The sequence below is a fragment of the Pyrus communis genome, chromosome 9 (genome assembly GCF_041283825.1).
Source record: "Pyrus communis isolate YQ-2024b chromosome 9, ASM4128382v1, whole genome shotgun sequence".
In the NCBI taxonomy this organism is placed as follows: domain Eukaryota; kingdom Viridiplantae; phylum Streptophyta; class Magnoliopsida; order Rosales; family Rosaceae; genus Pyrus; species Pyrus communis.
The window spans coordinates 18,692,852-18,764,940 of NC_142573.1; the positions used below are offsets into that span (position 1 = coordinate 18,692,852).

A 72,089-nucleotide genomic window follows, 5' to 3' on the forward strand; every position below is an offset into this window, starting at 1 on the left:
CAAGGGGTACTTACCTGAATGGACAAAAGTTGCTCATCTGGAAACGTTTCTAAAATGGGGATGGGCTCTTCCTCACGCACCATTCTACTTAGGTGGTCAGCCACCACGTTTTCACACCCTTTCTTGTCCCTAATTTCAATATCGAACTCTTGAAGTAGGAGCATCCAACGAATGAGTCTTGGTTTGGCCTCCTTTTTGGTGAGAAGATACTTCAAGGCTGCATGGTCAGTGAAAACAATCACTTTAGTGCCAAGTAGATATGATCTAAACTTATCTAATGCAAATACAACCGCCAAAAGTTCTTTTTCAGTTGTAGAATAATTCAATTGAGCATCATTTAAAGTGCGTGAAGCATAATAAATAACATGTGGCTGCTTGTTTTTTCTTTGGCCCAAAACAGCTCCAAGTGCATAATCCGATGCATCACACATTAGTTCGAAGGGAATGGACCAATCTGGTGGAGTTATAATTGGTGCCGTGGTGAGGAGTTCTTTGAGATGGTTGAATGCTTTCTCACACGCCTCATTGAACTCGAAAGGCACTTCCTTTTGGAGGAGACGGCATAGTGATGCGAAAATAGTTAAGCACACAAATTAACCCTCTTGTTGTCAAATTGTAGTAAGGATGCAAGTAGGGATCGTTCTGGACCAGGGATTAGGAGGGCTTGCTAAAACCTCTAAACTGACTCAAAAACATAAAAACAAAGTTGAAAACGTTCACAAAGACTCAAAGGACTCGAAACAAGTTCAAAAGACTCAAAACTGCCTAAAAACACAAACTAGGCAGTTTCTGACTCTAAACACAATTTTGGACGAATTTAAGATTATGGTTTGATTCAAAACACTTTAAAACACAAACTAAACAGATTCTAAACACTATAGAACAAGAAAGAAAAGGGGGGGGGGTTTTGATTTGACGAAAATTGAAATAACAAAACAAGTTATAAAACTAGGCAGATTGTAAAACGAATTTTTGGAAACAAGATGATGGATGGATTAGTTAGAGGTCCATTCTCCACACATGACACATTTGTATATGAATCGATTGTCCAGTTGCTTTTCACTAACTACTAGCCTCTCTGCACGCACTAACGTGCATGCGAGAGGCATTTTTGTATCACGGGCGCTACGCGCCCCTAAAGGTGTATTGTGTTAGTTTTTCCTATTGTAATTGTCAAGATATACTTTAAATGTATTGTGCAAAGAGGAACTTTTTTTATCATGCACGTCCTAAAAAATTATCATGTTTTTCGTTTTTACTTTGTGTAAAGTAATGATTTAAATGTTATTCATGCACTTATCAAACAACATACGATTTTAGATGCAAGTTCCTACCTAAAGCCTATGAACAATAGCAAGTATATGTAAATAAAAAAAAAATTAGTAGATGAAAACAGTAAGTACTCGTAGCAAAATACAAAACAATTTAAATGTCAAAATATAAATCCTACATAACAATATGTACATTATTCACAATACTCATAGAGTCTATATGTCACTGTGTCTTTTGAAAAGAAAGTTTACATATTGACATCAATGCTGCAATTTCCACCCATTTGTTCATGATTGATGCTTCAAATTTTCATTGCCAATCTACAAACGATAGTGAGAAAATTAAAAATCAAATAAAAATAGTTAATTGATAAGTGAGAAATGCATAATGAAAGGTTATCGTTAATAAAGCTGTTACCTATTAGGAATCACCATAATTAGCTGGAATGAAGCAAGACTTCTTTGTATACTACATTCCGTGTAAATACACCTTGTTGGCCTACTATGGAGCCACTTTTTACTAACACGGTTGTGGTTGACTTTGAGACCCCCCTCGATAAAGCCACATATAATTGTCCATGGCTGAAGACATGATCTGGAAGGTAAATGCCTACATGTGGTATTGTCTGACCCTGAGATTTGTTTATAGTGATAGAGAAACTTAGTTTCACTGGAAATTGCTTTCTTGTAAGTTCAAATGGAAGCCCAGCAGTATCAGTACTTTTGAGAGGGATTCTTGGTAAGAAAACTCTGGATCCGGCAAATTGTCCAGTTAGAATTTCAGCATCAATAAGATTTCGGTAAGAACCACGACACAATAATCTTGTACCATTACACAATCCCAATTTCGAATCAATATTTCTTAAAAGCATGATTGGAGCACCTCTTTTCAGAGTTAACTTGTGCGGAGGCAAACCACCAAGTGAGATTGAATTCAAGAACTCTGGCTGATACAAATTCCTTGCGTCATCCTCAACTGAATCAAATGAATACATTGTCTCTTCTAAACCCGGAAACATATTGATAATCTTTTCATTCAACATATCAACGTCTTCATTTGTAGGAGTTACCACTGCCCTTTCCACCATGTAGGTTGCATCATTTATATGATCCTCTAAGTCAGGGAAGATTTTGGCAATTAATTGATTAATGGAATGCTCACTCTCCCATGGTATCACCATGCATTCAGGTAGTTTTACCATATCATCCATAATAACATCTTCATTCCCATCACCAACACGAAGTAAAAATTCTGAAAATTCACAATCATTTATGGATCTCATGTTTTGTTTGAGTTTTAAAATCTTTACTTGTGACCAAAATGATGCCTTAACAACACTTGCTTGGATTAGTTCGGACTTAGTTCTTTTCCGGATAACAGGAAGAACTTGTCGAAAATCTCCCCCAAATATCATTATCTTCCCCCCAAATGGTAAGTCAATATCTGTTAAGTCTCTGAACGTTCGATCGAGTGCTTCAAATGCATGACGATGCGTCATTGTTGCTTCATCCCAAATAATTGCCTTTGCCTTTTGTATTAGCTTTGCTAAATCAGATTGTTTACTGATCGAACACATCGATGATGCATCGAGACTAAGTGGTATCTTGAATTTAGAATGTGCTGTCCTCCCACCAGGCAATATCGTAGCTGCTATTCCAGATGATGCTGTTGCTAATACTATGTGCCCCAACCTTCTCAAGCTTGCTAACAATGCGCGATATAAGTAAGTTTTTCCAGTTCCACCAGGACCATCCACAAAAAAAGTTGCATTATCCGATCGTTGAACTGCACCCATTATTATGTTAAACACACTTTTTTGGTCATCATTTAAGCGTTCAATTGCATCAAGATCTTGTTGTGGAATACATATGGATATTTCATCTTCAATACATCCAGTCATTCCTGAACTTGATTCATTTCCTCTTGTCATTTGGGGCAAATCAAACTCGTTTATACTTTTGTTAAATTGAACCAAAAGTATGTTCAACTCACGCAAGAGTATGTTGGTAGCAAGTATGGGAGTTATGTTAGTCATGGAAACATAATCTTCCATCATGAATGGACAGAACTCATCCCATAACCCTCGAACACCAATTGGTGCACAATATACCAATATGGTGACGAATAATCTTCTTAAAGCCAACGGCATCTGAATTGTGGAGGCCTCTAACAAACATTGTCGAATACTGTCATCTCTTTCTAACAAACCTCGTTGTTCTGCTGCCTGCTTAAATGTTGGATGCAAAACCCCATTAACTGTTCTCAAGTTTGTGAAGGATGTTGGTCCTCTAACATGATTAAGAAGAATCCGAAGGTAAAATTTTTCGCCTTCAGCAGGTGAAACTGCATATATTCGCCCAATAACCTTGTTACGATTCTTTCTTTTAGACCACTTTCTTTGAGCTTGAATCCATCTGTAATGTGATGGTATCTCCATGTATAAATAATGTCGCGCTTCTGCATCCACATGATTAAGTGTAAAAAATTCAGTCAACATTGTCTTTCTTGTACTCTCATCATGTAGAATATTTGTTATGCTTTCATCGGCACGAAACTGAACTTGGTGCATATTAGGAAGATGTATTTGCATTCGCTCAACAGATGGATAAATTCGATTAATAATGAACTTGAATATTTTCCATAATGCCTCTGGTGCGCAAACCCATCTTGCATCCTGAAACTGCTTTATTTCATCGTATTGAGGGTCTGATTGCACTTCAACTGTCACTCTGTCAGGGCCTTTGTAAACATACTTATATAAGTACTTGACACTTTTTATGCTTGCGCAAATTTCGACATTGATGTGACAATCATACCTTAACAGCAACCATGAATTATATGGAATGACCCAACTATTATCAACCATTATGTTTCCTTGTCGATTAAGTGAGACGGGCAATCGATTTCCTCGCCTTTGATAAATTGGATACGAATCATTCCCTTGAACGGTGACTGGTGCAAATGGTTTGGGAAACTTTCTCTTACAACTCCCATTTTTCATACATGGAGATAGAGGATTATGAATCCCACACGGGCCATGAATCATATGCTTTAACACCACATTATAAAGTTGAGGCTCTACATCTTCATTTGGTATTTCAGCTCTAACAATTCGGTCATACTCATCTGGGTTATTGATCTTATCATTTTCATCTAACACAACCAGCATATGCACATGTGGAAGACCACGTTTCTGAAACTCAATAACGTATGCGTAAGCAACAACACTGCCCAATACCCCCTTTTCAATGATGTCTTCTTTTAGTTGCTCAAGTTTTGCACGAAATACTCTAGTGAGTAAGTCAGGGCGATCTTGTGGAGTTTGTCCAGCGAGTAATTCGCTTTTGATTTCTTCCCAACTTGGGTTACATGTCATGGTAATAAAAAGATCTGGCTTTCCGAATCTTTGAACCAAAGTCATTGCGTCTTGATATCGTTGGTACATGTCACGTGGGCTTCCAACAAATGATGATGGTAAAATAATTCTACGCCCGATGCTACCTAATAATATTATATTTTCAATTAGCTGTATATATTGTACACACTTTAAACAAAGTTATATTTCTAAATAACGATGACTGAAACGATATATATACCTGCATTGTGTTGACCTGCATTTAGAGAGTCTTCAAGTCCTTTGTAGAGATCCGCTCTAACTGTGGCTTGATTAGAACGCAACCATCTAAGTTTTTGTGATTCAATTTTAATGTAGTTATCTACAGCATATTGTTGCAAGAGACGTCCACCTCGAAGCAAAAGTGATGATCCATTATGACGTATCTACAAAAGCAAATTTCATATATTGCTTTTAATATAGGAATCATCATTCATCTATATATACCGGGAAGTAAATTATGTTATTAGTACAAACCTGTAACATATAAGCATAATAGTCGCAACATGTTATTGCTCTTCCACCATCATCACGACTGTTAACATCCCATCCATATGTACCGTAAGGCAGCAATAGTGGATATTGTAAGGGATCATAAAATCCAACATAGTCTCGGACGTGAGAAAGTCTTCCACTAATTGTCTCCACCACGATATCCCTTCCATTTGCAATTGTGGCATTATCTCCATCTATTATAATTGCCGCAACTTGTGATGTTGATGGTAGACTATACTGACGCCGATCTATTGGTTGCTCTTTTAGGATCAACTTGCAATTCGGCAAATCTTGGCGTTGTCCGAGGCTTCGCAATGTATGAACAAAAGGATTATGGTTGTTCAACATATGTTGTATCTTTTCAACCACACGTCTATCTAAAACTTCACTTTCACACATTCGGTTTTCAACTTCATGCTCAGTGTCATATATATAAGCTTGTAAAAATCGCGGTCTGTTCCCTTCATTTGGTAAAAGTCCACCAATCTTATGATATAATGCACCTTGAGCACGAAATGTGTAAATCCCACGACCACCAATATTAATTCTTTCATCCACGTGTACTCCCATTGAAGTGAATGCAAATGCATGATTGTAAGCTCGAATATTTTGCCTGAAGTGTCTACCCTCATTTGTTTGGTCAGAGAAAAGAGCAACCATTTCTGGTGGGGATTGTATTGGGGGTAAAACAATTCTTCCTTTCAAGCAACACATATTCAAAGTTTCTCGAGCAAACAATCGTGCATAGCAGTACGAACATGTGGTTGGAGCAGATAATTGGCAACCTAGGATACCCCGATTCTCATTATAATTTCTAGCACAATTGTGGTTTCTTCTTCCTCTGGTTTGGCGCACATGACAATTGGTTCTATTTGCATGTTCTTCTTCTGATATTTTTACATGAATATCCAACATTCAGTATAAGAATTTTCTTTGTAACTAATCACATATCTATATAAAGATAAAATTATATACTAAGCTCACCATTGTGGGGAGGAATTGAGAGCATCCCATAAGATATTTGTGACCTATTTGAATGTGCCAACTGTCCCATATGAGTACGCATTCTAGTAGAAGTTTGGTCATCATGATTTGTGATATCTGACAAAACCCTTGAATTTGCGCTTTCGTGCTCAATTTGTTCTAATAAATAGACCACATTATAATACGATTAGTTAAAAATTTTGTGTTTAATATTTAATATATTTAGTTGTGAGTCTAATATTTCGTAAGACTACCACTAAAAATAACTACAACCTTGAGATCAATATGAAAGTATCGAAGAAAAGAATACAATGAGATTTCAATTCACTAAATTTTGTTCTTAAAAAATAACCTAATTTTTTAAGTGTGAAACAAATAGAAATAAAGAAATTGAAATAAATGCCAGGAATTTGTTGTTCTATATTACTGGGGTCGACCTCAACATCATAGTTAGCCAACTGAACCCGTTCTTGTATATTATTGGGACCTACTTGTTGCATAGTTAAAAGAAAAATTAGAAATTAGGTTTTTTTTTTTTTTTTTTTTGCATTAGTATGAGTTAAAGAAAAAGAAATATGAAATAAATACCAGGAATTTCTTTTTGTATGTTACTAGGGGATGTCATAGTATGATCATCATATAGAGTTGGAATTTGTTGTCTTTTTTCTTGTGCTATTAGACGTCGTCGAGCTAGATATCTTTGATGTTCTTCAGGACTCAATGATTGACGCCATTGTCTTGCACGACTTTGGCCACGCTCCATGGAAAAATTTATCTAAAAAATTAAAAATTAAATGAACCTAAATTGAATACAAATTCTGTTACATTCCATAAATACGAAAAAGTCTACGTAGATGCCTATGAACAGAAGAAGAAAAAACATTTATCTACACATCACTATAATACAAAAGAACAAAATAAAATGATCACAAAATACTTTTGAAGTGTAATAGGTATTAGTGCAACGAAATGACGGGCCTATATACACTTCTCGGTTGGTGTTAGGACTTGGATATGATTTAGCTTTCATGTTTTTTTCTTTTATAAATTAGCATTGTTTATAGAGTTATAATTTTTATGTCAACTGGATGAGTAGGATTTTAAACTTTTTTAATACCCCTAAACCCTATCATAAATGACGGATGTGGGTTGGACATAATATAAAAAGTTTTTAGAAATGTGTAACCCGTAATAAGAGAACGTGGGTTGTACATGAATATGACAGTTGCTGTTTGTTTGGATAGTTGGATAGTGCTTATATCAAAAATCGGAGTGATGTTTTCATCGTCCATTTTTTTAATGTAAGGGGCCACATTCATTGATGAAATTTAGGATGAAGCTTTGAGGGAGGGTTTGATTCATCCAACGAATAAAAACAATCTTGGCTAAGAGTGTAGAAAAAGTATATCTCACGTAAGCATCTCCTATGTGTGTTGTGTTTCATTTTACTATGTTACCCCTATTATAAGCAGTTACTTTTGTGTTGTCTTTTTTATTGAATGAGTACTTAATGTTGTCATCTACTATTATTTATTTATTTACATATACTTGCTATTGTTCATGGTCTTTAAGTAGGAACTTGCATCTAAAATCATATGTTGTTTGATAAGTGCATGAATAACATTTAAATCATTACTTTACACAAAGTAAAAACGAAAAACATGATAACTTTTTAGGACGTGCATGATAAAAAAAAAAAAATAGTTCCTCTTTGCACAATACATTTAAAGTATATCTTGACAATTACAATGGGAAAAATAGGAAAAGTACCAACTAACAAAACCGAAGGGAGCTAATGTATTTACCCTCATTTCTTTTTTTATATTTACTGTAACTTTTATTTTGAACAATACTATAACTTTTTTAATTCCGGTGTTTTTTTTTTAATTTGTTTTTTACACATGTGGTAAAGATGATTTTTTTAATTTGTGTTCTTAAATTGCCAACTACTGCGTATCAAATTGTGAGGGTTGGTTAAGCACGTTCATGTTTTTCTTTCAAGTTTTTTGTTTTCATTCCATCATTATTTTAAATTTTCTTATGTTTAATTTTTACTGTAACTTTTTTAATTTTAGGTTTTTGTATTTATATTCGTTTTTTACATATATAGTAAAAAAAAAAAAAAGTTGTGTTTTTCGATTAAAGTTTTCTATGTAGTTATTTTATTTTGTTTTTTTACCAATTTGTCCTAGTTTTTTGAAATTTTTTAGGTTTGATAGTGAAGAAAACATAGGGGCATTTTTGACATTTTAAAATGCTTCACCTATTTGGGCTTCTCCCTTTATATAGATAGAAGATATAGAAGATTTATATATATAGATTAACGCAAAAATGGTTTCCGTGCCAAATGTTTACACAAAATATCTTAAAAATATCTTCAAGATGGTTTCCGAACCAAATTTTTGCGTTAAGATATTTTGGGATCTTATCTATTGTTAAGATGTTTGGTACGTGCCCCTAAAAATGGTTTTGGGTTAAGATTTTTTGCGTTTGTAAAAACACGGGGTATTTCTAAAAAATTAGGACAAAGTAGGTTCTTGGAGCAAAGTACAAATGCTAAATTTGTGCCAATTTAAGTGGTGTGCAAATTTTACCCTTTAATTTAATACAAATTCATTTGAGATCAGGCCATGAAAACAGCCTTTTTTGTTTCAATTAATGGTTGTTTGTTTTCTTACACCTAACGCTAGAGTACAATGAAACACAAAATAGGCTAGGAAATCATTCATCATATAAGAAAGAACTTCGTACATAAGCAGGACCATCCAAATAAGATTTCAGGCAAAGAGGATGGTGATACACGAAATACATAGTTATTCTGATTGTATATAAGAATGATAAATATGTATTCGTCCATAAAAAAGAATGAAAAATAGGAGAAAAGTGCCAACTAACAGAACCGAAGGGAGCTAATGTATTTACCCTCTATTCTTTATGTCCCTCTTCTTTCTGTTGCATTTATGTTGGCGTCTTCAACCGCAACATACAATCTCAGTTTCCTATTGAGAAAAACAGAGGCATAAATATCATCTTATCCTCACAATACCACAAAATACAGCTTACTACATATTGGATTCTATTTGAACACTTTATTTTACCAAAATCTGTTAAAGATGAGTTGATTAAAGCTATAATTTGTTCTATTTTTGTAGACCTATATATTGAGTTGGTTAGATTGGGGATTCCAATTATTGGCTGGAATTTGGATGTAGACAGCGAACATGACTTGAAAATTTGCTGGCTTTCTTTATCGTCATGTATGGCAAATAGACAGCAAGCGAATGCTCAAACCTGGAATGTGTAGCCACTGGTATTCTCCATGTGTATCACTCCCGAAACACGTTAAAAGCTTTGGCAAGTAAGCAAACTGCAACATCGATACAATGACAAACAGAACTTCAGTTACACATTGCCAAACCGTCCAAAACTTTACTCAGCAAGAGAGCAATTAAAACATCATATTCTAATAAAAAAATTGTAAGGCTACATCCAAACTGAATTGTGCATCTTTAGCAAAAACTTATAAATAAAAAAAAAAAAATTAGATTGCAAAACTGTCTATGTAAATACTTAAAGTCATTGTAAAAGAATATACTATAATCGAACGAAGAGCATAAAACTCCCCTCGTTGCTTCAAGTCATTAAGCCTGAAATGCAATGAAATCAATTCAAACCACATATTACTGATGATTATTCTTAGGGGTGGATCATTTAAACATATTAGAACGATTATCCAAATATTGGTTGGATGATCGAAAATTTTACCTCTGCACGGATACTTGGATATGCATTAAGTTTGATAAGCATTAGTTCACGTTCTACTTGTGGCTCCCTTGAGATGTCTTCGACCTGATAAAGCAGAATTATAAGTGAAGATAATGTAGAAACTACCAAAAGGTTTTACACGAAATACTAAAGACGTCCACTAACCTTTGTCACATTCACCAACTTGTTGAGCTATTCAACAACCTGCCTCAACACCTTTTCAGTCCCAGACACAACTATGGTAAAGAAAGCCTTGTCCTTGTTCAAACCAACAGCATGAGACTCGATATTGTAACCTCTCGTGGCAAAAACTCCTGCTATTCGGTTTATGATTCCACTCTTATCCCCAACAAACACTGAAATAGTATGGCCACTTATTCATACCAATCTACGTACACAGTATTTCAATGTAAACATACACAGTATTTCAAATGTAAACCCAATTATCAATAAGAAAACAAAAATAAGCAGAAACCTGCTTATCAACAGACCTAAAATTGATTAATCATGTAGCTTTACAGCTAAAAAAGGGTACATACATAAGAAGCTGCGCATGCAGAACCTCAACTCACAATTGAGCAAATTAGGAGAAAAAACCCATATCATAATACAGTTGAAATACAAAACTATGCACAAACATAGGAACTATCTTACAATTGGGTTTTATAAAAAGGTGAGACTAAACCCAAAAGAACCAAAAAACCAGCAGTAAAATCAAACTAAAGAATCAAACCCCAAGAACAAAATCAGAAGAGAAAAAAAAAAATGGAGAAATTCGAAAGGGTAATGGAGAAATGGAGGTGAAAAGAAACGTACTGGGATCTTATGAAAAGGGAGACATGGGACTTGAAGTAGATGTAATCTCCGTGAAGAGTGAGAATTGAACTATATGCTAATCAAAAGTCCATGCAACTAATGAGGAAATTTTCGAGCAGTGCAACCAAGTAAATCCATGGAATTTTCAAAGCTTCGACACTGTAGTCCCAATCATTTTCACGAATCTGCAAGGAACAAAGAAAATGAAAAGAGTGAAAAATCAGAACTGGACTTGGGGATTTTACGTGGCTCTGTAGATGCCCAATCTCACCCATTGCGTAAGATAGTCACCATTCCATATTAATGACAGAAAAAAAAACCCATAAATGAACCCTAGGAAGTTGGGTACCTGGAGAAGATGGCAATGAAGGCGACAGTTTCAGTCACAAATAGCTTAATCAAAGCAAGATCCAGATGAACAACAAATGGGTAACTAAGACAGAGTGAGAGGAAGATCGAAGCTTACATGAAAGTTGCTGGTGCGGTTGGTTCTGAGTGAATTAGTGGGAAGAAAACTCCTTTGTATTTCTGCTAGTGCGGTTGGTGGTACGGTTGGAAGAAAACTGCAGTTTCCTTCCATTATCGCAAGGTAGTGGGAAGAAACTGCTTCTACTATTTTGTTAATATATTTTTTTATGACAAAATTATCCCTGTTATTTTGTTTGTATTATTCATCACGTCCCCTACTTTTAGTTGTTTCTTTTTGTTTAATATAATTTTGTGAGATATTAATATCTCATCATTTGGAGTTACCCATCACGTCCCTTTACTTTTATTTGTTGTTTCTTTCTTTCTACTGTAACCTTCTTTGTTATATATGGTAAAGATAGTTTTTTTTTTTTTTTTTTTTTTAATTTGTGTTTTTGAACTGCCCACTACTGCATAGCAGTTTATGAGGCTTAACTGTTAAGCACGTCCATTTATAGATTTTTTTTTATTTGTTTTCTATTCAGTAATGGTTGTTTACGAATTTGTCCTCATTTTCGAAACTTTTTTGGATTTCAATTGTGAAGAAAATGAAGGGGCTTTCTTGGCATTTTTGAAAGCTTCACCAAACTGGGGCTCTCACTTTATATATATAGATGATGCTCAACACCCCAAGTTAACCGTGATGCACTAATTAACCCTCAGATTTCCTTATGTCATTGAATTGGATGATGCATGCAACTATTCAAATTATTCTCCAACGGTCCTCAACATGAATGCATAGAAGAGATAGAGTGAGAGATCATTATGCTCTATGAAAATCATAAGTGTTGACGAAGCAATTGTAACTATGAATGCATGATACTCTTGCCAAGAATTCAATTAACACGGTTGTGACTAGCAACCTTCACTACTCATGTTTATAAACTTGTGACGATTAGGTGAAACTCGTTTATAAACTAGCATCGAGTTCATGCATGAAAACTAAGTATGCATCCTTAATCAACATACAAGAACAAGTTTTGAATAAAACAGATAATTGAATTGCAATCACAACTTAACAAATCACAATTGGAAGAAATCAATTCATATCTCAAACATGTTCATGGCTTCAAACTTTCCCCTAACTAATTAGGGGTTTAGCCACTCATGATTACAGCAAACTCAAAAGGTAACAAAGTAAACATTGAAAACGAGAACGAAGTACACCTAAGAACGCCCCAATCTGCAAGCATGAAACGTTCAAGGCCTCATTCCTCTCCTCATTGATGCGGCACAAGGGTCTAAGGATGTGTATAGATGATTATGGATGATGTAGAATGATGGATTTAAGTTTGGGATGGATGTAGGGGACGGCAAGGGTTGGTTTTGGGCAGAAATTATGGAGAATGGTGAAGTATGGATTTGTTAGAAGGATGGGATGATTTTCTGGCGTGAATGATGAATGAATGAAAAACTGTGGCTGCTACAAGGATGTTTCTTTATAGGATTTCAGGAATTAAAACCATAGGTTATTTAGGTAAACAGAAATTAAGTCAAAAGCCTCTAGAAATAGGAAATCAAATCAGAAATTTAAAGGAAAGTAATTAAAAGTTGCAGCAATGGCATAAAACACAAAAGGAATGTGTTTTAATGCAATGAAATAGGAAAGAATCATCTCCCTTGCACGGCAAGGAAGAGGAAAGGTCAAGCGAGGTGCGGCTGTGATGTAGGAAAGATTTAAATGTCCTAAAACTAAAGGAAACAAGGTTCCCTTGCACGGCAAGGGTTTGTAAGAAAATGAATGCTTTTTATTTATGAAATTAGGCAAGAATTTTGGAATAGAAAAGGGTATGTGAGTTATGGCTGAGCTTGGTATGAAAAAGGAATGTGTTTAAATGGTTTAAAACAGGAAACAAGGCCCTTCCTTACACGGCAAGGAAGGGAAACACAAAGGGGACACACGACAATGACTTTAGGTTTGCAAGGGACATTGTTTTATGACCTAGAATAGGTAGGAGCCTTTGATATTGCTGAAATATGGAGTCCTTAAAGATTAGGAAAGATTAAACCAAAATAGGAAACCTTGGCTTAACTTTCCTACTTCAAGTAGGAAACCTTCTTTGACTAGGATTCCTCATTTGATTAGGAATCCTCTTGTGATTAGAAATCCTCTTGTGATTAGGAATCCTAACTCAATTTGGTCTTCAATTTCGTCCATTTCTTTTGCTCCAAACATAAGTTATCCATTCCAAGTCCAATTTTGCTCCAAAATGCTTCAAAATGCACCATTTTGCTTCCTTAGCCATATGAACCTAAAAACACACAAAAGAAGCATAAAGAACTAAAATAACTAAGGAAACACAACGTCAATGCACGAGAACAATCCAATTAAGTCGCATAAATATGCTCCTATCACATAGGGGCTGTGCAATCTTGGAAAAGTCCTTGATAAATCGTCGATAGAATCCTGCATGACCAAGAAAAGAACGAACCTCTCTCACCGAAGTAGGAGAGGGTAAGTAGCGTACAAGATCTATTTTAGACTTATCAACTTCAATTCCTTTTTCAGAGATTATATGACCCAAAACAATACCTTGTTTAACCATAAAATGGCATTTCTCCATATTTAACACAAGGTTTGTTTCAACACATCGTTTCAAGATTAAAGTGAGATTATCCAAGCAATTATCAAATGAACTACCAAATACATTAAAATCATCCATGAATATTTCAATAATCCTTTCAACATAATCAGAAAAGATGCTAACCATACACCTTTGAAACGTGGCCGGAGCATTGCACAAACCGAATGGCATGCGTCGATATGCAAACGTTCCAAAGGGACAAGTAAAAGTGGTATTTTCTTGATCATCCGGGGCAATAACAATTTGATTATAACCAGAGTATCCATCAAGAAAACAATAAAAGGAATAACCTGCTAACCTTTCAAGCATTTGATCCAAGAATGGCAATGGGAAGTGATCCTTCCTTGTGGTGGCATTTATCTTCCTATAATCAATGCATACTCTCCAACCGGTTTGAATGCGAGTAGGTACAAGCTCATTCTCAGCATTTTCCACAACCGTCACACCGGATTTCTTAGGCACACACTGGATAGGTGAAACCCACTTACTATCCGAGATTGGATAGATGACTCCACAATCTAGAAGTTTGATTATCTCCTTTTTCACAACTTCCATCATCGGAGGGTTAAGATGGCGTTGAGCCTCTCTAGTTGGTTTGGCCCCCTCCTCAAGAAATATGTGATGCATGCATGTTGTAGGGCTTATACCTTTGATATCGGCCAATGTCCATCCTAGGGCAGATTTGAACTCTTTCAAAACTTGAACTAGTTTCTCCTCTTCTTGTGCCGTGAGGGATGAGGACATGATGGCAGGTAGGGTCTCATTTTCTCCCAAGAAAATGTACTTCAAATGGCTTGGTAATGGTTTTAGTTCAAGGCTGGCTGCCCGAATTATGGACGGAAGCAACTTGTTAGTCGAAATAGGAATTGACTCACAATTAGGAAACTTACCATCATGCGTAGGCAACAACTCAAGGGCAGCAACCATCTCACTAACTGATAGGAGCATATTTAAGTGATTTAGTTAGCTTGTTTTCTTACATTTATGTTGTTGGTTCTTAGTTATTTTAGTATTTTAAGTTATTTTCGTATGGTTGTAGGTCCAAATGGTTAAAGTGGCAAGAAAGTGCATTTTTGTGCATTTTGGAGCAGTTTTGGGCATTAAATGGATTGCACATGCTTGGAGCAATGTTGATGGACGAAATTGAAGTCCAAAGGAGTCTTGGAATCTACTAAGAAGATGGAAGAAATTAATTCAAGACTTCGAAGAAAAGGAATCAACTACAAAGAAGGAAACATGAGTCAAACTTCCTTATTTTGACTTACCTTTCCTAATCTCTTCCTACCTAAGTTCCAGCAACTTTGAAGGGTTCCTAATTAATTTAGGACACTTAAATATATGTCTAGAAAACTTAGTCATACTTCCTAATCCATGCCGCACCTATCTTTTCTAGATTTCCCTTTTTATTGCAGCAAATCACATTCCCATTTAGAACATTATTGCCGCAGTTTTCCCTTTCCCTTTTCCCAATTCCTTGCTGCATATTTAGTTTCCCTTTTTCCTCTTAGAATTCTGATTTGTTACCCTTTTTCCTTGAGGATTTGGAGCTAGAAACCTTCCCAAATTGATTACTTATTGCCCTAACCTTTCTTCCTCTATATATACATAAACTGCTGCACTTATGGGAGATTCTAGACAGCCATACACATCCATACGAATTTTCTCTCATTCTCTCCATTCATTCAGCCATCATCCACCCTCTACCACCATCCAACCTATCCATCCATCACCATAATTCATACCCAAACACCCTTGTGCCGCAACAAAGAAAGAGAAAGAAGAGAGGAGAAGCCTTGGACGTTTTGGCCATTCAAGCTTGGATTGTTGGAGCGTTTCTAGGTGTATTCAATCTTTGTTTTCAATGTTTAATTTATATTCTCTTTGTTTTGTTGTAAACATGAGGAACTAAGCCTTTTGGCTAGGGGGCCATTCAATACCATGATTATGCTTGCAAGATGAATTGATTACATCCAATTGTTATTTCATAAGTTGTGAATTCAATTTGTGATGCGAAAATTAACTTAACACACAAATTAACCCTCTTTTGACAATTGTAGCATATAAATAAGTAGGGATCGTTCTTACACCGGGGATTAGGAGGGATTGCTAAACACTCTAAACTGACTCAAATAAATAAAACTGACCTTTAAAACACTTAAACTCACTTAAAAAGACTCAAACACGTTCACAAGACTCAAAATAGGCTGAAAACACTCAAAACTGCCTTAAAAACACAATCTGGGCAGTTTTGAGCCTAAACACAAACTTGGACGAAAATTGGTTCTAACTTGACTCAAAACTCTTAAAAACACAATCTAAAACATATTTGGACCAATTAGACACTCTAAGACAATTGGAGATTTGGTTTTGGACGAAAATCAAACAAACAAAACAAATATGTAAACTAGGCAGATTTGGATGAAATTGATAAAATTAAGTGGATGGTGAGATGGCTAGGAGGTTTTTCTCCACACATGGCATACTTGCATACAACACAATCTTCAGTTGCTTATTCAATGAATTTATGAACCTCAACACCCCAAGTTAATTAGGTACGCTTAAATTAACTCTCAGATTTCCCTTAGGCCATTGAATTGAATGGAATTAGCGCATTGCAATCAAATTATTCCTTAAAAGTTTTCTATATGAAAGCGCATAAAAGAAAGACAATCAAAGATCATTAGGTTCTATGGAAATCATAGGTGTTGACGAGGCATTCGTAACTATGAAAGCGCATGATACTTATGCCAAGAATTTACTTATCATAATTGTGACCAACAATCTTAACTACTCATGAATATAAGTTCCCAACGATTAGGTGAAGTTTCCTTATACCCTAGCATCATATTTATGCATGCAAATTAAGTGTGCACTCTCAATTCATATACATAAACAAGTTTTAATTCAAACAGATAAGTAAATTGAATTCATCATTCATGAAATCACAACTGAAAGTAATCAAATCAGCATGCAAATATAACCATGGTTTCGAAATTCCCCCCTTGCCAAAAGGGGATTAGTTCCTCATACTTGCACAACAAAAAGTATTGAATTTAAACATTGAAATCATAAGAAAGGTTACACCTAAACGCTCAGAAATTCCAAGATGGATTTGATGCACGATTTGGCTCCTCCTCCTCCTCCTTGCTGCGGCACAAAGTGTGTGTGATGGAATTGGGGGTTTTGGATGGTGTTTCCTCGCTTGGAGGGATGGAGGATGGTTGATTATGCTGGGAAGGGTGCGGCAGATGTGTATGGATGTGTAGGGAGGTGTATGGAGGTCTAGAATGGAGAATGGAGGTGCGGCACAAGGGTTTCTGAAGAGCATAAGGGGGTTCTACGAATTTTTGGCTGAACAGATTTAGTGGACTAGGGCCCTAGGGTTCGGCTATGGTTAATCAAATCCACTTAGGATGAGGTTTTGGCCCACATAGTTTTATAAAAGGATTTGTATACCCAAATCCACAAGGATTAGGCCTTGGAAATCAGAATCCCAAAGGAATTGGGCCTAGGAAGGTGCGGCAAATTTAGGGGAGAGGGTTGCTTGGCTTGCAAGGCAAGGCAAGGCCTTCTAGAAAGGTTTGGTGCGCCACTTTTGTAGGATTTCTAGAAAGAATAGGTTTTGTGGCAGATTTGGGCCTTCTAGAATAGGATTCTTCTAGAAATAGGTTCTAGAATTATCCATTTAGGTCCCCTTGCAATTAGGATTAAGACATGATAAGGTTTGGATAGGATAAGATGAGATAAGGTTTGTATAATGTTTTGGATAATGTTGGATAAGGTTAGATAAGGTTTTGGATAATGTTTCCTCTTTTGAGCTCCCTCCTTATCCACTTTGTCCTTAGCTTATTTCCTTCCTCTTCTTATCACATTTTCACCTTCTTGAAGTCCAAATTCGTCCATCCATGTTAGCCCACTGTAAGCTCTCCACCTAGTGTCCAAAATAGCTCCAAAATGCACCAAAATGCACTTTCTTGATACCTTAACCCATAGGACCTACAAACACACGAAATTGAGTTGTAATACGACATTAACTAAGAAATAATAGCACAAATGCACAAGAATAATCTAGTTAAGTCGCCTAAATATGCTCCTATCAATTTGCTTAACTGTTTGATTAATAACTCATTCTTTTGTGTTGATTAAGGTGGCCACTTAGTTTTTCATGCAGGGATTTGAAGCTAAAATATAAGGGAATTTCACCTAATAGTTATAACCTTATATTTACTAGTAGTGGAGGTCGTTTATCGACGATCGCGTTAAGTGAATTCTTGGCAAAAGTTTCATGCTTTCCATAGTAACAATTGCCTCGTCAATACTTATAGTTTTCATGAAACTTAATGATCTTTGATTGTACCTTTATTGTGCTTTTCACGTAAGGGATGTTTTGAGTTGTTGTATGCGCATTCCCATCCAATTCAATAACTTAAGGAAAACTTGAAAGTTAAAAAAGTGCTGTTCACGGTTAACTTGGGGTATTGAGTTTCATGATTTATTGAAAGAAGCAATTGGAAATCAATTTGAATGCAAGTGTGTCATGTGTGGAGAAGAACCCTCTAGTTAGCCCATCATTCATCAATTCACCTAATTTAGTCTAAAGAATCTGTTTTCTTTGTCTTTGTCTTAATTTACTCAATTTTCGTCAAAACCAATTCCCCCATTAATTTAAAGTGTTAGATTAGTTAGAAATCAATTTAGTTGATGTTTTTAAGTGTTTTGAGTCAAGTGATAACTTAATTTCGTCCAGATTTGAGTATAGTGTTCAAAACTGCCCAGAAAGTGTTTTTAAGGCAGTTTTGAGTGTTTGTTTGCTGTTTTGAGTCTTTTGGTTTGTTTTGGTGTTTTATAGTTTAGTTTTGCATTCTTTGAGTCTAGTTTAGTGTTTAAACTTTGTTTTTACGATTTTGAGTCAGTTTAGACTGTTTAGCAATCCCTCCTAATCCCCGGTTTAAGAACGATCCCTACTTACATATCTACTACAATTGTCAACAAGAGGGTTTAATTTTTGTGTTAAGTAATTTTCGCATCAAATTTTGGCGCCGTTGCCGGGGATTAGCAACTTTGCTAATCCCCCGTTGTTTCCCTTTGTTTCTTTTTATGTATTTTAGTTTTAGTTTCTGATTTGTGTTTTGTTTTGTTTTGTTGATTTTAGGTACTAGAGAAGCAGAACATGGCGCTCGATAATGCTTCTCTTTTGTCACAGCTCATGGAAAGTTCCCAAATGCAAAGAGTTGGTACATTTGATCATAATCAATCAAGGAACGACGTGTTTTCCAATACTTACGATTTGGATTGGAGTGATCATTCAAACTCTATGTGGTGGGAACCTCAAAATGTTCAACAAGAAGGATATTGGCAGCCATATGAGGAGTTCTATTCAAGACCTATGCAGCCACCACAACCTCATATACAATATGCCCAACCAAACACAGGTTCGTCAATAGATTATAATCAAATTCTTAATGAATTAATTTCTTTGGTGCAGGGATCACAAAATCAAGACAAGGAGGCTCAACAAGGAGAATATTGGCAACCATATGAGGAGTTCTATACAACACCTATGCAACCACCACAACCTGCCCAAACAAATTCAAGTACATCTTTCTATAATGATATGCTTATTAAGTTACTCACCAATTTGTCTCAGGGGCAAGAAAATCAAAACGAAGCAATGCAAAATCAAGACAAAAGGTTGGACCACTTGGAAAAGCAAATTGGGCAGATAGCGGAATTCGTGGGGCAATTCCGAGACCAAGGCAAGCTCCCTAGTTCAACCATTATCAATCCAAAGGGAGGGTTCCAATCTGCCAAAGCAATCACCTTGAGGAGTGGAAAAGAAGTTGGCATTAATCCAAAACCATCCACAACAAGTCCGAATGAAGATGAGAGGCTGCAATTGGAAGAGGAGGAGTCAAGCAAGGCCACGGCAAGGGTAGAAACACCCTTGCCGCAACCACCTAGGGACCCTAATGCATCCAATTCATCCAATTCAGCTACTAGAGGTATGTTGGGTTCAAATTCGATTAATTCTAACCCCATTCCACCCAATGTCCTTATTTCTTGCAGGTTCATGAATTCCAAGGAAGAAGAAAGTGAAAAAGACATCTTGGAAGGCCTTCCAAAGGTGCAAAGTAGGGAATATCAAGAATTCATCAAGGAGGATGTTCTTGAGACAAACAACCCCAAAGAAGTTGAATTTTATGACACAGGACAAGGAATAATCCTCACACCAAATCTGTCCAAGTGCAAAGTTCCTGAAATGTTCAAAGAAGATGTGTTTATCCTTGAATTCTTGTTGGAGCTATGTAAGCCACCTCCTCCAATTTCAATTTCGTTTTATACTAATAGGTTGTTGATGATTCAGGCACCCAATATTTAATTTAAACAATTACCGGATCATTTCAAGTATCACCTTCCATTCAAAGATTGATAGGAGCATATTTAGGCGACTTACTTAGCTTGTTTTCATGCATTTATGTTATTAATTCATAGTTGTTTTAGTCTTTTAAAGTATTTTCGTGTGTTTTTAGGTTCTAATGGCAAAGGGAGCAATAAAGTGCATTTTGAGGCTATTTGGAGCATTTTTGGGCATGGATTGGATAGCTTAACCATGGAGCAAAGAGGATGGACGAAATTGAAGACTAGAAGAGTTAGGAAAGGCTACAAATCTGGTGGAAGAAGTCCTAATACAATGAAGATAAGGAAGAAGCAAGAAACAAGGAACCTTATCCAACCTTATCTTATCCTATCCTAGAAACCTTATCCTATCCTATCTCTAACATTATCCTATTCTATCCTATCCAAATTAGGTGGGGGCTTAAACCTAGCTAATTAGGTGGAATCAATTACACATTTAAACACCTAATTCAGTTTCTAGAACACTTATCCATACCAATGCCGCACGACACCCCTCCTAGTAGGTTTAGGAATTGAAAACCTTTTCCTACTCTTATATCACATGTCCTAGGCCCTTTAGGTTTAGGAATCTGCCCTAAACCTTCTATTCTAGAAACCTTATCTCATCCCTACATGTGTGCCGCACCTTCCCTTCTAGAATCCCTAAATCCTAGCCGAAATTCCTATTCCAAATCCCACTTGATTTCTGCCTTGAGTTAACCTTTTTCCAATGGGATTAGGCAATCCTTTTCCTTCACTAAGTGTGCCAAACTAGCCTATATAAACTCCTTGCCATGCCATTTAATCACCACCACCCTTCACACAACAATCATTCATTCATAAACACAACCATCCTTTGCCGTGACCTTACAACCACCCTTCACACAACAATCATTCATTCATAAACACAACCATCCTTTGCCGTGACTTAGCAAGGAGGAGGAGAAGGAAGACCAAGCCTTGGGCGTTTGTGCATTCGAGTTGGAGTGTTGGACGTTTCTAGGTGTAATCTATCCTTTATTGTTAATGTTTAAATCTATGTTGCTTTGTTTTGTCATGAACATGAGAGGCTAAACTCGTTTTAGCCTAGGGATGCTTTGAAACCATGATTACATTTATAATATGAGTTGATTAAGTCCAGTTGTGATTTCATAAATTGTGTACGCAATTTACTTAACCGTTTGACGGATAACTTATTCTTGTATGTTTATTAGGGAGGCCTACTTAATTTGCATGCTTGAATTTGGGGCTAGAATATTAGGGTGTTTCACATAATCGTCACAAACTAATATTCACAAGTAGTTAAGGTTGTTTTCACAATCATGTTAAGTAAATTCTTGGCATAAGTTTCATGCAATTCATAGTAACGAGTGCTTCGTCAATGCTTATGGTTTTCAAAGAACTTAATGATTCTTGCTTGTATCTCTATTATGCAATTCATGTAGGGAACTTGTGGGGAATGCTTTGGGTTGTCGTATGCAATCATCCAATTCAATAACGTGAGGAAAATCTGAGGGTTAATTAGTGCAATTCACGGTTAATCTGGGGTGTTGAGGTTCATGGTTTATCGGAAAAGCAACTGGAAATCAATTTATGTTAGAAAGTATCATGCGTGGAGAAGTATCCCTTGGCTATCCCATCATCCATTAGTTTTTCTTATTTTCGTCAAAAATCTATTTTAAAGTTTTAAGTTACTTGTTTTCTTTTAAATTCGTCCAAAATCAAAACCCCTTTTCTTACTTGTTCCAAATCTGTCCAAAAGAGTCTTTTGAGTCTTTTGAGTCAAAACCAAGTGTATTTTCGTCCAAATTAAGTCCTAGAGTCTAAATTAAGTCTTTTTGGTTGTTTTTGGTTGTTTTGAGTCTTTAAAGTTTGTTTTGTGTCATATAAGTTACTAAGAGTCTTGTGAGTCTATTTAAAGTGTTTTTAAAGCATATTTTCACATCTTTGAGTAAATTTTTATTAGGTTAGCAATCCCTCCTAATCCCCGGCCTAGAACGATCCCTACTTATAACTATACTTTAATTGTCAAAAAGAGGGTTTAATTTGAGTGTTCTTATATATTTCACATCAAAGATCAATTCCATGCCGTGGGTTCCAATTGAGCCTAACAAGAGAGTTCGTCCGGCTAGAAGACGTTAAAACAAGCGCTTCTTGGGAGGCAACCCACGCATTCAACTAGAGAGGACTTAGGCAATCCAACAATTTATTCCAAACAATCAGATTTGCGTTCCTAACTCTCTCTTTCTTTATTGTTTTTATTTCGTCATGTTAGTTAGTTTATGTTGTTTGTTTGAATGTGAGTCTTTGTTTGAAACATTGAGGACAATGTTTGATTTAAGTGTGGGGGAAGATGATAGGGCACGAAAAAAAAAAAGAAAAAAAAAAAAAAAAAAAAAAAAGAGAAGAAAAGAAAAGAAATTCGTGGAAAAATCAAAAGAAAATAGAAAAGTGTTCAAAAGAAAGAGAAGGAGTTGAAAAATAAGTGAGAATGAACTCACAAATGTTGGTTGTTGAAGGAAGGGTCCAAAAGAGTGAATTTGACCCTAAATGTTGCATGAATCTTCCCTTGTGTTTAAAAGTTGGTTTTTTGATATGAGAATTATACGCACACAAATTAAACCCTCTTTTTATCAATTGTAGTGAAGAATGTAAGTAGGGATCGTTCTGGACCGGGGATTAGGAGGGATTGTTAATCACTTGGATTTGACTCAAAAACGTAAAAACACAATATAAAACACCAAACTAGACCCAAAGAATGCAAAACTAAAGTTTAAAACACTAAGACAAACCAAAAGACTCAAACAGCAAGAAAACACTCAAAACTGCCTTAAAACTACTTTCTGAGCAGTTTTGAGCACTAGAGAAGAATTTGGACGAAAATAGTTATAACTTGACTCAAGATACTTTAAAAACACAAACTAAATGGATTTCTAACTAATTTGACACTCCAAGTAAAGGGGGATTTTGATTTTGACGAATTTGAAAACAAAACTTAAAACTTTGTAAAACGAACAGATTTTAAAACGAATTTGGATTTAATGAATGGAATGAAGGCTAGCTAAGGGGTTCATCTCCACACATGCCCTACTTGCACACAAAACGATTTCTAATTGCTTTTCAATAAACCATGAATTCTCAACGCCCCAGATTAACCGTGAATTGCACTAATTAACCCTTAGATTTTCCTAACGTTATTGAATTGGATGATTGCATACGACAACCCAAAGCATTCCCCACAAGTTCCCTACATGAATTGCATAATAGAGATACAAGCAAGAATCATTAAGTTCTTTGAAAACCATAAGCATTGACGAAGCACTCGTTACTATGAATTGCATGAAACCTAGCATTAGATTTATGCATGATAATTAAGCGTGCACTCTCAACCAACACACACAATTCAGTTTAATTCAAATAGATAAGTAAATTGAATTCACAACTTATGAAACGCAATTAGAGGTAATCAAATCATATAGCAAGCATGATCATGGTTTCGAATCCCCCCCTAGCCAAGGGGGGTTTTAGTTCCTCATACGTACAAGACAAAGAGAAGTAAATTTAACCATTGACATCAAAGGAGAGGAAACACCTAAAAATTCCAGCAACTCGAACTTGAATTGCATGAACGTCCAAGCCCTCTTCTCCTCATCTTTGTTGCGGCACAAGGTCTAAGGACAGGTTTTGGGTGGTATTTGTATGGAGGAATGGATGTGTAATGGTAGGGTAGTGTTTAGGAGGGATGGGGAGTGTGGCAAGGTGGGAAAATATGGAGAATGGTGAAGGATGGCTGCGGCAAAGGGTTAGGAATGTATTTCTGGCGAATTTCTGAATGTGGAGGAGTCAATGATGAGAATTGGGTTGGCAAGGGGGTCTATTTATAGTGCAAAATCCCTCTCAATCGGCAAGGAAAAAGACTAAGTATTTGAAGATGACAAGGAAATCAAAACCCATCAGAAGTAGGCCATCTAGAAGGTAGGAAACCCCAAAGGAAAAGGAATAGAGGCGCCAGATTTTTAGGGTTCTAGAAACAAAGTGTTTTGTGGCAGAAATTGGCACTTCTAGAAGGATTTGGGGCGCCACCTTTGTAGGAGATAAGATAAGGTTTCTAGAATCATGATTTAAGTGCCAGATTTGTAGGGAAAAAGAGATAAGGGTGCGGCACCTTCTTAGGGATAATGTTAGGGCTTCTAGAAAGCCTAAAAACTAAGGGGAGTTGGATAAAACCCACGGCAAAGATAGGATAGGGCATCTAAGGCTTCTAGAAACCCTCCAAGATAAGGTAAAGTGCATGGCATCCCTATAGGATTAGGATAAGGTGTCCTAAAGTGTTTAGGACTCATCTTTGTGGCTGAAAACCTTGTGCATTAGGATTAGGAAAGCTAATCCTTCTTCATCTTGGAATTCTTCTCCTTCTTGGACTTGGAAAACTTCTTGGTTGCTGCAACTTGAGGCCATTGGGATTTAACTTTCCTACTTCAAGTAGGAAACCTTGTTTAAGTCAGAATCATCATCTTCAAGTCTTCAATTTCGTCCATCCTCTTGGCTCCAAGCATATGATATCCATTCCAAGCTCTAATTTGCTCCAAAAGGCTCCAAAATGCATCCTTTTGCATACTTTGCCCTTAAATCCTGAAAATACATAAAACTAGCTTAAAAGACTACTTTACTAAGGAAAAACACTATAAATGCACAAGAACAAGCTAAACTAAGGTGCATAGATATGCCCCTATCATTTTTGCCATTAGAAGTGAGTTTAAGTGTCAAATTCATTACTTTGCTTACTATTGCTTTAAGAACTTTTGTTTATCCTTACCTTTCTTTGTTAGCCAATACCTTAGCCTCGTTACAACCCTCAACTTCAATCTTGATGTTATGTGTTCAATATGTGGAGTTTGAATTTGGTATGAGCATATGGAATCACTGGTTCTCATTCTAAGTAGTAGCATTCCATTCATGAGATCATATTCATGTCATTGTCGTAAATCTAGAAATGCTTTCTTTCATATAACATATGTGAGTCTTAGTCTTCATATCTACATCAATCTTCTCACATATACCTAGTGTAGGGTGTGAAGTTAGAAAAGCTGTGTGAAAATAGAGTGCATTCTAGTGAGGAATTGAGGGAATTCTCTAAGGCATGTTAATACATTCAAAACATTGTTTTAATTGATTATAGGTGAACTAAGAAGTAGTAACTATGATTAAGTGTTTGTTGAAGTCTAAAGGAAGCTAAAAATCGTGGGAATGATGTTCATTAATGTGTCATGTTCGTTGGAAATCCCTGAGGTACATGTTGGAAGGTCTAGAATGTGTTTTGTTTGTTTTGGTTCATTTCATTTTGCTCGAGGACTAGCAAAAGCTAAGTGTGGGGGAATTTGATAGGAGCATATTTAGGCGACTTACTTAGCTTGTTTTCATGCATTTATGTTGTTAATTCATAGTTGTTTTAGTATTTTAAGCCATTTTCGTATGTTTTTAGGTTCTAATGGCAAAGGGAGCAAGAAAGTGCATTTTGAGGCTATTTGGAGCATTTTTGGGCATGGATTGGATAGCTTAACCATGGAGAAAAGAGGATGGACGAAATTGAAGACAAGAAGAGCTAGGAAAGGCTACAAATCTGGTGGAAGAAGTTCTACTCCAATGAAGATAAGGAAGAAGCAAGAAACAAGGGACCTTATCCAAACCTTATCTTATCCTATCCTAGAAACCTTATCCTATCCTAACTCTAACATTATCCTATTCTATCCTATCCAAATCAGGTTGGGACTTAAACCTAGCTAATTAGGTGGAATCAATTACACATCTAAACACCTAATTCAGTTTCTAGAAGACTTATCCATACCAATGCCGCAAGACACCATTCCTTGTAGGTTTAGGAATCACAATCCTTTTCCTACTCTTATATCACATGTCCTAGGCCCTTTAGGATTAGGAATCTGCCTTAAACACAGTTTCTAGAACACCTTATCCTATCCCTACATGTGTGCCACACCTAGCCTTCTAGAACTCCCTAATTCCTAGCCGCACTACCTATTCCAAATCCCACTTTATTTTTGCCTTGAGTTAACCCTTTTTCAATGGGATTAGGCAATCCTTTTCCTTTACTAAGTGTGCCAAACTAGCCTATATAAACAACCCTTGCCGCACCATTTAGAGCACAACCCCTTCACACAACATTCATACATTCATTCAGAAATCCACCCTTTGCCGTGACCTTACAACCAATTTACACCATTCCCCTACTTCCACACCTCCATCCCAACCTCCATACACCACCATCAAACCTTGCCGCACCACCCCACCTGCCTAAATCCATCCAAAACCCAGAAAATCATCCACAAAACCACCCTAGACCTTGTGCCGTGACTTAGCAAGAAAGAGGAGAAGGAAGACCAAGCCTTGGGCGTTTGTGCATTCAAGTTGGAGTGTTGGACGTTTCTAGGTGTAATATATCTTTTATTTTTAATGTTTAATTCTAAGTTGCTTTGTTTTGTCATGAACATGAGAGGTTAAACTCGTTTTAGCCTAGGGATGCTTTGAAACCATGATTACATTTATAATATGAGTTGATTAAGTCCAGTTGTGATTTCATAAATTGTGAACGCAATTTACTTAACCGTTTGATGGATAACTTATTCTTGTATGTTTATTAGGGAGGCCTACTTAATTTGCATGCTTGAATTTGGTGCTAGAATATAAGGGTGTTTCACATAATCGTCACAAACTTATATTCACAAGTAGTTAAGGTTGTTTTCACAATCATGTTAAGTAAATTCCTAGCATGCGTATCATGATGTCATAGTTACAAGTGCTTTGTCAATACTTATGATTTCTATTGAACGTAATGATCTTTGACCGTATCTCTATTATGATGTCATGTAGGGAACTTTTGAAGAATGCTTTGGGTTGTCGTATGATGTCATCCAATCCAATAACTTAAGGGAAATCTGAGGGTTAATTAGTGATGTCACGGTTAATCTGGGGTGTTGAGGTTCATGGTTTATTGGAAAAGCAACTGGAAATCAATTTATGTTTTGAAAGTATCATGTGTGGAGAAGTATCCCTTGGCTATCCCATCATCCATTAGTTTTTCTCAAATTCGTCCAAAATCTGTTTTAATGTTTTAAGTTACTTGTTTTCTTTTAAATTCGTCAAAAATCAAAACCCCTTTTCTCACTTTGTCCAAATCTGTCCAAAGGAGTCTTTTTGAGTCTTTAGAGTCAAAACTAAGTATATTTTCGTCCAAATTAAGTCTTAGAGTCTAAATTGAGTCTTTTTGGTTGTTTTGAGTCTTTAAAGTTTGTTTTGAGTCATACAAGTTAGTAAGAGTCTTGTGAGTTTATTTAAAGTGTTTTAAAGCATATTTTCACATCTTTGAGTCAATATTCATTAGATTAGCAATCCCTCCTAATCCCCGGCCTAGAACGATCCCTACTTATATCTATACTATAATTGTCAAAAAGAGGGTTTAATTTGAGTGCTATCTTTTATCACATCAAATTTTTGGCGCCGTTGCCGGGGACTAGCAACTTTGCTAATCCCCCGTTGTTTCTTTTTGTTTATTTTTTTTAGCTACTGACCTTATTTCTTTTCTTGTTTGTAGGTACTAGTTTATGACTCGGAGTTCTCAACCTATAAGTACAAACATCTTGGATTTTGACGATGATTTTGAGCGCACTTTGAGAAAAAAGAAGAAGAACCCAGAACTTCACCCATCAAGTTCTAGTTCATCTTCCAACCTTGAGAAGGAAGAAGAGCCCACGGCAAGGGAGGAAGAAGAGGTCCAAACCACAGCAGCGGACAATCGTACAATCAAGGAGCTTTCAGTTTCGGGAATGGACAATGCCACACCCTTATGCATCCAATACCCAAGGGCGGCTCAAGACAAAACCGATGAATTTGAATTGAAGTCAAGTTTGTTGCACCACATTCCGAAGTTCCATGGATTATCCATGGAGGATCCCAACAAGCATTTGAAAGAGTTCGAGGTGGTATGTTCAAGCATGACTCCAATCAACGTTGATGGTAGTATTTTGAAGATGAAGGCTTTCCCGTTCTCACTATTGGAGAAAGCCAAAGATTGGTTATACGAGTTAGCACCCGGAACGGTCACTTCTTGGGAGAGCATGAAAAGGGCGTTTCTTGAAAAGTTATTTCCTACTTCAAGAGTCATTCTCTTGAGAAAGAAGATTAGCGGAATTCAACAAAGTCAAGGGGAGTCTTTTCCAACATACTATGAGCGTTTTAAAACCCTTGTTGCATCATGTCCTTAACATCAAATGAAGGAGGAGCTTCTACTTCAATACTTCTATGAAGGTCTTCTTCCCATTGAAAGGCAAATGCTTGATGCTTCGGCGGGAGGAGCGTTGGTGGATAAAACCCCTATGGCAGCCAAGAACCTCATTGCGAACCGGGCTCTCAATGCACAACAATACGAAGGAATTGGGCAAAGAGACCCCCCACGGCAACAAGTGAATGAGGTAAGTTCTCAATACGACATTCAAACTCAATTAGCTAATCTTACTTCTCTTGTGTCTCATATGGCCGAAGGAATGAAGATCCAAAGTCCAATTGTATGTGGCGTATGTTCTATTCAAGGTCATCCTTCGGAAAAGTGCCCTCAATTGATTGAGAATGGGGGATGGGAGAGTGCCAATGCCATTGGATTTCCAAGCCAAAATCAGCCAAGGAATGGTCCATATTCCAATACATACAATCCGGGTTGGCGAGACCATCCAAATTTCAAGTGGAGGCTCAACAACCTTACCAACAAGGAGGCTTTAGGCAGCAACCCCCGGGGTTTTACACCAAAACCCACGGCCAAGACCAAAACCAACCCCAATCCGCCCAAAACCATCAAGGTACATCTTTAGATAATGCTACAATTCTTAAGTTACTTACTAGTTTGTCTCAGGGGCAAGAAAATCAAAACAAGGCGATGCAAAACCAAGACAAAAGGGTGGACCACTTAGAGAAACAAATAGGGCAGATTGCGGAGTTTGTGGGACAATTCCAAGACCAAGGCAAGCTTCCAAGTTCAACCATTGTCAATCCAAAGGGAGGGTTCGAATCTGCCAAAGCAATCACTTTAAGGAGTGGAAAAGAAGTTGGCACCACGTCCACACCACTCAAAACAAGTCCTAACGAAGAAGAAACATTGCAACATGAAGAGGAGGCTGAAAGGAAGCCCACGGCAAGGACACAAACTCCATTGCCGCAAGCCCAAAGACACCAAAACTCATCCATGCCATCCCATTCGGCCACCAAAGGTAAGTTGGGTTCAAATTCGATTAATTCTAACCCCGTTCCACCCAATGTTCCTTTTCCTCACAGATTTTTGCAAACAAAGAAGGAGGAGCATGAGAAAGACATTCTTGAGACGTTTAGGAAAGTTCAAGTCAATATCCCGCTCCTCGATGCCATAAAGCAAGTGCCCAAATACGCTAAGTTCTTGAAGGAATTGTGCACTACAAGGATGAGGGCGGCACATAAAGAGGTAGTAAGGGTAAGTGAGAATGTTTCCGCTGTTTTACAAAGAAAGTTACCACCAAAGTGCAAAGATCCAGGTAGCTTTACAATACCTTGTATTATTGGTCAAACTAAGTTCGAACATGCTATGTTAGACTTAGGAGCTTCAATTAACGTCATGCCATACTCTATTTATGCTTCAATGAACCTTGGTGAATTCAAAAATGATGGTGTGATTATTCAGTTGTCTGATAGATCTAATGCCTATCCAGAGGGCGTATTGGAAAATGTCTTAGTGCAGGTGAATAATTTGATCTTCCCGACGGATTTCTATGTCCTAGAAATGGAGGAAACCACCCAGGCTCCTTCCTTGCCGATTCTTCTTGGGAGGCCATTCATGAAGACGGCCCGAACTAAGATAGACGTGTTTAAAGGCACCTTAACAATGGAATTCGATGGGGAAGTGTCACATCCCCGCCCGGGGCGGACACATCCCGCCTTGGACTAGGTCGCAGACAGCAGGGCTACCGCACGGTTTTGTCTTTGCAAGCCGCAGCTCCAAAAGGCCTCTCTGAAAGGTACATGCAGGCATGGACATATAAGGCCCAAAGACCACGCCCTCACGGGCGATGTGGGATACTACAATCCACCCCCCTTAGGGAGCCCGACGTCCTCGTCAGCACACCACGACCGTGAATCTGGCTCTGATACCAAATTGTCACATCCCGCCTTCCCTCGCAGAGATATTGTCCGCTTTGGCATTCCCCGCCCTGGACTAGGTCGCAGACAGCAGGGCTACCGCACGGTTTTGTCTTTGCAAGCCGCAGCTCCAAAAGGCCTCTCTGAAAGGTACATGCAGGCATGGACATATAAGGCCCAAAGACCACGCCCTCACGGGCGATGTGGGATACTACAGGAAGTGATTGATTTCAATATTTCTGAAACTATGAGATTTCCTAATGATGATCACTCCTGTTTCTCTATTGATATTCTTGATTCTTTGGCGCAGGCACACCTTGATCAATTACATGGCGATGCACTTGAAATGGTCATTACAAATGGCATAGAAATGAAGGATCACATGGATGTCACCATAACAAACCACGGCACACAATTGAACACCCATGCCGTGGCCTTTGATGAAGACATAATTGAGACCGTGGCAGTCCTAGAGTCATTGCCACGGCTCCAAGGTAAGTCCCCTAGTCCAATGTCAATTCCAATTTCGACTAATAAGTTGCTTCCTTCTATAGAATAACCACCTACACTTGAGCTCAAACCGTTGCCAAATCACTTGAAGTATGTGTTTTTGGGCGAGCAAGACACATTGCCCGTCATTATAGCTTCATCACTCACGGCACAAGAGGAGGAGAAATTGGTGAGCGTTCTCAAAGAGCACAAGACAGCCATTGGGTGGACTTTGGCCGATATCAAAGGTATAAGTCCTACCACGTGCATGCATCGAATTCTCATGGAAGAAGGCACCAAACCATCAAGGGAAGCCCAACGTCGACTCAACCCACCAATGATGGAAGTAGTGAAGAAGGAAATCATCAAATTGCTTGATTGTGGCGTCATCTATCCCATCTCGGATAGTTGTTGGGTTTCACCGGTCCAAGTGGTTCCCAAGAAGTCCGGAGTCGCGGTGGTGAAGAATGAAGAAGATGAACTTGTGCCTACACGTATTCAAACCGGTTAGAGGGTGTGCATTGACTATAGGAAGCTAAATGCCGCAACAAGGAAAGATCACTTCCCTTTACCATTCATCGATCAAATGCTTGAAAGGTTAGCCGGTCATTATTTTTATTGCTTTCTTGATGGTTATTCGGGTTATAATCAAATTGTCATAGCGCCGGATGATCAAGAAAAGACCACCTTTACTTGTCCATTTGGTACTTTTGTATATCGTCGTATGCCATTTGGTTTATGCAATGCACCGGCCACTTTCCAATGATGCATGGTAAGTATCTTCTCAGATTATGTTGAAAAGATAATTGAAGTATTTATGGACGATTTTAGTGTCTTTGGGGACTCCTTTGATGATTGCTTGCATAATCTTACTTTAATCTTGAAAAGATGCATGGAAACTAACCTTGTTTTGAATTGGGAAAAATGTCATTTTATGGTTAAACAAGGCATAGTTTTGGGTCATATCATCTCTGAAAAAGGAATTGAAGTTGATAAGTCTAAAATAGATCTTGTACGTTACTTACCCTCTCCTACTTCGGTTAGAGAGGTTCGTTCTTTTCTTGGCCATGCAGGATTCTATAGGCGATTTATCAAGGATTTCTCCAAGATTGCACAACCCCTATGCCGTCTCCTACAAAAAGAAGTGGCGTTTGAGTTCAACGAGGAGTGTGAGAAGGCATTCAAGCTTCTCAAAGACAAGCTAACCACGGCACCTGTCATCCTTCCACCTGATTGGACGTTGCCTTTTGAGCTCATGTGTGATGCATCCGATTATGCAATAGGGGTTGTTTTGGGTCAAAGGAAGAATAAGCAATCCCACGTCATCTACTATGCTTCTAGGACCTTGAATGACGCTCAATTAAACTATTCTACCACCGAAAAATAACTTCTTGCCGTTGTGTTTGCTTTAGATAAATTTCGTTCATACTTACTTGGAACTAAAGTGATTGTATTTTCTGACCATGCAGCTCTTAGGTACTTATTCACTAAAAAGGAGGCTAAACCACGGCTCATTAGATGGATGCTTCTTCTCCAAGAGTTTGATATTGAAATTCGAGACAAGAAAGGGAGTGAGAACGTAGTTGCTGACCATTTAAGTTGTTTGGTGTGCAATGAGGACCCCTTACTGATGCGAAAATAGTTAAGCACACAAATTAACCCTCTTGTTGTCAAATTGTAGTAAGGATGCAAGTAGGGATCGTTCTGGACCGGGGATTAGGAGGGCTTGCTAAAACCTCTAAACTGACTTAAAAACATAAAAACAAAGTTAAAAATGTTCACAAAGACTCAAAGGACTTGAAACAAGTTCAAAAGACTCAAAACTGCCTAAAAACACTAACTAGGCAGTTTCTGACCTTAAACACAATTTTGGACGAATTTAAGATTATGGTTTGATTCAAAACACTTTAAAACACAAACTAAACAGATTCTAAACACTATAGAACAAGAAAGTAAAGGGGGGTTTTGATTTGACGAAAATTGAAATAACAAAACAAATTATAAAACTAAGCAGATTGTAAAACGAATTTGTGAAAACAAGATGATGGATGGATTAGTTAGAGGTCCATTCTCCACACATGACACATTTATATATGAATCGATTTTCCAATTGGTTTTCATTAACTATGATGCTCAACACCCCAAGTTAATCGTGATGCACTAATTAACCATCAGATTTCCTTATGTCACTGAATTGGATGATGCATGCGACAATTCAAATCATTCTCCAACGGTCCTCAACATGAATGCATAGAAGAGATACAATGAGAGATCATTATGCTCCATGAAAATCATAAATGTTGATGAGGCAATTGTAACTATGAATGCATGAGACTCTTGCCAAGAATTCAATTAACGCGGTTGTGACGAGCAACCTTCACTACTCATGCTTATAAACTTGTGACGATTAGGTGAAACTCGTTTATAAACTAGCATCGAGTTTATGCATGAAGACTAAGTATGCATCCCTAATCAACATACAAAAACAAGTTTTTAATAAACAGATAATTGAATTGCAATCACAACTTAACAAATCACAATTGGAAGAAATCAATTCATATTTCAAACATGTTCATGGCTTCAAACTTTCCCCTAACTAATTAGGGGTTTAGCCACTCATGATTACAGCAAACTCAGAAAGTAATAACAAAGTAAACATTGAAAACAAGAACGAAGTACACCTAAGAACACTCCAATCTGCAAGCATGAAACGTTTTAGGCCTCCTTCCTCTCCTAGTTGCTGCGGCACAAGGGTTTTTGGTGAGTTTAGGGAGTTGTGGATGATGTAGGATGATGGACTTAGGGTTGGGATAGATGTAGGGGATGACAAGGGTTGGTTTTGGGTAGAAAATATGGAGAATGGTGAAGTATGGATGTGTTGGAGGGAAGGGATGAATTTCTGGCGTGAATGGTGAATGAATCAATAGGGTTTGGCCAAAGGCTGATTATATGTGTTTTAGGAAGCTAATAACATACCTAATTAAGTTTTGATTCAGATTTCCTAGTCTAAATAGAAAAGGTAAGTGAATAAAGTCCAAATAAAATCAGAAAAAGGGGATGCACGAATTTAAACAAATAAGGAATGTCCTTGCCTTGCAAGGAATCAGAAATTAAACCCCTTGCACAGCAAGGAAAGGGGATTTAAGGTAAGAAACGAAATTGGTGCAAAAGAAGGAAGGAAAGTCAATTCCTTGCAAGAAATCAGAAATTAGGACTTTAGGGAAAGTTTTAGAACTAGGAAAGTGAATTAAACTTCTTTGCACGGCAAGGAAGGGAAAATTTGCAAAGAACCTTTGTTTGTTGTCCAAGGGTGCTCGGGAGCCATCTTAAGTGCTAAAACTTAGAGCGTTCTTGATTTAGGAAAGGTCAACCAAAATAGGAAACTTTGGCTTAACTTTCCTACTTCAAGTAGGAATCCTTGTGTGATTAGGAATCCTCGTCCAACTAGGAATCCTCATGTGAGTGGGAAACCTCCTTCAATTTGGAAACCTTCTCGTAATTGGAATCCTCATCGTAGTAGGAATCCTTGTTGTAGTAGGAATCCTTGCGACATCAACTCTTCAATTTCGTCCATTCCTTTTGCTCCAAGCATAAGCTATCCAATTTGTGCCCAAAAGTGCTCCAAAAGACTCCAAAATGCATCCTTTCGCCAAATATGTCTTATGAACCTGAAAACACACAAAAGAAGCTTAAAGAACTAAAATAACTAAGAACTAATAACATAAATGTACGAAAACAAGCAAACTAAGTCGCATAAATATGCTCCTATCAAATTCCCCCACACTTGGCTTTTGCTAGTCCTCGAGCAAAACAAAAAGAAACAAAAAGAACACAACCAAAACAAACTCTAAACCTTCCAACAATTACCTTAGGGATTTCCAATGCACATGACATATCAAAGAACATCATTCCCACGGTTTCTAGCTTTCTTTACACTTTAGCAAACACTTAACCATAGTTACCACTTATTAATTCACATTTAATCAATTAAAACAATGTTTTGAATGTAGTAACATGCCTTAGAGAATTTCCTCAATTCCTCACTAGAATGCTCTCTATTTTCACACAGATTTTCTAACTACACACCCTACACTAGGTATATGTGAGAAGATTGATTTAAATATGAAGACTAACACTCACATATGTTATATCAAAGAAAGCATTTTCTGGATTTACGACAATGGCATGTTTATGATCTCATGAATGGAATGCTACTACTTAGAACGAGAACCAGTGATTCCATATGCTCATACCACATTCAAACTCCACATATTGAACACATAACATTAAGATAGAAGTTGAGGGTTGTAACGAGGCTAAGGGTATTGGTTAACAAAGAAGGGTAAAGGATAAACAAAGGTTCTTAAAGCAATAGAAAGCAAAGTACTGAAATTGACACTTAAACTCACTTTTGATGGTAGAAATCAACTTTTAAACACATGGGAAGATTCATGCAACATTTAGGGTCAAATTCACTCTTTTCGACCGTTCCTTCAATAACCAACACTTGTGAGATCATTCTCACTTATTTTTCAACTCTTTTTCTTTCTTTTCAACACTTTTCTATTTCTTTTTATTTTTGAACGAATTTTTTTCTTTATTTTCTTTCTTTGCCATGCCCTATTACCTTCCCCCACACTTGTTTTCTGCAATATGTTACTCAAAAGGAATTCATTCTAAGTCATGCTTCACTATCCTTTAAGAACAAGGGTATGGAAAGTCCTAATCTAGGCTAGGTAAGGATAATGGGGCTAACAAAGAAAATAGGCTTAAAAAGGCTCAAAAGGGTTAATCCTACAATACATATGAAAAAGGGTTAGGCTTTTTGGCTTTGGCTTGACTAACAACTTCATCTTATTGTATGTTATGCAATCAATATCATGCTTTGAATGAAATGGGCATGAGTTCAAGCATTTGGAACTATATGATGAAACGCCTACTAAGTAGTAACCAACCAAAGAATAATGAGATCATGCAACGACTTTAGAAAACAATAATGCACAGATTTTAACTCTCCAAATAACGTTTAGGCTCAAGTCTCACAAGGTTGTAGCGTTTGTTTAAGTTCCTTCCTTCAAGCATGTTACAAAAACGAATTTTTCTTTTATGATTGCATGTGAAGTCATACATTATAACCATAACCAAGCATATACCAAGAGTAAATCAAACTTTTCTCCATGTTTATAACTCTTTTTAACAGCTATGCAATTACAAACCAAATCCTCATCATTGTGTTGGAAGGTACCCTAAGACACAAACACACAAAAATGACTCAAAACACTCTTTTTAGGCTTTTCAAAACATGTTTTTCAAATTTTTATGTGATTTTTCGGAGTTATAAAACAAAACACACTAAAACACTCCAAAACAGCTTAAAAACACTTTAAAACAACAAGGAACAACACTTGAAGTTATGGGTGATAAAATTCCACGAATTTGCATCAAATATACTTAGTTACCCCCCCCCCCCCCCCCCACACTTAAATCAAACATTGTCCTCAATGTTTTAAACATAAATTTACGCAAAACACAAGTAAACACACAAACAGCAACTAAACAACATAACAGGCAGATTAGAAATAACAACAAAGAGAAGGGTTTGAGGAACGCAAATCTGGAATTTGGGGGATTCCTAGGCCTTCCTTTGTTGAATGGATGGGTTGCCTCCCATATAGCGCTTGCTTTAACATCGTACAGCCGGACGAAGAACACTTTCACTCCAAGTTGGAACCCACGGCATGCAAGGGAAGCTCTTCCACAACATGCTCCACAAAGTTCTCATAGTATGGCTTCAATCTATGTCCGTTCACCTTGAACTCGTGGCCACTTTTTAAGCTTTGAACTTGGACTGCACCATGAGGAAAAACATTAGTAACAACAAGAGGTCCAATCCATTTAGAACGTAACTTACCAGGGAATAACCGAAGTCTTGAATCAAAAAGCAACACTTTATGCCCCTTGTAGAACGTTTTGGTACGAAGCATCTTATCATGATAAGCCTTCGTCTTGTCCTTGTAGATGCGAGCATTCTCGTAAGCCTCGTTCCTAATCTCCTCAAGTTCATCTAATTGGAGCTTTCTATGAACTCCAGCAGCGTCTATGTCCAAATTGAAGGTTTTCATAGCCCAATGCGCCTTGTGTTCTAACTCAACGGGCAAATGACATGGCTTACCATATATAAGCCGAAAAGGTGACATGCCAAGGGGAGTTTTGTAAGCCGTACGATAGGCCCACAATGCATCGTCCAAGCGCAAACTCCAATCTCTTCTTGAGGGTCCCACGGTTTTCTCTAGGACTTGTTTGATCTCCCTATTTGAAACCTCAGCTTGCCCATTAGTTTGAGGGTGATAAGGTGTTGAAACATTATGCGTGACGTTGTACTTCTTGAGCAAAGCTTCAATAGTGCGGTTACAAAAGTGAGAACCCCCATCACTAATTAAAACTCGTGGCATCCCAAACCTAGCAAAAATATTAGATTTCACAAAATCTGCAACAACCTTAGAATCGTTAGTACGGGTGGCTTTGGCTTCCACCCATTTGGAAACATAATCGACAGCTAGCAAGATGTAAGTGAAACCAAAAGATGGAGGAAAGGGGCCCATGAAATCAATACCCCAAACATCAAAAATTTCCACAAAGGAGAGAGATTGCTGCGGCATTTGGTCCTTAGGCCCTATGTTACCTGTTCTTTGACACTTATCACATGTTAAACAAAACATTTTAGCATCTTTAAAGAGATTAGGCTAATAAAATCCAGATTGTAACACCTTTAGGGCTGTTCTTTGGGTGCCAAAATGTCCCCCACATGCATAAGTATGGCAGAATGTAAGAATGGAATTAAATTCAGATTCGGGCACACATCTACGCACAATCTGATCTGGGCAGAATTTCCATAAATAGGGATCATCCCAAACATAAAAACGTGCATCATGAACAAGTTTATCACGTTGGAACTTGTTTAGGGTACTAGGAACTTGCTTAGACACCAAAAAATTGACCAAATCGGCATGCCAAGGGGTTCTTACCTCAATGGACAGAAGTTGCTCATCCGAAAACGTTTCTAAAATGGGAATGGACTCTTCTTTACCCATCATTTGGCTAAGGTGGTCAGCCACCACATTTTCACATCTTTTCTTATCTCGAATTTCAAGATCGAACTCTAGAAGTAGGAGCATCCAACGAATGAGTCTTGGCTTGGCCTCCTTTTTGGTGAGAAGATACTTCAAGGCTGCATGGTCAGTGAAAAGAATTACTTTAGTACCAAGAAGATATGATCTAAACTTATCTAATGCAAATACAATAGCCAAAAGTTCTTTTTCGGTTGTGGAATAATTGAGTTGGGCATCATTTAACGTTCGTGAGGCATAGTAGATGACATGCGGCCTCTTGTCTTTTCTTTGCCCTAAAACAGCCCCTAGAGCGTAATCAGAGGCGTCACACATCAACTCAAAAGGAAGGTTCCAATCAGGTGGAACAATGATTGGTGCCGTGGTCAACAACTCCTTGAGTTGATTGAATGAAACCGTGCACTCCTTGGTGAATTCAAACGCCACTTCTTTTTGTAGGAGACGGCAAAGAGGTTGTGCAACTTTAAAGAAATCTTTGATGAACCTACGATAGAATCCTGCATGGCCAAGAAAAGAACGAACCTCTCTAACCGAAGTCGGAGAGCGTAAGTGACGTACAAGATCTATTTTGGATTTATCAACTTCAATGCCGTTCTCAGAGATAATATGACCTAAAACTATGCCTTGTTTAACCATGAAATGACACTTTTCCCAATTAAGAACAAGGTTAGTTTCAACGCAACGTTTTAGAATCAAACTAAGATTATGCAAGCAACCATCAAAAGAATTACCAAAGACGCTGAAATCATCCATAAAAACTTCAATGATTTTCTCAACATAATCAGAAAATATGCTCATCATGCATGTTTGAAATGTGGCAGGTGCATTACATAAACCAAAAGGCATGCGACGATATGCAAATGTACCAAAAGGGCATGTGAAAGTTGTTTTTTCTTGGTCCTCGGGTGCTATGACAATTTGATTATAACCAGAGTAACCATCAAGAAAACAGTAGAAAGCATAACCCGCTAACCTTTCAAGCATTTGGTCAATGAACGGCAATGGGAAGTGGTCCTTCCTTGTGGTGGCATTTAGCTTCCTATAGTCGATGCACACTCTCCAACCAGTTTGAATGCGCATAGGAACAAGCTCATTCTTGGCATTTTCCACAACCGTCACACCGGATTTCTTAGGCACACATTGGATAGGTGAAACCCACTTACTATCCGAGATTGGATAGATGACTCCACAATCTAGAAGTTTGATTATCTCCTTTTTCACAACTTCCATCATCGGAGGGTTAAGACGGCGTTGAGCCTCTCTAGTTGGTTTGGCCCCTTCCTCAAGAAATATGTGATGCATGCACGTTGTAGGACTTATACCTTTGATATCGGCCAATGTCCATCCTAGGGCAGATTTGTATTCTTTCAAAACGTGGACTAGTTTCTCCTCTTCTTGGGCCGTGAGGGATGAAGAGATGATGGCAGGTAGGGTCTCATTTTCTCCCAAGAAAATGTACTTCAAATGGCTTGGTAATGGTTTTAGTTCGAGGACGGGTGCCTGAATGATGGACGGAAGCAACTTGTTAGTCGAAATAGGAATTGACTCACGATTAGGACACTTACCATCATGCGTAGGCAACAACTCAAGGGCAGCAACCATCTCCCTAACTTCCTCACTAGGAGGCACGGCATAGTGTGCTTTAGGTGTGCCGTGGGTTAACCTAGGTGTTAAGTCCTCGTTGTTGTGTTCCATGCCTCTTGTAAGGGTTTTTTCAAGCGCATCGTCATTCAAATCGTCAAGATATCCCTGCGCCAAAGAATCAATTATATCAATAGAGAAACATGAATGGTCCTCACTAGGGTACTTAATAGAATCAGAAAGATTGAAATTAATAACTTCCCCATCAAATTCCATGGACAAAGTTCCGTTAAACACGTCAATCTTGGTCCGGGCCGTTTTCATGAATGGCCTTCCAAGGAGGATGGGTAATGAAGTGGCATGATCCGATTCATCCATGTCAAGAACATAGAAATCCGCCGGGAAGATTAAATGATTAACATGCACTAAAACATCTTCCAAAACTCCCTTTGGATATGCGTTAGATCTATCGGCCAATTGTATGATTACACCATCATTTTTTAACGCTCCTAAATTCATAGATGCATAAATTGAATATGGCATAACATTTATAGAGGCACCTAAGTCTAGCATGGCAGATTGAAAGCGAATATTACCAATGACACAAGGAATTGTAAAACTACCTGGATCTTTGCATTTTGGGGGTAGTTTTCGTTGCAAGATGGCGGAGACATTTTCACTTACCTTGACAACCTCCTTGGTCGAAATCCTCTTCCTAGTGGTGCACAACTCCTTCAAAAACTTGGCATAGTGTGGAACTTGCTTGATTGCATCCAAAAGGGGTATGTTAACTTGGACTTTCCTAAATGTCTCAAGAATGTCTTTTTCAGCTTCCTCCTTCTTCGTTTGCATGAACCTACTAGGAAAAGGAACATTCGAAGGAAAAACATTAGTAAGAACTGAATTTGACACATTCTTACCTTTATTGGACAGATTGGACGGTTTAGGATCACTAGAAACTGGCGGCAAATGGAGTTCCACCCTTGCCGTGGGTTTGGTTGCTTCCCCTCTTCAAAGTGTAGTTTTTCATCCTCTTTGTGACCTGTTTTTGATGAAGAACCTGCCCCAACTTCTTTTCCACTTCTCAACACTATGGCTTTTGCACTTTCGAACCCTCCTTTTGGATTTGGAATGGTAGAACTAGGGAGTTCGCCTTGGTCTCGAAATTTCCCTACAAAATCTGCAATCTGCCCAATTTGTTTCTCCAAATGATCCACCCTTTTGTCATTGTTTTGCATTGCCTTGGCTTGATTTTCTTGCCCCTGAGACAAGTTAGTTAGTAATTTAAGAAGTGTATCATTGTCTAAAGTGTTACCTGAACTTGTTTGGGCAGATTGTGGAGGTGCTTGTGTGGGTGCATACGGCTTGTTGTAGAAGCCCGGAGGTTGTTGCCTAAAGCCTCCTTGTGATTGGGGTTGTTGTGGCTCCCTCCACTTGAAGTTTGGGTGATCTCTCCAACCGGGATTGTAGGTGTTAGAATATGGATCGTTCCTTGGTTGATTTTGGCTTTGAAATCCAATTGCATTCGCGGCCTCCCATCCACCATTCTCAATAAGTTGAGGACACTTGTCAGAAACATGTCCTTGAATAGAACATACTCCACACACGATTGGTCCTTGGATTCTCATACCTTCGGCCATCTGAGAAACAATGGAAGTAAGATTAGCTAATTGAGATTGAATATCGGATGAAGAACTTACCTCATTCACTTGTGGCTGTGGGTTATCCCTTTGTCCCACGCCTTCGTATTGTTGTGCATTCAATGCACGGGTCGCAATGAGTGTCTTGGCTGCCATGGGTGTTTTATCTACCAAAGCTTCTCCCGCCGAGGCATCTAGCATTTGACGTTCGATTGGTAGAAGGCCTTCATAGAAATATTGAAGGAGCAACTATTCCTTCATTTGATGCTGTGGACATGAAGCAACAAGTGATTTAAAACGTTCATAATAAGATGGAAACGACTCACCTTGATTTGTTGGATGCCACTAATTCGTTTCCTCAAGAGAATGATCTTTGCAGTGGGAAAGAATTTCTCTAAGAATGCACGTTTCATACTTTCCCAAGAATTAACAGTTCCGGGGGCCAATTCATATAACCAATCTTTGGCCTTGTCCACGAGAGAAAATGGAAAGGCCTTCATCTTCAAAATACTCCCATCCACGTTGATGGGTGTCATACTTGAGCAAACTACTTCAAATTCCTTAAGATGTTTGTTAGGATCTTCCATGGATAGCCCATGGAATTTAGGAATATGAATTAATAAACTAGACTTAAGTTCAAATTCGTCCGTCTTACCTTGAGCCGCCGCGGGGTATTGTATGCATAAAGGAACGGCATTGTCTATACCTGAGGCAGAGAACTCTTTGATGGTTCGATTGTCCATGGCCATGGTTTGTACTTCCTCCACAAGCTGTGCCGTGGCCTCTCCTTCCTCTCCTAATTCGTCAAACTCAGATGTAGAGGTAGGAGACGGTGGGTTAGGATTTTGTTGATTCTTTTGCTTCCTCAAGGTCCGCTCAAAATCGTCGTCAAAGTCAAGGATGTGCTTACTAACAGATTTTGAACTCCTAGTCATAAACTAGGACCCCTGAAACAAGAATAAAAATAAGGTCAGTAACTAAACGAAAATATATGAAAAAGAAATAAAAGAATTAACAAGGGATTAGCAAAGTTGCTAATCCCCGGCAACGGCGCCAAAATTTGATGCGAAAATAGTTAAGCACACAAATTAACCCTCTTGTTGTCAAATTGTAGTAAGGATGCAAGTAGGGATCGTTCTGGACCGGGGATTAGGAAGCCTTGCTAAAACCTCTAAACTGACTTAAAAACATAAAAACAAAGTTAAAAATGTTCACAAAGACTCAAAGGACTTGAAACAAGTTCAAAAGACTCAAAACTACCTAAAAACACTAACTAGGCAGTTTCTGACCTTAAACACAATTTTGGACGAATTTAAGATTATGGTTTGATTCAAAACACTTTAAAACACAAACTAAACAGATTCTAAACACTATAGAACAAGAAAGTAAAGGGGGGGGTTTTGATTTGACGAAAATTGAAATAACAAAACAAATTATAAAACTAAGCAGATTGTAAAACGAATTTGTGAAAACAAGATGATGGATGGATTAGTTAGAGGTCCATTCTCCACACATGACACATTTATATATGAATCGATTTTCCAATTTCTTTTCATTAACTATGATGCTCAACACCCCAAGTTAATCGTGATGCACTAATTAACCATCAGATTTCCTTATGTCATTGAATTGGATGATGCATGCGACAATTCAAATCATTCTCCAACGGTCCTCAACATGAATGCATAGAAGAGATACAGTGAGAGATCATTATGCTCCATGAAAATCATAAGTATTGATGAGGCAATTGTAACTATGAATGCATGAGACTCTTGCCAAGAATTCAATTAACGCGGTTGTGACGAGCAACCTTCACTACTCATGCTTATAAACTTGTGACGATTAGGTGAAACTCGTTTATAAACTAGCATCGAGTTTATGCATGAAGACTAAGTATGCATCCCTAATCAACATACAAAAACAAGTTTTTAATAAACAGATAATTGAATTGCAATCACAACTTAACAAATCACAATTGGAAGAAATCAATTCATATTTCAAACATGTTCATGGCTTCAAACTTTCCCCTAACTAATTAGGGGTTTAGCCACTCATGATTACAGCAAACTCAGAAAGTAATAACAAAGTAAACATTGAAAACAAGAACGAAGTACACCTAAGAACACTCCAATCTGCAAGCATGAAACGTTTTAGGCCTCCTTCCTCTCCTAGTTGCTGCGGCACAAGGGTTTTTTGGTGAGTTTAGGGAGTTGTGGATGATGTAGGATGATGGACTTAGGGTTGGGATAGATGTAGGGGACAGCAAGGGTTGGTTTTGGGCAAAAAATATGGAGAATGGTGAAGTATGGATGTGTTGGAGGGAAGGGATGAATTTCTGGCGTGAATGGTGAATGAATCAATAGGGTTTGGCCAAAGGCTGATTATATGTGTTTTAGGAAGCTAATAACATACCTAATTAAGTCTTGATTCAGATTTCCTAGTCTAAATAGAAAAGGTAAGTGAATAAAGTCCAAATAAAATCAGAAAAAGGGGATGCACGAATTTAAACAAATAAGGAATGTCCTTGCCTTGCAAGGAATCAGAAATTAAACCCCTTGCACAGCAAGGAAAGGGGATTTAAGGTAAGAAACGAAATTGGTGCAAAAGAAGGAAGGAAAAGTCAATTCCTTGCAAGAAATCAGAAATTAGGACTTTAGGGAAAGTTTTAGAGCTAGGAAAGTGAATTAAACTTCTTTGCACGGCAAGGAAGGGAAAATTTGCAAAGAACCTTTGTTTGTTGTCCAAGGGTGCTCGGGAGCCATCTTAAGTGCTAAAACTTAGAGCGTTCTTGATTTAGGAAAGGTCAACCAAAATAGGAAACTTTGGCTTAACTTTCCTACTTCAAGTAGGAATCCTTGTGTGATTAGGAATCTTCGTCCAACTAGGAATCCTCATGTGAGTGGGAAACCTCCTTCAATTTGGAAACCTGCTCGTAATTGGAATCCTCATCGTAGTAGGAATCCTTGTGGTAGTAGGAATCCTTGTTGTAGTAGGAATCCTTATTGTAGTAGGAATCCTTGCGACATCAACTCTTCAATTTCGTCCATTCCTTTTGCTCCAAGCATAAGCTATCCAATTTGTGCCCAAAAGTTCTCCAAAATGCATCCTTTCGCCAAATATGTCTTATGAACCTGAAAACACACAAAAGAAGCTTAAAGAACTAAAATAACTAAGAACTAATAACATAAATGTACGAAAACAAGCAAACTAAGTCGCATAAATATGCTCCTATCACTTACCCATCCAAGAAACTTTCCCTGATGAACAATTGCTGTCCATTAAGGTATGTGAACCTTGGTATGCCGATTTGGTCAATTTTTTGGTGTCAAAACGTGTTCCAAGTACCTTAGCTAGGCACCAACGTGATAAGTTAAAGAAAGAGGCACGGTTTTATGTATGGGATGACCCCTATTTGTGGAAGTTTTGTGCAAATCAGATTGTGCGTCGTTGTGTGCATGATTGTGAGTTTAATTCGATTCTAACATTTTGTCATACTTATGCTTGTGGTGGACAGTTTGGCACACAACGCACTGCCCTTAAAGTGTTAGAATGTGGTTTTTATTGGCCAACAATCTTTAAAGATGCTAGAACATTTTGTTTAACTTGTGATCGTTGCCAACGAATGGGAAATATAGGTGCAAGGGACCAAATGCCACAAACACCTATCTTTAATGTTGAAATTTTTGATGTTTGGGGCATTGATTTCATGGGCCCTTTCACATCTTCGTTTGGTTTTACTTATATTTTGCTTGCGGTGGATTATGTCTCAAAATAGGTGGAAGCCAAGGCCACCCGTACTAATGATTCTAGAGTTGTTGCAGATTTTATAAAGACTAACATTTTTGCTAGATTTGGGATGCCTCAAGTGCTTATTAGTGATGGAGGCTCTCACTTTTGTAATCGTAGCATTGAAGCACTACTCAAGAAGTATCATGTCACACATAAGGTTTCAACACCTTACCATCCCCAAACCAATGGCCAAGCCGAGGTGTCCAATAGAGAAATCAAGCAAATCTTGGAGAAGACCGTTGGACCAACAAGAAAAGATTGGAGTGTGCGTTTGGAGGATGCATTATGGGCCTATAGGACGGCATACAAGACACCAATAGGCATGTCCCCTTTTCGGCTAGTGTATGGCAAGCCATGTCATCTCCCTGTGGAGTTGGAGCACAAGGCTCATTGGGCGATCAAGACATTCAACATGGACATAGATGCGGCTGGAATGCATAGAAAGTTGCAATTGAATGAACTCGAGGAACTTAGGCGTGAAGCATATGAGAATGCTTGCATTTACAAGGAAAAGACCAAAGCTTTCCATGACAAGATGATCCGAAGCAAAACATTCTCCATAGGGCAAAAAGTTTTACTTTTTAATTCCCGCCTTCGTTTATTTCCTGGTAAGTTACGTTCTAAGTGGATTGGACCTTTTGTTGTTACTAATGTTTTTTCACATGGCGCAGTTCAAATCCAAAGCTTAAGGAATGGCCAAGAATTCAAGGTGAATGGGCATCGTTTGAAGCCCTATTATGCAAATGTTGAAGGGCAAGTTGTGGAGGACATCCCACTCCATGCCGTGGGCTCCAAGTGAGGATAAGAAGAATGTTCGTCCGGCTGCACGACGTTAAAGCAAGCGCTTCTTGGGAGGCAACCCATGCATTCAACGAGAGAAGATGTGGGCAATTCACCAATTCAAGCTACAAAATCAGATTTGCGTTCCTCAATCTCTATCTCTTTATTATTTTTATTTTGCCATGATAGTTCGTTTATATTGTTTGTTTGGATGTGAGTCTTTGTGTGAAACATTGAGGACAATGTTTGATTTAAGTGTGGGGGGGGGGGGGGGGGGTAAACAAATTGCTTTTGCATGATTTTACATGATTTTCGTGGGATTTTATCACCTATCACTTATAATGTTGTTTCTCACTGTTTTTAAGTGTTTTTAGAGTGTTTTGAAGTGTTTTTATGTCTTTTGATCAGAAAATCCGAAAATTTACAAAAAAAAAATTGCAAAACAGTTTTGAAAAACCCAAAAAGAGTTGTTTTAAAGTTGTTTTTGTGTGTTTGTTTGTGTCTTAGGTCACCTTCCAACACAATGATGAGGATTTGGTTTTTAATTGCATGACTATTAAAGAATGTTGTAAACATGGCTGGAAGTTGATTTATGCTTTAGTATATGCTTGGTTATGGTTATAGCTTATGAATTCACATGTAATTACAAAGAGAAAATCAGTTTTTGTAACATGCTTGAAGGAAGAAACTTAAACTAACGCTACATCCTTGAGAGACTTGAGCCTATAATGTTCTTTGGAGAGTATAATCTGTGATTTCTTGTTTTCTAAAGTCGTTGCATGATCTCATCATTCTTTGCTTGGTTGCTATTTAGAATGCATTTCATTATAGTTCCAAATACTAGAACTCATGCCCATTTCATTCAAAGCATGGTATTGATTGCATAACATACAATAAGATGAAATTGTTAGTCAAGCCAAAGCCAAAAAGCCTATCCCTTTTCATATGTATTGTAGGATTAACCCTCTTGAGCCTTTTCAAAGCCTATTTTCGTTGTTAGCCACATTATCCTCACCTAGCCTAGATTAGGACTTTCCATACCTTGGTTCTTAAAGGATAGTGAAGCACGACTTAGAGTGAACTCCTTCGATCAAAACATGGCAGAAAACAAGTGTGGGGGAAGATGATAGGGCACGAAAAAAAAAAAAAGAAAAAAAAAAAAAAAAAAAAAAAAGAGAAGAAAAGAAAAGAAATTCGTGGAAAAATCAAAAGAAAATAGAAAAGTGTTCAAAAGAAAGAGAAGGAGTTGAAAAATAAGTGAGAATGAACTCACAAGTGTTGGTTGTTGAAGGAAGGGTCCAAAAGAGTGAATTTGACCCTAAATGTTGCATGAATCTTCCCTTGTGTTTAAAAGTTGGCTTTTGCCATTAGAAGTGAGTTTAAGTGTCAAATTCATTACTTTGCTTACTATTGCTTTAAGAACTTTTGTTTATCCTTACCTTTCTTTGTTAGCCAATACCTTAGCCTCGTTACAACCCTCAACTTCGATCTTGATGTTATGTGTTCAATATGTGGAGTTTGAATTTGGTATGAGCATATGGAATCACTGGTTCTCGTTCTAAGTAGTAGCATTCCATTCATGAGATCATATTCATGTCATTGTCGTAAATCCAGAAATGCTTTCTTTGATATAACATATGTGAGTCTTAGTCTTCATATCTACATCAATCTTCTCACATATACCTAGTGTAGGGTGTGAAGTTAGAAAAGCTGTGTGAAAATAGAGTGCATTCTAGTGAGGAATTGAGGGAATTCTCTAAGGCATGTTAATACATTCAAAACATTGTTTTAATTGATTATGGGTGAACTAAGAAGTAGTAACTATGATTAAGTGTTTGTTGAAGTGTAAAGGAAGCTAAAAACCGTGGGAATGATGTTCATTAATGTGTCATGTTCATTGGAAATCCCTAAGGTACATGTTGGAAGGTCTAGAATGTGTTTTGTTTGTTTTGGTTCATTTCGTTTTGCTCGAGGACTAGCAAAAGCTAAGTGTGGGGGAATTTGATAGGAGCATATTTAGGCGACTTACTTAGCTTGTTTTCATGCATTTATGTTGTTAATTCATAGTTGTTTTAGTATTTTAAGCCATTTTCGTATGTTTTTAGGTTCTAATGGCAAAGGGAGCAAGAAAGTGCATTTTGAGGCTATTTGGAGCATTTTTGGGCATGGATTGGATAGCTTAACCATGGAGAAAAGAGGATGGACGAAATTGAAGACAAGAAGAGCTAGGAAAGGCTACAAATCTGGTGGAAGAAGTTCTACTCCAATGAAGATAAGGAAGAAGCAAGAAACAAGGGACTTATCCAACCTTATCCAAACCTTATCTTATCCTATCCTAGAAACCTTATCCTATCCTAACTCTAACATTATCCTATTCTATCCTATCCAAATCAGGTTAAGACTTAAACCTAGCTAATTAGGGGGAATCAATTACACATCTAAACACCTATTTCAGTTTCTAGAAGGCTTATCTATACCAATGCCGCAAGACACCATTCCTTGTAGGTTTAGGAATCACAATCCTTTTCCTACTCTTATATCACATGTCCTAGGCCCTTTAGGATTAGGAATCTGCCTTAAACACAGTTTCTAGAACACCTTATCCTATCCCTACATGTGTGCCGCACCTAGCCTTCTAGAACTCCCTAATTCCTATCCCCACTACCTATTCCAAATCCCACTTTATTTTTGCCTTGAGTTAACCCTTTTTCAATGGGATTAGGCAATCCTTTTCCTTTACTAAGTGTGCCAAACTAGCCTATATAAACAACCCTTGCCGCACCATTTAGAGCACCACCCCTCCACACAACATTCATACATTCATTCAGAAATCCACCCTTTGCCGTGACCTTACAACCAATTTACACCATTCCCCTACTTCCACACCTCCATCCCAACCTCCATACACCACCATCAAACCTTGCCGCACCACCCCACCTGCCTAAATCCATCCAAAACCCAGAAAATCATCCACAAAACCACCCTAGACCTTGTGCCGTGACTTAGCAAGAAAGAGGAGAAGGAATGCAAGAGTGTTGGACGTTTCTAGGTGTAATCTATCTTTTATTTTTAATGTTTAATTCTATGTTGCTTTGTTTTGTCATGAACATGAGAGGCTAAACTCGTTTTAGCCTAGGGATGCTTTGAAACCATGATTACATTTATAATATGAGTTGATTAAGTCCAGTTGTGATTTCATAAATTGTGAACGCAATTTACTTAACCGTTTGATGGATAACTTATTCTTGTATGTTTATTAGGGAGGCCTACTTAATTTGCATGCTTGAATTTGGTGCTAGAATATAAGGGTGTTTCACATAATCGTCACAAACTTATATTCACAAGTAGTTAAGGTTGTTTTCACAATCATGTTAAGTAAATTCCTAGCATGCGTATCATGATGTCATAGTTACAAGTGCTTTGTCAATACTTATGATTTCTATTGAACGTAATGATCTTTGACCGTATCTCTATTATGATGTCATGTAGGGGACTTTTGAAGAATGCTTTGGGTTGTCGTATGATGTCATCCAATCCAATAACTTAAGGGAAATTTGAGGGTTAATTAGTGATGTCACGGTTAATCTGGGGTGTTGAGGTTCATGGTTTATCGGAAAAGCAACTGGAAATCAATTTATGTTTTGAAAGTATCATGTGTGGAGAAGTATCCCTTGGCTATCCCATCATCCATTAGTTTTTCTCAAATTCGTCCAAAATCTGTTTTAAAGTTTTAAGTTACTTGTTTTCTTTTAAATTCGTCAAAAATCAAAACCCCTTTTCTCACTTTGTCCAAATCTGTCCAAAGGAGTCTTTTTGAGTCTTTAGAGTCAAAACTAAGTATATTTTCGTCCAAATTAAGTCTTAGAGTCTAAATTGAGTCTTTTTGGTTGTTTTGAGTTGTTTTGAGTCTTTAAAGTTTGTTTTGAGTCATACAAGTTAGTAAGAGTCTTGTGAGTTTATTTAAAGTGTTTTAAAGCATATTTTCACATCTTTGAGTCAATATTCATTCGATTAGCAATCCCTCCTAATCCCCGGCCTAGAACGATCCCTACTTATATCTATACTACAATTGTCAAAAAGAGGGTTTAATTTGAGTGCTATCTTTTATCACATCACGTCTTGCAGCCGGACGATGGTATGCTCATTCCCCATTGGAGGCCACGACATGCAATGGGATCTCCTCCACAACATGCTCAACAAAGTTCTCATAGTAGTGTTTCAACCTATGGCCATTCACCTTGAATTCTTGTCCAGTTTTCAAACTTTGTATTTGGACTTGATGCGAGGATTATACGCACACAAATTAAACCCTCTTTTTATCAATTGTAGTGAAGAATGTAAGTAGGGATCGTTCTGGACCGGGGATTAGGAGGGATTGTTAATTGATGCGAGAATTATACGCACACAAATTAAACCCTCTTTTCGTCAAATTGTAGTATATGTATAAGTAGGGATCGTTCTAGACCGGGGATTAGGAGGGATTGTTAATCACTTGGATTTGACTCAAAAACGTAAAAACACAATATAAAACACTATACTAGACTCAAAGACTGCAAAACTAAAGTTTAAAACACTAAGACAAACCAAAAGACTCAAAACAGCAAGAAAACACTCAAAACTGCCTTAAAAACACAATCTGGGCAGTTTTGAGCACTTTGACTACTTTGGACGAAAATTGGTTTTAACTTGACCTAAGACACTTAAAAACACAAACTAAAGTGATTTCTAACTACTATGACTCGACAAAGTAAAGGGGGATTGGTTTTGGACGAAATTAAAAACAAAACAAACTTTTTAAATTAGAACAGATTGTAAAAACGAATTTGATGGAATTGAATGGATGGGAAGCTAGCTAAGGGGTTCATCTCCACACATGTTATACTTGCATATAAAACGATTTCCAATTGCTTTTCAATAACCCATGAATTCTCAACGCCCCAAGTTAATTAGGTTCGCTTAAATTAACCTTCAGATTTTCCTAACGTTATTGAATTGGATGATTGCATACGACAACCCAAAACATTCCCCACAAGTCCCCTACATGATTGCATAATAGAGATACAAGCAAGAATCATTAAGTTCTATGAAAACCATAAGCATTGACGAAGCACTTGTTACTATGATTGCATGAAACTTATGCCAAGAATTTACTTAACGCAATTGAGATCATCAACTTTTACTACTTGTGAATATAATTCCATAACGATTAGGTGAAATTTCCCTATATCCTAGCATCCAATTTATGCATGATAATTAAGTGTGCACTCTCAACCAACACACACAAATCAATGTAATTCACATAGATAAGTAAATTGAATTCGCAACTTATGAAACGCAATTAGAAGTAATCAAATCATATCGCAAGCATAAACATGTATTTCGAATCCCCCCCTAGCCAAGGGGGGTTTAGTTCCTCATACGCACAACACAAAGAGAATTGAAATTAAACATTGAAATCAAAGGAAAAGAAACACCTAGAAATTCCAGCGACGCGAACTCGAATTGCATGAACCTCCGAGCTTCCTTCTCCTCCTCCTTGGTGCGGCAAAGGTCTAGGGACAGGTTTAGGGCCTTAGGTGTATGGATGCATGGTCATGGAGGGATATAGTAGTGTTTAGGGGAAGGGGATGGTGCGGCAAAGGTTAAAACTAAGGAGAAAAGTGTTTAGTGGCTGCGGCAAAGGTGTGGAGAGGGTTGGACGAATTTCTGGAATTAATGAATGTGTATGAGAGGTGGTATTTGATCTACGGGTTAATATGAGTATATATAGGCACTTAAAACCCTAGGGTAATCAGATATGGACTTGAATAGCCCAAATCCACAAGGAAATAGGCCATCTAGAAGGTAGGAAACCCCAAAGGAAAAGGAATAGAGGCGCCAGATTTTTAGGGTTCTAGAAACAAAGTGTTTTGTGGCAGAAATTGGCACTTCTAGAAGGATTTGGGGCGCCACCTTTGTAGGAGATAAGATAAGGTTTCTAGAATCATGATTTAAGTGCCATATTTGTAGGGAAAAAGGGATAAGGGTGCTGCACCTTCTTAGGGATAATGTTAGGGCTTCTAGAAAGCCTAAAAACTAAGGGGAGATGGATAAAACCCACGGCAAAGCTAGGATAGGGCATCTAAGGCTTCTAGAAACCCTCCAAGATAAGGTAAAGTGCATGGCATCCCTATAGGATTAGGATAAGGTGTCCTAAAGTGTTTAGGACTCCTCTTTATGGCTGAAAACCTTGTGCATTAGGATTAGGAAACCTAATCCTTCTTCATCTTGGAATTCTTCTCCTTCTTGGACTTGGAAAACTTCTTTGTTGCTGCAACTTGAGGCCATTGGGATTTAACTTTCCTACTTCCACTAGGAAACCTTGTTTGAGTAGGAAACTTTGTTCTTCTAGGAATCCTAATTCAACTAGGAAACCCATTTTAACTAGGAATCCTAATTCAACTAGGAAACCTTGCTCAAGTAGGAATCATCATCTTCAAGTCTTCAATTTCGTCCATCCTCTTGGCTCCAAGCATATGATATCCATTCCAAGCTCTAATTTGCTCCAAAAGGCTCCAAAATGCATCATTTTGCGTACTTTGCCCTTAAATCCTGAAAATACATAAAACTAGCTTAAAAGACTACTTTACTAAGGAAAAACACTATAAATGCACAAGAACAAGCTAAACTAAGGTGCGTAAATATGCTCCTATCAAATTCCCCCACACTTATCTTTTGCTAGTCCTCGAGCAAAACAAAATGAAACAAAGTAAATAAACGAAGTAAAACGAGTAAAACACAACCTACACCTTCCAACAATCGCCTCAGGGATTTCCAATGCACATGACATGTTAAAAATCATTATTCCCACAGATTTTAGCCATCTTTTCACTCGAGCACATGCTTAATCATAGTCACTACTTACTAGTTCACAAATAACCACCTAAAACGATGTTTTGAATGTACTAACATGCCTTAGAGAATTTCCTCAATTCCTTACAAGATATGCACTCTATTTTCACTCAGATTTTCTAACTACACACCCTACACTTAGTTATATGTGAGAAGATTGATGTAGATATAAAAACGAATGCTCACATATATGTATAACAAAGAACGCAATTTCCGGAGTTAATAACATGTTTAGATATGATCTCATGAATGGAACGCTACTACTTAGAATGAGAACCAGTGATTCCATATGCTCATACCAAATTCAAACTCCACATATTGAACACATAACATCAAGATAGGAGTTGAGGGTTGTAACGAGGCTAAGTTATTGGCTAACAAAGAAAGGTAAGGATAAACAAATGTTCTTAAAGCAATAGTAAGCAAAGTAATGAATTTGACACTTAAACTCTCTTCAAATGGCCGAAATCAACTTGTACACACAAGGGAAGATTCATGCAACATTTAGGGTCAATTTCACTCTTTTGGACCCTTCCTTCAACAACCAACACTTGTAAGTTCATTCTCACTTATTTTTCAACTCTTTTTCTTTCTTTTGAACACTTTTCTATTTTCTTTTGATTTTTCCACGAATTTTTCTTCTTTTCTTCTTTTTTTTTCTTTTTTTTTTCGTGCCCTTTCATCTTCTCCCACACTCGTTTTCTGCCATAAATTGACCAAAGGAGTTCACCCTAAGTCATGCTTTACTATCCTTTTAAGAACAAAGGTATGGAAAGTCCTAATCTAGGCTAGGTGAGGATAATGTGGCTAACAAAGAAAATAGGCTTTGAAAAGGCTCAAGAGGGTTAATCCTACAATACATATGAAAAGGGATAGGCTTTTTTGGCTCTGGCTTGACTAACAACTTCATCTTAGTGTATGTTATGCAATCAATACCATGCTTTGAATGAAATGGGCATGAGTTCTAGTATTTTGAACTATAATGAGATGCATTCCAAGTAGTAACCAAGCATAGAATGATGAGATCATGCAACGACTTTAGAAAACAAGAAATCACAGATTATACTCTCCAAAGAACGTTATAGGCTCAAGTCTCTCAGGGTTGTAACGTTAGTTTGAGTTTCTTCCTTCAAGCATGTTACAAGAATTGAATTTTTTTCCTTTGTGATTACATGTGAATTCATAAGCTATAACCATAACCAAGCATAAACCAAAGCACAAATCAACTTCCAGCCATGTTTACAACATTCTTTAATAGTCATGCAATTAAAACCAAATCCTCATCATTGTGTTGGAAGGTACCCTAAGACACAAACACACACACAAAAACAACTTTAAAACAACTCTTTTTGGGTTTTTTGAAACAATTTTTCAAATTTTTATAGGATTTTCGAATTTTTAAGTCAAAACATACTAAAACAGTTTAAAAACACTTAAAAACAGCAAGAAACAACATTAGAAGTGATGGTGGATAAAACCCTACGAATTTGCATCAAAACACTTTAGTTACCCCCCCCCCCCCCACACTTAAATCAAACATTGTCCTCAATGTTTCAAGCATAGACTCACACAATTAACAAACAAACAAACAAAACAGTAACTAAACATCCTAACATGGCAGAAACGAAATAGCAACAAAGAGAAGAGTTTAGGAACGCAAATCTGGAATTGGAGTGCTTTCTAAGTCTTCCTTTGTTGAATGCATGGGTTGCCTCCCAAGTAGCGATTGCTTTACCATCGTACAGCCGGACGAAGAACTCTTTCATTCCAAGTTAGAACCCACGGCATCCAAGGGGGTGTCATCCACGGTGTGCTCCACAAAGGTGTCATAATAGGGCTTCAAACGATGCCCGTTCACCTTGAATTCTTGTCCCGTTTTCAAGCTTTGGATTTGGACTGCACCATGAACAAAAACATTAGTAATAACAAACGGTCCAATCCACTTGGAACGTAACTTACCGGGAAACAAACGTAAACGGGAATTGAACAATAGCACTTTCTGCCCAATGGAGAAGGATTTCCCACAGATCATGTTGTCATGGAAAGCTTTGCTCTTTTGCTTGTAAATGCTTGCATTCTCGTACGCCTCGTGCCGTATTTCATCAAGCTCATTCAATTGGAATTTCCTAAGACTTCCCGCTTCATCTAAGTGCATGTTGAACTTCTTGACGGCCCAAAGAGCTTTATGCTCCAACTCCACGAGAAGATGGCATGCCTTGCCATAGACAAGTCGAAAGGGGGACATCCCAATGGGGGTTTTGTACGCCGTACGATATGCCCAAAGTGCATCATCTAACCGTAAGCGCCAATCCTTCCTTGTTGGCCCAACGGTCTTCTCAAGTATTTGCTTGATCTCTCGGTTGGAAACCTCGGCTTGGCCATTCGTTTGAGGATGGTAAGGTGTAGAAACCTTATGGGTGACATGGTATTTCCTCAATAACGCTTCAATGGTCCGATTGCAAAAGTGTGACCCTCCATCACTAATGATCACTCGTGGCATTCCAAACCTTGCAAAAATGTGAGTTCTAATAAAATCTGCAACCACTTTAGAATCATAAGTCCGGGTGGCCTTTGCTTCCACCCACTTCGACACATAATCAACCGCAAGCAAAATATACATAAAACCATATGATGACGGAAAGGGACCCATAAAGTCAATACCCCAAACATCAAAAATTTCAACATTTAGGATAGAAACCTGCGGCATTTGGTCCTTTGCACTAATACCACCCATTCTTTGGCATTTATCACATGTTAAGCAAAACGTTCTAGCATCCTTAAAAATACTAGGCCAATAAAATCCACATTGTAACACTTTGAGGGCCGTGCGTTGTGTGCCAAAGTGCCCTCCACATGCATATGTATGACAAAAACTCAAAATTGAATGACATTCAGAATCATGCACACAACGACGTATAATCTGATCGGGACAAAATTTCCATAAGTACGGATCATCCCACACATAAAACCGTGCATCATGCCTAAGTTTATCACGTTGGTGCCTAGTGAACTCACTTGGAATACGTTTTGACACCAAAAAATTAACAATATCGGCATACCAAGGTGCACTAACCTTAATGGACAGCAATTGTTCATCGGGGAATGTCTCGGCAATGGGTAGGGCTTCTTCATTGTGTACCATTCGGCTTAGGTGGTCAGCCACCACGTTTTCACTTCCCTTCTTGTCCTGAATCTCTATGTCGAACTCTTGAAGTTGCAACATCCATCGAATTAGCCGTGGCTTGGCCTCCTTTTTAGTGCGCAAGTACTTCAGAACTGCATGATCAGTGAAAACAATTACTTTAGTACCAATTAGATATGATCGAAATTTATCTAAAGCAAAGACAACGGCAAAAAGTTCTTTTTCCGTAGTGGAGTAGTTCAATTGTGCATCGTTCAATGTCCGTGAGGCGTAGTAGATGACATGCGGCCTCTTGTCCTTTCTTTGTCCTAAAACTGCTCCTAAAGCATAGTCGGACGCATCACACATGAGCTCGAAAGGTAAACTCCAATCCGGTGGAACAATGATGGGTGCCGTGGTCAACAACTCCTTAAGTTGGTTGAATGATGCCGTGCACTCCTTGGTGAATTCAAACGTCACGTCTTTTTGTAGGAGACGGCAAAGAGGTTGTGCAACCTTCGAGAAATCCTTAATAAACCTACGATAAAATCCTGCATGGCCAAGAAAAGAACGAACCTCTCTAATCGAAGTTGGAGAGGGTAAGTGACGTACAAGATCTATTTTCGACTTATCAACCTCAATACCGTTTTCAGAGACTATATGACCTAAAACTATGCCTTGTTTAACCATGAAATGGCATTTTTCCCAATTAAGAACAAGGTTAGTTTCAACGCAACGTTTTAAGATTAAACTAAGATTATGCAAGCAACCATCAAAAGAATCACCAAACACGCTAAAATCATCCATAAACACATCAATGATTTTCTCAACATAATCAGAAAATATGCTCATCATGCATCGTTGGAATGTAGCAGGTGCATTACATAAACCAAAAGGCATGCGACGATATGCAAAAGTACCAAAGGGGCATGTAAAAGTGGTTTTTTCTTGATCTTCGGGTGTTATGACAATTTGATTATAACCAGAATAACCATCAAGAAAACAATAGAAAGCATAACCGGCTAACCTCTCAAGCATTTAGTCGATGAACGGCAATGGGAAGTGATCCTTCCTTGTTGTGGCGTTTAGCTTCCTATAATCGATGCACACCCTCCAACCAGTTTGAATGCGTTGAGGAACAAGTTCATTCTCGGCATTTGCAACCACAGTCACTCCAGATTTCTTCGGAACACATTGCACGGGTGAGACCCACTTACTATCCGAGATTGGATAGATTACTCCACAATCCAAAAGCTTGATTACCTCCTTCTTCACAACTTCCATCATCGGAGGGTTGAGACGGCGTTGAGCCTCTCGGGATGTTTTGGACCCCTCCTCTAGAAGTATGCGATGCATGCATGTAGTAGGGCTAATTCCCTTGATGTCGGCCAAGGTCCATCCAATTGCCGTTTTGTACTCCTTAAGCACTCGCACCAATTTGCTCTCTTCTTGTGCCGTGAGTGAGGATGAAATAATGACAGGCAACGTGTCATCCTCGCCCAAGAAAACGTACTTCAAATGACTAGGCAACGGCTTAAGTACAAGTGTAGGTGGCTGCACAACTGAGGGAAGCATTTTATTAGCCGAAACTGAATTTAAAATAGGGTCCGAATACTTACCCGATTGTGATGGCAATGACTCGAGGGCAGCCACCATCTCAATGACCTCATCATTAGGGGGCACGGCAAAGAATGATCATGCATGCCGTGGGTTCCTATGGTTGTGGCTTCAATGTTTTCCTTGTCCATGCCTTGTGCAATGACCAATTCAAGTGCATCGTTGTTCAATTTGTCAAAATAGTCCTGCGACAAAGAGTCAATTACATCAATAGCAAAACATGAATGATTCTCACTAGGGTACTTCATAGAATTAGAAAGATTAAAATTAATAACTTCCCCATCAAATTCCATCGTCAACGTGCCATTATAGACGTCAATCTTCGTCCGAGCAGTTTTCATGAATGGCCTTCCAAGGAGAATGGGTAATGACGGGGCATGGTTCGATTCATCCATCTCAAGTACGTAAAAGTCCGCCGGGAAGATCAAATGATTAACCTGCACTAACACATCTTCCAAAACTCCCTTTGGATAGGCATTAGATCTATCGGCTAATTGTATGATCACACCATCGTTTTTCAACGCTCCTAGGTTCATAGATGCATAAATTGAATATGGCATGACATTTATAGATGCACCTAGGTCTAACATGGCAGATTCAAACCTAGAATTACCAATAACACACGGAATTGTAAAACTACCCGGATCTTTGCATTTTGGGGGCAGCTTGCGTTGTAAGATGGCTGAGACGTTTTCACCCATTTTTACAACCTCCTTGGTCGAAATCCTCCTCCTATTGGTGCAAAGTTCCTTCAAGAACTTGGCGTACCTCGGGACTTGCTTGATTGCATCCAAAAGGGGGATATTGACTTGAACTTTCCGAAACGTCTCCAAAATGTCTTTTTCTTTCTTTGTTTGCTTAAACCTACTAGGAAAAGGAACATTCGCAGGAAAATCATTAGTAGGAACTGAACTTGACACGTTTTTACCTTTATTGGATGAATTGGACGACTTGGGATCACTTGGAACTTGCGGCATATTTGGTTCCACCTTGGCCGTGAGTGGCCTTTGCTCCTCCTCTTCAATTCTCAACTCGTCCTCCTCCTTGGAACGTGATTTGGATGGTTTGAGGTCAGATCCGACTTGCTTTCCACTTCGCAAATGCATAGCTTTTGCAGATTCGAATCCACCTTTCGAATTGACCACCGTTGAGCTAGGCAACCTTCCTTGCTCACGAAATTGCCCCATGAACTCGGCAATTTGTCCCACTTGTTTCTCCAAGTTGTCCACCCGCTTGTCTTGGATTTGCCTATCTTTGTTTTGAGTTTGGACTTCCTGCGTCAAAGTAGTAAGTAATTGAAAAATCTTATCATTATCACTTGAATTACCTACATTGCTTTGGGCAGGTTGTACTTGTGCTTGTGGTGGTGCCAACGGCTTTTGATAGAAACCCGGGGGTTGTTGCCTAAATCCGCTTTGTTGTTGACCTTGTTGGGGGTCTCGCCATTTGAAATTCGGATGATCACGCCAACCGGGATTGTAAGTATTAGAGAACGGATCACCACGCGATTGGTATTGGTTGCCATATCCCACGGCATTGAGTGTCTCCCACCCTCCATTCTCGATTAATTGTGGGCACTTGTCCGTAGGGTGTTCTTGCATGGAGCATACGCCACAAGAAGCTACAATTTTGACTTTTGGACCTTCCACCACCTGAGAAAGCAACGTAGTAAGGTTAGCCATTTGATTTTGAAGTTCGGTTATGGCACTTACCTCATTGACTTGGTGTTGCCGTGGCATGCTCCTCTGTCCAACGCCTTCGTATTGTTGAGCGTTCAATGCTCGATTAGCAATCAAGGACTTTGCAGCCGTGGGGGTCTTGTCCACCAAGGCTCCTCCCGCTGAGGCATCTAGCATTTGACGTTCAATAGGTAGAAGTCCCTCGTAAAAGTATTGTAGAAGTAGTTCCTCCTTCATTTGATGCTGTGGACATGAAGCAACAAGAGATTTAAAACGTTCATAATAAGTAGGAAATGATTCACCTTCATCTTGTTGAATTCCACTTATCCTTTTTCGTAGGAGGATGACTCGAGAAGTTGGGAAAAACTTCTCCAAGTAAGCTCGTTTCATGCTCTCCCATGATGTGACAGTTCCGGGAGCCAATTCGTACAACCAATCTTTCGCTTTCTCTTAGAGAGAAAAGGGAAAGGCCTTCATCTTCAAGATGCTCTCATCCACGTTCACCGGAGTCATGCTTGAGCAAACGACTTCAAACTCCTTCAAGTGCTTGTTCGGATCTTCCATGGATAGCCCATGGTACTTCGGAATGTGATGTAACAGGCTTGACTTCAATTCGAACTCGGTCGTCTTGTCTTGAGCCGCCCTTGGGTATTGGATGCACAAGGGTGCGGCATTGGCCAATCCCGAAGCGGAAAGCTCCTTGATTGTTCTGTTGTCCGATGCCATGTCTTCCACTTCTTCTTCAAATTCAGAAACGGACTCGGAACTTGCACTTGATTCACTAGGTTCCAGGTTCTTCCTCTTACGTCTCAACTCACGCTCAAAATCGTCGTCAAAGTCTAAAATATGTTCGTGAACCGGATTAGAACTTCGAGTCATAAACAAGTACCTAAAACAAGAAACAAAATAACATAAGAATCTGATCTAATAAGAAAACGAAAATAACAATCCAAGGGATTAGCAAAGTTGCTAATCCCCGGCAACGGCGCCAAAATTTGATGCGACAATTATACGCACACAAATTAAACCCTCTTTTTATCAATTGTAGTGAAGAATGTAAGTAGGGATCGTTCTGGACCGAGGATTAGGAGGGATTGTTAATCACTTGGATTTGACTCAAAAACGTAAAAACACAATATAAAACACTATACTAGACTCAAAGACTGCAAAACTAAAGTTTAAAACACTAAGACAAACCAAAAGACTCAAAACAGCAAGAAAACACTCAAAACTGCCTTAAAAACACAATCTGGGCAGTTTTGAGCACTTTGACTACTTTGGACGAAAATTGGTTTTAACTTGACCTAAGACACTTAAAAACACAAACTAAAGTGATTTCTAACTACTATGACTCGACAAAGTAAAGGGGGATTGGTTTTGGACGAAATTAAAAACAAAACAAACTTTTTAAATTAGAACAGATTGTAAAAACGAATTTGATGGAATTGAATGGATGGGAAGCTAGCTAAGGGGTTCATCTCCACACATGTTATACTTGCATATAAAACGATTTCCAATTGCTTTTCAATAACCCATGAATTCTCAACGCCCCAAGTTAATTAGGTTCGCTTAAATTAACCTTCAGATTTTCCTAACGTTATTGAATTGGATGATTGCATACGACAACCCAAAACATTCCCCACAAGTCCCCTACATGATTGCATAATAGAGATACAAGCAAGAATCATTAAGTTCTATGAAAACCATAAGCATTGACGAAGCACTTGTTACTATGATTGCATGAAACTTATGCCAAGAATTTACTTAACGCAATTGAGATCATCAACTTTTACTACTTGTGAATATAATTCCATAACGATTAGGTGAAATTTCCTTATATCCTAGCATCCAATTTATGCATGATAATTAAGTGTGCACTCTCAACCAACACACACAAATCAATGTAATTCACATAGATAAGTAAATTGAATTCGCAACTTATGAAACGCAATTAGAAGTAATCAAATCATATCACAAGCATAAACATGTATTTCGAATCCCCCCCTAGCCAAGGGGGGTTTAGTTCCTCATACGCACAACACAAAGAGAATTGAAATTAAACATTGAAATCAAAGGAAAAGAAACACCTAGAAATTCCAGCGACGCGAACTCGAATTGCATGAACCTCCGAGCTTCCTTCTCCTCCTCCTTGGTGCGGCAAAGGTCTAGGGACAGGTTTAGGGCCTTAGGTGTATGGATGCATGGTCATGGAGGGATATAGTAGTGTTTAGGGGAAGGGGATGGTGCGGCAAAGGTTAAAACTAAGGAGAAAAGTGTTTGGTGGCTGCGGCAAAGGTGTGGAGAGGGTTGGACGAATTTCTGGAATTAATGAATGTGTATGAGAGGTGGTATTTGATCTACGGGTTAATATGAGTATATATAGGCACTTAAAACCCTAGGGTAATCAGATATGGACTTGAATAGCCCAAATCCACAAGGAAATAGGCCATCTAGAAGGTAGGAAACCCCAAAGGAAAAGGAATAGAGGCGCCAGATTTTTAGGGTTCTAGAAACAAAGTGTTTTGTGGCAGAAATTGGCACTTCTAGAAGGATTTGGGGCGCCACCTTTGTAGGAGATAAGATAAGGTTTCTAGAATCATGATTTAAGTGCCATATTTGTAGGGAAAAAGGGATAAGGGTGCTGCACCTTCTTAGGGATAATGTTAGGGCTTCTAGAAAGCCTAAAAACTAAGGGGAGATGGATAAAACCCACGGCAAAGCTAGGATAGGGCATCTAAGGCTTCTAGAAACCCTCCAAGATAAGGTAAAGTGCATGGCATCCCTATAGGATTAGGATAAGGTGTCCTAAAGTGTTTAGGACTCCTCTTTGTGGCTGAAAACCTTGTGCATTAGGATTAGGAAACCTAATCCTTCTTCATCTTGGAATTCTTCTCCTTCTTGGACTTGGAAAACTTCTTTGTTGCTGCAACTTGAGGCCATTGGGATTTAACTTTCCTACTTCCACTAGGAAACCTTGTTTGAGTAGGAAACTTTGTTCTTCTAGGAATCCTAATTCAACTAGGAAACCCATTTTAACTAGGAATCCTAATTCAACTAGGAAACCTTGCTCAAGTAGGAATCATCATCTTCAAGTCTTCAATTTCGTCCATCCTCTTGGCTCCAAGCATATGATATCCATTCCAAGCTCTAATTTGCTCCAAAAGGCTCCAAAATGCATCATTTTGCATACTTTGCCCTTAAATCCTGAAAATACATAAAACTAGCTTAAAAGACTACTTTACTAAGGAAAAACACTATAAATGCACAAGAACAAGCTAAACTAAGGTGCGTAAATATGCTCCTATCAGGACTGCACCATGCACAAAAACATTAGTGATAACAAATGGACCAACCCACTTAGAACGTAACTTACCGGGGAATAACCGAAGACGGGAATTGAATAACAACACTTTATGCCCGATTGAGAAGGTTTTGCCTCTAATCATCTTGTCATGGACGACCTTGGTCTTCTCTTTGTAAATCCGGGCATTCTCATACGCCTCATGCCTAATCACTTCAAGCTCGCTCAATTGTAGCTTCCTATGGTTTCCAGCCGTGTCCACATCCATATTGAAGGTCCTGACCGCCTAATGTGCCTTGTGTTCAAGCTCCACGGGTAGATGGCATGGCTTGCCATAGACTAACCGAAATGGGGACATACCAATGGGCGTTTTGTAAGCCGTTCGATACGCCCACAAGGCATCCTCCAAACGTAAGCTCCAATCTTTTCTATTTGGCCCAACGGTCTTTTCCAAGATTTGCTTTATTTCTCGATTTGAAACTTCGGCTTGGCCACTGGTTTGGGGGGTGATAAGGTGTGGAAACCTTATGCATCACGTTGTACTTCTTGAGCAACGCCGCAATGGTGCGGTTGCAAAAATGAGACCCACCATCGCTTATGAGCACTCGAGGCATCCCAAATCTAGAGAAAATGTCAGATTTTACAAAATCTGCAACAACTCTCGAATCGTTAGTTCGGGTGGCTTTAGCTTCCACCCACTTTGACACATAATCGACCGCAAGTAAAATGTAAGTAAAACCAAAAGAGATAGGGAAACGACCCATAAAATCAATACCCCAAACATCAAAGATTTCAACAACAAGGATTGGGGTTTGCGGCATTTGGTCTCTTTGGCCTAAACTTCCAGTCTTTTGACATCGATCACATGTTAAGCAAAAAGCCCTAGCATCTCTAAACAATGTAGGCCAATAAAAAACACTTTCAAGAACCTTAAACGTTGTGCGTTGTGTGCCAAAGTGTCCACCACATGCATATGTATGGCAAAAACTCAAAATGGAATTAAACTCAGATTCATGAACACAATGACGCACAATCTGATCCGGATAGATTTTCCACAAATAAGGGTCATCCCAAACATAAAAACGTGCATCCTTTTTTAGTTTATCACGTTGGGCCTTGCTTAAGGTGTTAGGAACTTGCTTAGACACCAAAAATTTGACCAAATCGGCATACCAAGGGGTACTTACCTCAACGGACAAAAGTTGTTCATCCGGAAACGTCTCTGAAATGGTAGGGCCTCTTCTTCAGGCACCATTCGACTTAGGTGGTCAGCCACCACGTTTTCACATCCCTTCTTGTCCCTAATTTCAATGTCGAATTCTTGAAGTAGGAGCATCCAACGAATGAGCCTTGGTTTGGCCTCCTTTTTGGTGAGAAGATACTTTAAGGCTGCATGGTCAGTGAAAACAATTACTTTAGTACCAATTAGATATGATCTAAACTTATCTAATGCAAATACAACCGCCAAAAGTTCTTTTTCAGTTGTAGAATAATTCAAATGGGCATCATTTAAGGTGCGTGAAGCATAATAAACAACATGTGGCTGTTTGTTTTTCCTTTGGCCCAAAACAGCTCCAAGGGCATAATCCGATGCATCACACATCAATTCAAAGGGAATGGACCAATCTGGTGGAGTGATGATTGGTGTCGTGGTGAGGAGGTCCTTGAGATGGTTGAATGCTTTCTCACACGCCTCGTTGAATTCGAAAGATACTTCCTTTTGAAGGAGACGGCATAGGGGTTATGCAATCTTGGAAAAGTCCTTGATAAATCGTCGATAGAATCCTGCATGTCCAAGAAAAGAACGAACCTCTCTCACCGAAGTAGGAGAGGGTAAGTAGCGTACAAGATCTATTTTAGACTTATCAACTTCAATTCCTTTTTCAAAGATTATATGACCCAAAACAATACCTTGTTTAACCATAAAGTGGCATTTCTCCCAATTTAACACAAGGTTTGTTTCAACACAACGTTTCAAGATTAAAGTTAGATTAGCCAAACAACTATCAAAGGAATCACCAAACACACTAAAGTCATCCATGAATATCTCAATAATCCTCTCAACATTATCAGAAAATATGCTAACCATACACCTTTGAAACGTGGCAGGAGCATTGCACAAACCAAATGGTATGCGTCGATATGCAAACGTTCCAAAGGGACAAGTAAAAGTGGTATTTTCTTGATCATCCGGGGCAATAACAATTTGATTATAACCAGAATATCCATCAAGAAAACAATAAAATGAATGACCCGCTAACCTCTCAAGCATTTGATCTAGGAACGACAATGGGAAGTGGTCCTTCCTTGTGGTGGCGTTTATCTTCCTATAATCAATGCATACACGCAAACCGGTTTGGATTCGAGTGGACCCAAGCTCATTCTTCGCATTTTCCACAACCGTCACTCCAGATTTCTTGGGTTCACATTGGATAGGTGAAACCCAACGGCTATCGGAGATGGGGTAAATCACTCCACAATCAAGGAGTTTGATTATCTCCTTTTTCACCACTTCCATCATCGGAGGGTTGAGACGGCGTTGAGCCTCTCTAGTTGGTTTGGCCTCCTCCTCAAGAAATATGTGATGCATACATGTTGTGGGACTAATACCTTTGATATCGGCCAAGGTCCAACCTAGGGTAGATTTGTACTCCTTCAAAACACGCACTAGTTTCTCTTCTTCTTGTGCCGTGAGTGATGAAGAAATAATGGCAGGTAAGGTCTCCTTTTCCCCCAAGAAAATGTACTTCAAATGGCTAGGTAGTGGTTTGAGATCAAGGATGGGTGCCTGAATTATGGATGGAAGCAACTTGTTAGTCGAAATGGGAATTGACTCAAAGTTAGAAAACTTACCATCGTGCTTAGGCAATGACTCAAGGGCAGCAACCAACTCAATGAACTCCTCCCTAGGAGGCCGGCATGCAATGGGGCATGTGTGCCGTGGGTGAGCAAAAGTTCCCCTCCCTTGGTTTTGAGTTCCATGCTTCTTGTGATGACATTTTCAAGTGCATCGGCGTTCAACTCTTCAAGGTATCCCTGCGCCAAAGAGTCAACTATATCAATGGAGAAACATGAATGATCCTCACTAGGATACTTAATAGAATCAGAAAGATTAAAATTAACAACTTCCCCATCAAATTCCATGGACAAAGTTCCATTAAACACATCAATCTTCGTCCGAGCCGTCTTCATGAATGGCCGTCCAAGGAGGATTGGCAACGAAGGGGCATGGTCAGATTCATCCATCTCGAGCACATAGAAGTCCGCCGGAAAGATTAAATGATTTACCTGCACTAACACATCTTCCAAAACTCCCTTTGGATAGGCATTAGATCTATCGGCCAATTGTATGATCACACCATCATTTTTCAATACTCCTAGGTTCATAGATGCATAAATTGAATATGGCATGACATTTATAGAGGCACCTAGGTCTAGCATGGCAGATTCAAAACGAGTGTTACCTATGACACAAGGAATGGTGAAACTACCCGGATCTTTGCATTTGGGGGGTAGTTTGCGTTGCAAGATGGCGAAGACATTTTCACCTACCTTTACCACCTCTTTGGTCGATATCCTCTTCTTAGTGGTGCAAAGTTCCTTTAAAAACTTGGCGTACCTCGAGACTTGCTTGATTGCATCCAAAAGGGGTATGTTAACTTGAACTTTCCTAAATGTCTCGAGGATGTCCTTCTCGGCTTCTTCTTTCTTTGTTTGCATGAACCTACTAGGAAAAGGCACATTCGAAGGAAAAACATTAGTAGGAACCAAATTTGACACATTCTTACCCTTTTTGGACAAATTGGACAGTTTGGGATCACTAGGAACTTGCGGCAAAGGTGTTTCCACCTTTGCCGTGGGTTGGCTTGCTTCCTCCTCTTCAAATCTCAGTTTTTCATCCTCTTTGGAACCTGATGGTGATGGTGTAGGACCTGCCCCAACTTCTTTTCCACTTCTCAAGAGTATAGCCTTTGCACTTTCGAAGCCTCCCTTTGGGTTTGGAATGGTAGAACTAGGAAGTTGGCCTTGATCACGAAACTTTCCTACAAAATCTGCAATCTGCCCAATTTGTTTCTCCAATTGATCCACCTCTTGTCTTGGTTTTGCATGGCTTTGGCTTGATTTTCTTGCCCCTGAGACAAATTAGTTAGTAACTTAAGAAGTGTATCATTGTCTAGGGATGTACCTGAAGCATTTGGGGCAGATTGTTGTGGGGCATGTGTGGGTGCGTATGGCTTAGTGAAGAAGCCCGGGGGTTGTTGTCTAAAGCCTCCTTGTTGTGGTGGTTGTTGGGTTTCCCTCCACTTGAAGTTTGGGTGGTCTCTCCAACCTGGATTATATGTGTTAGAATATGGATCGTTCCTTGGTTGGTTTTGGCCTTGAAATCCAATTGCATTTGCGCTTTCCCATCCACCATTTTCAATTAGTTGTGGGCACTTCTCAGAAGCATGTCCTTGGATAGAACACACTCCGCATACAATTGGTCCTTGCATCCTCATTCCTTCGGCCATCTGAGACACAATGGCAGTAAGATTAGCTAATTGTGAATGAATGTCAGGTGTGGAACTTACCTCATTAACTTGCTGCCGTGGGGGTCCTCTTTGGCCTACTCCTTCATATTGTTGAGCGTTCAACGCTCGATTAGCAATTAAGACCTTGGCAGCCATGGGTGTCTTGTCCACCAATGCTCCACTCGCCGAGACATCGAGCATTTGACGTTCAATTGGTAGGAGCCCCTCGTAAAAGTATTGTAGAAGTAACTCCTCCTTCATCTGATGCTGTGGACAAGAAGCAACAAGTGATTTAAAACGTTCATAATTGATAGGAGCATATTTATGAGACTTAATTGGCTTGTTCTCGTGCATTTACGTTGTGTTTCCTTAGTTATTTTAGTCCTTTATGCTTCTTTTGTGTGTTTTTAGGTTCATATGGCTAAGGAAGCAAAATGGTTCATTTTGGAGCATTTTGGAGCAAAATTGGACTTGGAATGGATAACTTATGTTTGGAGCAAAAGAAATGGACGAAATTGAAGACCAAATTGAGTTAGGATTCCTAATCACAAGAGGATTCCTAATCACAAGAGGATTCCTAATCAAATGAGGAATCCTAGTCAAAGAAGGTTTCCTACTTGAAGTAGGAAAGTTAAGCCAAGGTTTCCTATTTTGGTTTAATCTTTCCTAATCTTTAAGGACTCCATATTTCAGCAATATCAAAGGCTCCTACCTATTCTAGGTCATAAAACAATGTCCCTTGCAAACCTAAAGTCATTGCCGTGTGTCCCCTTTGTGTTTCCTGATGCGAAAATAGTTAAGCACACAAATTAACCCTCTTGTTGTCAAGTTGTAGTAAAGATGCAAGTAGGGATCGTTCAGGACCGGGGATTAGGAGGGCTTGCTAAAACCTCTAAACTGACTCAAAAACATAAAAACAAAGTTAAAAACGTTCACAAAGACTCAAAGGACTCAAAACAGGTTCAAAAGACTCAAAACTGCCTAAAAACACTAACTAGGCAGTTTCTGACCTTAAACACAATGTTGGACGAATTTAAGGTTATGGTTTGATTCAAAACACTTTAAAACACAAACTAAACAAATTCTAAACCCTATAGAACAAAAAAGTAAAGGGGGGTTTTGATTTGACGAAAATTGAAATAACAAAACAAGTTATAAAACTAGGCAGATTATAAAACGAATTTGTGAAAACAAGATGATGGATGGATTAGTTAGAGGTCCATTCTCCACACATGACACATTTATATATGAATCGATTCTCCAATTGCTTTTCACTAACTATGATGCTCAACACCCCAAGTTAACCGTGATGCACTAATTAACCCTCAAATTTTCCTTATGTTATTGAATTGGATGATGCATGCGACAATTCAAATCATTCTCCAACGGTTCACAACATGAATGCATAGAAGAGATACAATGAGAGATCATTATGCTCTATGAAAATTATAAGTGTTGACGAGGCAATTGTAACTATGAATGCATGATACTCTTGCCAAGAATTCAATTAACACGGTTGTGACTAGCAACCTTCACTACTCATGTTTATAAACTTGTGACGATTAGGTGAAACTTGTTTATAAACTAGCATCAAGTTCATGCATGAAAACTAAGTATGCATCCTTAATCAACATACAAAAACGAGTTTTTAATAAACAGATAATTGAATTGCAATCACAACTTAGCAAATCACAATTGGAAGAAATCGAATCATATTTCAAACATGTTCATGGCTTCAAACTTTCCCCTAACTAATTAGGGGTTTAGCCACTCATGATTACAGCAAACTCAGAGATTAATAACAAAATAAACATTGATAACAAGAACGAAGTACACCTAAAACGCTCCAATCTGCAAGCTTGAACCGTTTTAAGCTTCCTTCCTCTCCTAGTTGCTGCGGCACAAGGGTTTTTGTGAGTTTTGGGGGTTATAGATGATGTAGAATGATGTGTTTAGGATAGGGATGGATGTAGGGGGCGGCAAGGGTTGTTTCTGGGCAGAAAATATGAAGAATGGTGAAGTATGGATGTGTTAGAGGGAGGGGATGAGTTTCTGGCGTGAATGGTGAATGAATGAATGTTTTGTGGCTGCAACAAGGAGGTTTATTAATAGGATTTCAGGAAATAAAACCCTAGGTTATTTAGGTAATCAAAAATTAAGTCAAAAGCTCTAGGAATAGGAAAGAATCCTCCCCCTTGCACGGCAAGGAAGAGGAATGGTCCAAGGAAGTGCACGGCAAGGTTTTCTCAGAAATAGGTAAGTGTTTAATTCCCTAAATCAATTCTAAGAATCAGGAATTAAGTTAAATCCCTTTAGAATAGGTAATTGAAATCAGGAATTAAGGGAAAAAGGCTAAGTCTTGCGGCACAAGGGAGGAAAAGAAAGGGAAAGTGCAAAACTTGCAGATTTTGGGAGAGAAGAGGAAGGTAAGGTGCGGCTGATTTTAGGACATGTCTAGGGCTTCTAGAACATATGATTTAGGCAACCAACATTATTTAGAAACTCGCATAATTGGAAACCCTTCAAGAATAGAAATTCCCCATAATGGAAACTGGTTTCCAATTCTTGATTCCTCCTTCTTCCTTTGATTCTAGGCTCACTTGGTCTTCAATTTCGTCCAACACGTTGGCTCCAAGCACAAGCTATCCATCCTTAGCCCAAAAATGCTCCAAAAGGCTCCAAAAATGCACTTCTTTGCTTCTTTAGCCCTTAGAACCTGAAAACATACGAAAATGGCTTAAAAGACTTAAAGAACTAAGAAATAACAACGTAAATGCACAAGAACAAGCCAACTAAGTCGCCTAAATATGCTCCTATCAAATTCCCCCACACTTAGCTTTTGCTAGTCCTCGAGCAAAACAAACAAACTAAACAAAACGAAACGAAATAAAACGAACAAAAGACAATCTAAACCTTCCAACGTTGCCTCAGGGATTTCCAATGCACATGACATGTTAAAATTCATTATCCCCACAGATTTTGGTCCTCTTTACACTTGAGCACATTCTTAATTATAGTCACCACATACTAGTTCACAATTAAGCATTTAAAACCATGTTTTGAATGTAGTAACATGCCTTAGAGAATTTGCTCAATTCCTTACAAGATATGCACTCATATTTCACTCAGATTTTCTAACTACACACCCTAATCTAGTTATATGTGAGAAGATTGATGTAAACATGAAAACGAATACTCACATATATGTATCACAAAGAAAGCAATTTCTGGAGTTAATAAGCATGTTTAGATATGATCTCATGAATGGAATGCTACTACTTAGATGCGAGAACCAATGACACCATATGCTCATACCAAGTTCAAACTCCACAAATTGAAACACATAACACTCAAGATTGAAGTCACGGGTTGTAATGGGGCTTGGCGTGTTTGGCTAACAAAGAAGTGATATGGAAAACAAAGGTTCTTAAAGAAATAGTGAGCAAAGCATTTGAATCAACTTAGAATTCACTTTTGAATGAAAACTCAACTTTTGAACAAAGAGGGGAAATTTAGACAATTTAGGGCCAGATTTGGTGTTTTGGACCCTTTCTTCAGTATTCAACACTTAATCACTCATTCTTACATCTTTTCAAGCTCTTCTTCCTTTCTTTCATTCTTTTCTTTTCTGTTTTGCTTTTTCATACGTTTTTCACAACTTTTTCTTTTCTTTTGAATCTCAAAACGTACATATAAACTTAAGAACAAACATTCCCTCCCCCACACTCATTTTCTTGCATAATGTAACTCAAAAGGAATTCATTTAAGTCATGCTCACTATCTTTTAAGAACAAAGGTGTGGACTGTCCTAAACTAGGCTCGGTGAGGATAATGTGGGTTAACAAAGAATAAAGGCTAAACAAGGCTCAACGGGGTTAACTTAAACATATAATGAAGTAGGATACACGGCAATTTGGCTTTGGTGGTGGTCACTACACAACTTCATCTTGAATATGTGTTATGCAAATCAATAACATGCTTTGAATGAAATGGGCATGAGTTCTAGCATTTGGAACTAAATGATGAAACGCCTTCTAAGTAGTAACCAAGCAAAGAATAATGAGATCATGCAACGACTTTAGAAAACAAATATGCACAGATTTTAACTCTCCAAATAACGTTTAGGCTCAAGTCTCACAAGGTTGTAGCGTTTGTTTGAGTTCCTTCCTTCAAGCATGTTACAAAAACGAATTTTTCTTTTATGATTGCATGTAAAGTCATACATTATAACCATAACCAAGCATATACCAAGAGTAAATCAAACTTTTCTCTATGTTTATAACTCTTTTTAACAGCCATGCAATTACAAACCAAATCCTCATCATTGTGTTGGAAGGTACCCTAAGACACAAACACACAAAAACAACTCAAAACACTCATTTTAGGCTTTTCAAAACATGTTTTTCAAATTTTTATGTGATTTTCGGAGTTATAAAACAAAACACACTAAAACACTCTAAAACAGCTTAAAAACACTTTAAAACAGCAAGGAACAACACTTGAAGTTATGGGTGATAAAATCCCACGAATTTGCATCAAATATACTTAGTTACCCCCCCCCCCCCCCCACACTTAAATCAAGCATTGTCCTCAATGTTTTAAACATAAATTCACACAAAACACAAGTAAACACACAAACAGCAACTAAACAACAAATCATGGCAGATTAGAAACAACAACAAAGAGAAGGGTTTTAGGGACGCAAATCTGGAATTTGGGGGATTCCTAGGGCTTCCTTTGTTGAATGGATGGGTTGCCTCCCACATAGCGCTTGCTTTAACGTCGTACAGCCGGACGAACACCTCCATCAAGCATCAGGGGAAGCCACGGCATGGAGGGGTGTTTCCTCCACGACATGCTCCTCAAATAGAGTGTAGTAAGGCTTCAATCTATGCCTATTTACCTTGAACTCGTGGCCACTTTTTAAGCTTTGGACTTGGACTGCACCATGAGGAAAAACATTAGTAACAACAAGAGGTCCAATCCATTTGGAACGTAACTTACCGGGGAATAACCGAAGTCTTGAATCAAAAAGCAACACTTGCTGCCCCTTAGAGAACGTTTTGGTACGAAGCATCTTATCATGATAATCCTTCGTCTTGTCTTTGTAGATGCGAGCATTCTCGTAAGCCTCGTTCCTAATCTCCTCAAGTTCATTTAATTGGAGCTTCCTATGAACTCCAGCAGCGTCTAAGTCCATATTGAAGGTTTTCACAGC

The 72,089-nt window shown here is 38.4% G+C and overlaps 1 protein-coding gene and 1 pseudogene across 1 annotated transcript; both read right to left on the minus strand.

Annotated features, from left to right (window-relative positions):
- Window positions 1–1,545: 1,545 nt before the first annotated feature.
- Window positions 1,546–11,320, minus strand: LOC137721886 (uncharacterized). The gene is made up of 13 exons (XM_088700687.1): window positions 11,076–11,320; window positions 10,727–10,911; window positions 10,076–10,266; window positions 9,911–9,994; window positions 9,437–9,512; window positions 9,068–9,144; window positions 6,734–6,920; window positions 6,549–6,632; window positions 6,146–6,304; window positions 5,144–6,048; window positions 4,869–5,052; window positions 1,690–4,773; window positions 1,546–1,592 (listed from the first exon to the last, which is right to left on the minus strand). Exons 7-12 carry the CDS (start codon window positions 6,906–6,908, stop codon window positions 1,709–1,711), a joined length of 4,572 nt encoding a protein of 1,523 aa, XP_088556813.1. The 5' UTR covers window positions 6,909–6,920; window positions 9,068–9,144; window positions 9,437–9,512; window positions 9,911–9,994; window positions 10,076–10,266; window positions 10,727–10,911; window positions 11,076–11,320; the 3' UTR covers window positions 1,546–1,592; window positions 1,690–1,708.
- LOC148694365 (uncharacterized) lies at window positions 9,399–59,119 on the minus strand (annotated as a pseudogene).
- Window positions 59,120–72,089: the final 12,970 nt, after the last annotated feature.

Coding starts and splice junctions, on each gene's coding strand:
- LOC137721886 (XM_088700687.1), bottom strand. CDS start 6,908: ATGGAGCGTGGCCAAAGTCGTGCAAGACAATGGCGTCAATCATTGAGT. Junction 6,633..6,733: donor CATACAAAAAGAAATTCCTG/GTATTTATTTCA, acceptor TGCAACAAGTAG/GTCCCAATAATATACAAGAA. Junction 4,774..4,868: donor TGCAGGTCAACACAATGCAG/GTATATATATCG, acceptor TAATATTATTAG/GTAGCATCGGGCGTAGAATT.